Genomic DNA, 72,089 nt, shown 5'->3' on the forward strand with positions numbered 1-72,089 from the left:
AAAGTGGGAAGGGCCTTATATAGTCACGAAAGCGTACAACAGTGGGTACTACAAGGTCATTAAAGAAGACGGAGGAAAAATGGAAGCAGTCATCAACGGAAAGTGTCTTAAGACATACTACGCCTGACCGCCACCTCGCGCCCCGCCATATCACAAACACGAATAACCATGCATCTTTCCACTTTTCTTCCACATCTCAAATATCATGTTTCTTTTCTTTTGTTTGATTGAAGCAAATCAATAAAATTCTCTTATTCTTTCAAAAAAAAAGATAAAAAAAAAAAAAGCAAAACATGCTTAAAAACCAGAAAGAAACCAAACATCTCGCAACCACATAACTCAGAAAATCCCATCCAACAGATTGTAATCCCTCGAAAGCATCATCTTTAACCGCCTTTGATACGTTTCAGTCCTACTCTTCAAGTTTTGGATTGACTCTTCCACCTTCTGTGACTCCATGGCCAGAACTTTCTCCTCTTTAAGAATAACTTTCGTAGAAGGGACCACGCCAGCAAGAATACCGGCTCTGTCGACTTTCACAATATCAATAGGATGCCGCAACCAACTAACGTTGAACTTCAGAGATTCACAGGTAGACACCATGTGATCCCACTTTTGAATAGTTGATTCCGCGACAGCACAGATAGACATACTCTCCATTTCGGCGACCATCGACAAGAGACAATTCACTATAGAAACTAAAGCATACGAATAATATTGCACCACACTCCTGGTGGTGATGTGGCCATATGTCCTCCATATCTTTGTGTAAAGAGTCACGAATTCTTTCCGCACTAGAAACCCACCAACGTTCCGTTAGTTAGAGGAAATACACGTCATGCGGGTTCCGAACGACAAACCTGCATTGGGATACTCATGACAAGAAATTCCTAAGTTGGCGTTCTCCAGATCTGCAACGGTTGGTGGGATCGGGCTTGAAGGAAAAGGGGTAACCAAATCATCCTCATCAATGATGGTGACGCACGCTCCAACAGGATATATCTACACAGAAGAAAACTTTTGTCATTCATCGGCAAACAATGAAACACCTGTTGATCAATAAAAACATATCAGTATGATCTTCTTGACCCGAATGACCTGGATGGGGGAATTGTTGCAAGAGTCAGGCCTCACGCGTTTGACTGGAGAATCTAGCTGGCTCGAGGATGATCTGATCGACATGATGAAGAGATACGGACTCAACAAGAGGAAATCTTTGTTGTAAAACGGGGAAGACGATGCAACTTCACCAGCATAAATACTGTGGAAACCCTAAAGGAAGAAAGAGAAACACAGACTGAATAAACGGAACGTGATTGCATCACGGCCGAGAAATCATCCTCAAACGAAACCCCTCATCAAAACCCTAATGAAAGCCAAACGAGACAAGAGGGCGTGATATTTTGGCATTTGAATGAGGAAAGGACTTCCTATTTGATTCAACAAGGAAAAGAGGCAATCGGGCCCACAAAGACAAATCACCACCATGCCAAGTCGTCCGCGCATGCCTTGCCTCGCCAGAACCACGCCATGCCTTGGCCCCACCACACCAAGCCGTCCGCGCACGCTTTGCTTCACCAAACCGCGTCATGCCTTGCACCACCGTGTCGCGCCATGACTTGTCACGCCAACACCAACAACTCGCCAAGCCAGCGTCATGATGTTCCCTAACCCATCCAAGGTGATGTGTGGCCAGACTAAGCCTACAATCTTCATCTCACCACTTCACGGTCTACACCAAAAATATAATCTATGCAAGGCCGGCAAACAAGAGGATCATGGACTCTCCTTACCTCTCGAAAAAGGTTAGTCGGACCTTCCTGACCATCTTTTCACGACTTGTCGTTTCGATTTTGTCCTCTCCTGTCACCATCTTATGCTTACCTCGCAACAATGCTCCTGTTCCAAGCTAAGCAGAGGACTTAATGTTGATGGTGGTTTTTAGCTTAGGGTCAAAATCGTAAAACTGTACATATGACATGACGTCACTATGACCATTAGCACATTTATTGAATCAATAAGCATGCCTACACAAGAATTACCGGGGTACCTTTTTCTTATGGTTCATGTTCCACGGCAGAACCCTTAACATCGGCTGACATCATCTATGCCAAACCCTAATTCTCATGCTACCGCGCCAAGGCATGCCAACCTTGCCAGCCGCACCACTGTGCCGATGGCAAACAATGCCAGCCACATCTCCGCGCCAAGGCATGCCTACCATGCCAGCCGCACCACTGTGCCGATGGAAAACCATGCCAGCCGCATCTCCGCGCCAAGGCATGCCGACCATGCCAGCCCCACCACTGTGCAAACCATGCCAGCCACATCTCTGCGCCAAGGCATGCCAACCATGCCAGCCGCACCACTGTGCCGATGGAAAACCATGCCAGCCACATCTCCGCGCCAAGGCATGCCAAACATGCCAGCCGCAACACTGTACCAATGGCAAACCACGCCAGCCACATCTCCACGCCAAGGCATGCCAACCATGCCAGCCGCACCACTGTGCCGATGGAACACCATGTCAGCCACGTCTACCGCGCCAAGGCATGCCAACCATGCTAGCCGCACCATACGCCAATGGCATGCCAAACCCTTGGCCCCACCATGCCAAGCCAACCGCACCTTGCCTTGGCCCCACCATGCCAAGCAAACCGCACCTTGCCTTGGCCCCAACAATGCTAGCCGTACCATGTGCCAATGGCATGCCAAACCCTTGGCTCCGTCATGCCAAGTCGTCCGTGCCAAACCCTTGGCCCCACTATGCCAAGCCGTCCGCGCCATTTGCTTTGGCCCCACCATGTCGGCCTTCCCTATGCGGCTACCAAAACGAAGGAGTGCGACGATCAACGGCCACCCTTCAATCCTAGATGCAAATCATAGCTGTCCAAGGTCGCCAAAAAACACATGGTAACCTTTGGCCCAAAACCCTAGTTTTGGCCACGCCAAACCGCGCCAAGGCATGCCATGCCACATGTGCCATTGGCATGCCAACCACCTTGCCGCGCCATACCATGCCATGCCACATGTGCCATTGGCATGCCAACCACCTTGCCGCGCCATACCATGCCGGCCTTCCCTATCCGGCTACCAAAACGAAGGCGTGCGACGATCAACGACCACCCTTCCATCTTAGATGAAAATCTTAGTCGTCCAAGGTCGCCAACCAACGCATGGTAACCTTTGGCCCAACGCCAAAACCCTAGTTTTGGCCACGCCCAAACCGCGCCAAGGCATGCCGGCCATGTTACATGTGCCAATGGCATGCCAGCCACCTTGCCACGCCATACCATGCCGGCCTCCCCTATGCGGCTACCAAAACGAAGGCGTGCGACGATCAACGACCATCCTTCAATCCTAGATACAAATCCTAGCCGTCCAAGGTCGCCAAACAACGCATGGTAACCTTTGGCCCGAAACCTAGTTTTGGCCACGCCAAACCGCGCCAAGGCATGCCATGCCACATGTGCCAATGGCATGCCAACCACCTTGCCGCGCCATACCATTCCGTCCTTCCCTATGCGGCTACCAAAACGAAGGCCTGCAACAATCAACCGCCACTCTTTCATCTAAGGTGCAGATCTTAGCCGTCCAAGGTTACCAGCTAACGCATGGCAACCTTTGGCCCTAGTTTGGTCGCTCCTAAACAAATCCAAAACCCTAACTTTTGGTCGCGCCTAAACTAGGCCATATTAAAGCCATACTGATCATGCTTTCATGTTACTGGCTACCAACCGAAGGGTTGCAATAATCAACGGCTACCTTTCCTTTTAAGATGCAAAATCTCGACCGTCGAAGGTCACCACCGAGCCGAAAAGTCTCCCAAGCTCAACTTGCCAGACAACAACAACGTGATACATGTTTTCCATGAAAACACTCGAGACATCAACGCATGTCACAAACTGGGGGATGCTCATTGGGTATTGGTTCGGCGGTTTACAGCGTGCGGCGTACACTACGCCCGTTATAAGAAAGTGTCATAAGGATGAGGCGGCTAGTAAATACAGGGAGTAATGGTGAAACGCTTTCTTTTATGGAACATCAATTCCAGGCGTTACCGGTTACCACCTCCTCCCATTTACTCACCCGTTTTCCATTTCTTAATGAGACCAGAGTACGTTTCACTTTGACTTTTATAAATAGGCATTACCTATTTCCACCGAATAACAAGTTCAGGTCATGAGCATACAACACTCAGAAAACATTTGCTAGCTTTCCATCTGTTAGCTTCCCACTTTCTGATACAAGTCGTGAAACAACTACTCTTTCAGAATCAACTATTCTGGTCTTAACACTCTCTTCGTTTCCCTCCCAAAAACCAACCCTTCTCCTTCACTTTGTGACCGAAGGAAGTCTGGAACGTCCATTTCTTGGTTTAGGCCGTACTTGTACAGATTGATCTCTCGAATTTAAAGTACTCCCTTGCAGTACATTGTTTAGGATTTAAACTCGTTTCTCACCCACACACCCGAAATTACCAAAATCAGCAGAAACCATTTTCACCCTAAAACACCGGCATTATGCAGATTGGTCTCCCTTTGTCGGTAAGAATACTATTAGGTGGTCATTAACACCATTAGGTAAGTTCACAACCAATCTGTCTATAAAGTTTTGTTACAAAATAACTGTGTGGAATCTCCACAACAACAAAGACGATGGTTGCGAATTTGGTATATGCATCTCTTACCTAAATATAAGTTGTCTCTGTGGAAATGTCTTCAACACATATTGCCTTTAAAATATCGTTTGGGCATGTTAGGTATTACCTCTGATAATCTCTGCCCTTTTTGTGGTATGTTCCCTGAAACTTTTGATCACTTATTTATGCATTGTTTGTTTTCCAGAGAAGTTTGGTTTGGCTTTTATCCTCAAGCTTTTGACTGATCAAGCAAACTTTAGTAACTTGAAAGATTGGATGTTTAGTTGGTTTGATTCTAAGGTGTCACATGATATGCAAGCTATTCATAGATTATATGTAATTGTCCTTTGGCAGCTATGTAAGGCTAGATGTAAGGCTAGATTTGAAAACATTCAACCGAATCCTACTGGTTCTAATGAGTTTAATCTTACTATGGAAATGCTTGTTGTCAATGCTGATTGTCATATAATGTACGTTGATGCTTTTGTTGGTAAACATTCTATGTGTAGGTTGTAGCTGCATCTGGCTCAAGCCAGCAGGTGAGTTCGGAGCAGCAAAATGCTGGATTGACAATGCAGGCTCAATATTAGAAGCGGAAGCTAAAGCTTTATTGGAAGCAGTGAACTGGGCTACAAAACAAAAGCTGGAAAAGTTTTGTTTCTCTCTGATAACCTTACACTTATCAAAGCGGCTAACGGAGCAACAAACAACATGCCTTGGACTAAATTTTCGATTGCAAATGACTGTAAATTGGGGTTTCAAGGTCTTCGCAAATCAGTATGTATATATCAATCGTAAAAAAAACCAGACGGCGGATGTTTTAGCTAAATATGATAGGAAGGGTTGTATAAGCAAGGAATGAGTATTGTCTCCTCCTGATGTTATCTCAGGGTTTACCCATTCACCTCTGTAATGATCCTCTTTGTAATATATTGGTTTCCTTCAACAAAAAAAACAAAAAAAAAGTTATGCAACTGAGCATTAGATGGAGAAACCGAATCATACAATTCTTTATTTTATTTTTTTTATTTTTTTTTAGTTTTGATCTTTGGAATCACCGACTAGATATATACAACTTAACTGTTTTATCCGAAAGTAACAGACTAAGCCGACGATAGAAACGAAGTGCAAGTAACTAAAACGTGTGCCCGTCTAGCTCAGTTGGTAGAGCGCAAGGCTCTTAACCTTGTGGTCGTGGGTTCGAGCCCCACGGTGGGCGCATATTTTTACGGTGGTCGCGTATGTTTTTGCATTTTGATTCTTAAATTATAAGAGAGAGACTCGCATATTTTTACGGTGGTCGCGTATATTTTTGCACTTTGATTTCTTAAATTATAAGAGAGAGACTCTGTGGACTCGAATATTAATCATCGTCTCTATAAATATCAAATGGAAAGGGGTTTAAGGGATGCCTACAGATAGGGCAAACACTCTCTGGTTCTGTCTCGTTGATCCATTTGATTGCACATTGGTCATGGAATACATGCCCACAGTACAACTCCATCACACTATTCACCCCCTTAAATTCATCCAAGCAAATCACACATTCTTCCTTCTCATCACCGTTATTGTCCTTGTTGAATTTGTTTACGTAGAATGTCTTTAGCATTGAAGTTGAATTCACGTGCACAACTTCTTTATCTTCTTCGCATTCAACTATGCCCGCAAGTTCACAGAGCTTCTTATTTGAGTTGCTGCGAGAAAAAGAACTACCTAAATACCATTCAAGCGTTTGGTTTTCTTCGCCTTCTTCTTCGCCCTGTGCTATTAGCAAGATCTCTATTTTGACGACTATGATTAGCACACTTTTCTTTTCTGTAAGGTTTTGTGTTGCAGTTTTCTTACCAAATGTTGATACAGCCTGTTTAAAGAAATTCCAAAACCCGAGCTCAGCAGGAGAGTTTTCTAGAGTATTAAGAGAGAAGAGTGGATCAAGATTGCAATTACTGAAAACATCCGAGCTAAATAAGTCGGAAAAGTTGATCCGAAATAATTTTACAGTTGTATGCCTTTGTTTCTCTTTAGCTTCCAAATATTTTCCAGAGCTAACATCAAACAGTATATTGTTCCTCGCTCGATACATATGGGTTCTATCTCTAACTTGAACTTCAACAAAAGCTCGAGCGTCTTCATAAGGATTTTCTACCTTATCTTCCGTGGTAATGGACTCTACAGATTTTATACGCATAGCAATATCATCCTCCATTTCAATTACAGAAGAATAACAAATAGGTGTGTTCCTTCCACAAGACAAGGACACGCCCTCATTTATATATACGGAAAATTTATACTTGGGGTAATTTGCTTTTCCTCCCCTGCCGAAGATCATAATTTGAGTTACCTCCCCTACGAAAACAAAATTAGTGAAACCTTCCCTCGTTACATTTTTCGTCCAAACTCAGTTAGTTGAGTCACCAATTATACACACGTGGAAAAAATGAATACGTGTCACATTTCTTACCTAAAATACCCTCCAACAAATAAATATATACCAACTCTTTCGTTCTCTTACTGCACCTGAAATCAAGAGAGAAGGCATGGCATCCAGGGAAGATGATGTTGATGCAGAGATCTCGAGCAAACAAACTCAAGCTGCTGCCATCGTCAAAAACAAGAAATTGAAGAAGATTCAGATAAATTTGAATGGATCGATGGAGTTGTTCGATGCAGTTATGAAGATCCTGACATGGGTTTTCTGGGAGAGGATAAATTAGATAAAGATGGTGGAGAATCGGTGGTCTCTATTAAGAAGATGGTTTGTAAAGGATTGAAGAGAGACGTTCGGAGCTGTACGGATGATGGCAGTGACGAATTACTTGAATCTGACAGTTAGGGTTTGGTGTTTCTAGAATGGATTGATAACTCGAGGGTTTGAGATGTTGGATCGGTGGAGAAAGTGATGCTGCCAGAGAACTGAAATATATTGTGGATGGTGATTGAACTGGTGGTGATTGAATTCGGCATGAATGGTGAATCAGACAACTTGGGTTTGAGTTGAATTTGAACCGTGAAGCTCTCGGTACTCAATTGAGAAAACCAGAGTTCAATTATATGTTTATCTCAATTCCATTCTCAACCATCTAAACTCAACATTTAAAACAATTTCAATTCATAAAACAAAATCTAAATCAATTTAGATGCTTGCCCCAAGCATTGATGTTCTCTGGATTCCGCTTTTTCAGCAAATCGTCTGTGCTAGAACCCTAGAATTATCGCTTATAATCCAGAAATCGATCACCACATGAATTTCATCCTTAAACTTGATTTCACCATCAATTATATCCTAATCCATTCAATTAATTAATTACCCAACTTCAATCACTCCCCTAGAACATCAATTTCATCTTTTGATTCTTCTATGAGTTTTTTGTTATGAAACCTTAATTCCTCGATCTTCATTTATACAACTCATGAACAACAAAATAACATCAACCCTTTGATTCCATGTCTATTAATTAGGAACACGGTTTACATCTTGAATTTACGCAAACTCAACATCGAATCCAGAACCCTAATTTCTAACATCTGATTAACCGATATTTGAGTTTGGGATCGATTTGCTCGACTTAACACCACCACCGTCACTCATCACTTGATCCTTTTCCTCATTTATCGATCTCAAAATATCTATTTTGACTTATCAGTTCATCACTATCTACACAGTTAACTTTGGTTGTGATGACCGATTGCCATATACCTCATTTACTGTTAAGCCAAAGAATCAACACAATTAATGAACGGGAGAAGGTGAGGATATTTTGGGTAGCTGACCAATTTTTTTTCTCTCTGCCACCTGTATAAGATTGCTGACTCAGATAATCAGCTTTGGATGGAAAATGTAACGACGGGAGGTTTCGCTAATTTTGTTTCCGTAGGGGAGGTAACTCAAATTATGATCTTCGTCAGGGGAGGTAACGCAAATTACCCCTTTATACTTGCAATTCCACGAGGAATGGGATTTTATCCCAGAGAAAAAATAGAGTCCTTATGGGATCAGGAAAAGGAAAGAAAACATATACTACTACTAGTCTAATACACCTACTGAAACCAATACCGAATGTGAAAACTACTGTGAAACCCATTTCTCAGATTTTTTCCACTGTCAAACCCACTGTTCCCAAGGCATGCCAACAATGACAGCCGCACCACCGTGCCAATGGAAAACCATGCCAGCCACGTCTCCGCGCCAAGGCATGCCAACCATGATAGCCGCACCACTGTGCCAATGGCAAACCATGCCAGCCACGTCTCCGCGCCAAGGAATGCCAACCATGCCAGCCTCACCACCGTGCCAATGGAAAACCATGACAGCCACATCCGCGCGCCAAGGCATGCCAACCATGCTAGCTGCACCACCGTGCCAATGACAAGCCATGCCAGCCGCGTCTCCGTGCCAAGGCATGCCAACCATGACAGCCGTACCACCGTGCCAATGGAAAACCATGCCAGCCACGTTCCCATGCCAAAGCCATGCCGGCCCAGCTACATGTCGCTGGCTGCCAAAACGAAGGGTTGCAACGATCAACGACCACCCTTCCATCTGAGACGCAGATCTTAGTCGTCCAAGGTCACCAACCAATGCATGGTAACCTTTGGCCCAACGCCAAAACCCTAGTTTTGGCCACGCCTAAACCGCGCCAAGGCATGCCGACCATGCCACATTTGCTAATGGCATGCCGCGCCAGCCACCTTGCCGCGCCTAAACCATGCTATGCCATCCTTTCCTTTACGGATACGAAAATGAAGGGTTGCAACGATCAACGACCACCCTTCCGTCTGAGATGCAGATCTTAGCCGTCCAAGGTCACCAACCAACGCATGGTAACCTTTGGCCCAACACCAAAACCCAAGTTTTGGCGTTGGTCCAAACCGCACCAAGGCATGCTGACCATGCCACATGTGCCAATGGCATGCTGTGCCATCCACCTTGCCGCGCCTAAACCATGTCATGCTGGCCTTCCCTTTACTTCTACCCAAACGAAGGGTTGCAACAATCAAACGGCCACCCTTCCATCTGAGATGCAGATCTCAGCCGTCCAAGTTCGCCACCGAACGCATGGATGTGAATCAGGTTGAGCTTGGGGTGCAAACTATATGGGTGTTTGACAAGTTCTTGACATGGAATCGACTGTTAACCTTAAAGAAGAAATTAGCTGGCTTAAATGCAAGCAGTGGTGGTTTTACTGTGAGTTATTCTCGAGCAGTTCAATTGAGTGAAATCAATACAGCACCAACAATTGAAATTGGGGGTTCTCGATATGGATTGAGGACTAGATTCAGTGAGAAGAGCAAGGAGCTGATGATACAGGATCTGTGTTGTTTTATCTCTTACTAGCAATGAAATTGTGGTTTGTATGACAACTGATTTGTTGTTTTGGGTTGATTGATTTACTTTAGAATCAAGTCAAGAAGAGTCATGGATTTACATGGAAGACTGAATTAGTGCTGCTGCAATTGTTGTACAACTATAAATGGAGAGGTGTTATTTCAGTTGGTGGAGATTGTGCTGGCTGTATGGATCTCGGTTCTGAGATGGAAGTTTTTGTTGTTTGCCTTACAAAGACAGAGGAGAAGATGGGAGCGAGATGAGCTGAATAGTAGTGAGATTCTCAACAAAAACCAGCTAACCCGTGAGCTCCCGTGAACCCGCAAGCTTTACCCGGGACGGGCGCGGGTTGGAGAAATGACCACCCGTAAAGAATTTCAACCCACAAGCTTAGGCTTGTATTAACCCGTAACCCGCGGGTTGGTCACAAGCCAGACCCGGCCCGCCCGTTTTCCAGCTCTATTCTACTCAGTGCATCTGCAACTTGATTCAGCTTCCCACTTTTATGTTTGACAGAAAAAATGTACTTGTTAATTGTGGATAACCACCTATCATGCATACGATTAACCTTTGATGAAGTTTGGAGATACTTCAAAGCATAGTTATCAGTATTAATGACAAACTCTCTATGAACCAAATAAGTATGCCACTGTTTAAGAGCTTGTACAAGTGCAAGTAATTCTAGTTCATATGTATACCACTTTTTTTGTGTCTCAGAGTTCTTTTCACTATGATAAGAAACTAAATGTCCTTCTTGAGATAAAACTGCTCTAATTCCAATAATAGAAGCATCACAGTCAACTTCAAAAGGCTTGGAAAAGTCAGGCAGTGCAAGTATAGGTGCTGAACATAGTTTTTCTTTAAGAGTATTAAAACTTTTATCAGCCTCTTCGGTCCATATAAACTGTTCATTCTTCAAACAATCAGTAAGAGGTGCAGCAATGGTGCTGAAATTTCATACAAAACGCATATAAAAAGAAGCTAGTCCATGAAAACTTCTCACCTCTTTGATACAAGTAGGAACATGCCAATCCATAATAGCTTGAACTTTAGAAGGATCCACATAAATACCCTTAGAAGAGATAATATATCCCAAAAAAGTAACTTCAGCTGTCATAAATGTGCATTTCTTCAAGTTCACAAACAATGAATTGTCGTACAAAACTTTGAACACCTGAGAAAGATGATTGATATGCTCTTTTGCATTTCTGCTGAAAATTAATATGTCATCAAAGTACACAATGACAAGCCTGCTCAGAAACGATTGTAAAATCTGATTCATGAGTCTCATAAATGTGCTAGGAGCATTAGACAAACCAAAAGTCATAACAAGCCATTAATATAATCCCTTTCTTATTTTGAAAGCAGTTTTCCATTCATCTCCAATTCTGATTCTAATCTGATGATAACCACTCCGAAGATCAAGTTTAGTGAAAATGATAGACCCTGCTAAAAGATCAATCATATCCTCAATACGAGGAATGGGAAACCTATAAGGAATGGTTATACGATTCAAAGATCTGCAATATATACACATTCTCCATCCATTATCTTTTTTAGGCACCAGAAAAGCAAGACAAGCACAAGGGCTATTACTAGGTCTAATTAATCCTTTAGTTAATAAATCATTAACTTGATCATGTAATATTTCATGTTCAGTAGGACTTAACCTATAATGAGCTTGATTAGGTAAAGAAGATCCAGGAATAAGATCAATGCAATGCTGAACATCTCGAAAAGGTGGTAAACTCACAGGTAATTCTTCAGGGAATAATGCATGATATTTAGATAATAAAGGTTGTACCTGAGAAGGAACTTGTACCATAGGTTTGGTGTCTTCATGAGAACTCAAAGTATGAGTTGAATGTAACGAGCGAGAGATAGTATCCACCAAAGCAGTAGTCTTGCAATCACTACATTCCTTAACTACTGAAGAAGATTTTGAAGAAAACAGAGTCACTCGTTTACCATCTTTGTAAAAGGTGTAAGTATTCTCAAAACAGTTATGAACTCCTCTAACATCATAATGCCATGGCCTTCCAAGTAGGATATGTGTTGCAGTCATATCGATGACATCACATAGCACAGATTCTTCATATCGATGACATCACATAGAAAACTTAATAACACACTGATGAGTAATTTGTTGAGTAGAGGAACTATTCACCCAACCTACAAAATAAGGGGTATGATGTGGTGTAGTTGGTAATCTCATTTTATCGACAACAACAGATGCAATGAAATTTTCTACACTGCTATTGTAAATGATCATGTCACAGACTTTGCCACCAATAAAGCACTTAGTTTTGAAAATACTATGGCGTTGAGAATAACATGGTTCAGCAAGCATGAGTGGTCGAATCATTCCAACAAATTGATCACCATAACTCTCATGCAAATCAAGATCTTGAACTGCATTACCTTCATCATCATCAAAAATTTCAATATCTTTTGCCTCATTATGTACTTGATTATCTCCAATGAAACCATTAAAGCGCCTACAATCAGCTGAAGAATGACCAGGTTGGTTACATTTATTGCGTTTATCTCCACGAAATTTGGAATAAATGTTCGGAGCTTTATTTGGAGGTGGAAACTGTTGTTGCATTCTATTAGAGAATCTAACACTTGCTGGTTTAGCTTGTTGTTGTTGCTGTTGTTGAATAGATTGAGGTGCAACAAGGGATGGTAAAATAAGTGAAGTTGTTGGAGTTGGTTGAGCAAAAAAAAAAAACTCACAGGTTGTTGATGTTGAGAAAAAGTTGAGTTATAGTTAACATCATGTGGGTCAACGATGAGTGTTGATCCCTGTTCAATTTTATTACCATAAGAAGAATTATATGGTTTGGATGGTTTATAGTAATGCTGATAACGAGCTTGCGAGGAGTTGCTTGTCTGGAAGTATTAAGTACACGCCTCTCATCTTTAATAGCTTGTTGGATATCTTCAACCATAGTAAACGCAGATTGTGTCATTCCTTGTTGAATTAAGTTGTTTAATCCATCCACAAAACGCGCAACTAATTGTTCTTCAGAATCATTCAACTGGTTACGTTCCACCAAGCTGTAGAATTCAGCTACATATTACTCTACAAGTCTAGCTCCTTGTCGACAGTGTTGAAGCTTGATAAACAGTTGTTGCATAAAATTTCTGGGTAAAAACTTATCTCTTAATAAGTCTTTCATTATTTTCCAAGTACGTATTGGAGGTTTGTTAATGTTACATCTATCATCAGAGATTTTATCCCACCAAGATGCAGCTCTACCTTTGAGTTTATATGCAACCAGCTTAACTTTAGAAGAATCAGGTACCTCCATGAAGTTAAAAAAAGATTCTACTTCATAAAACCAATCCAACAAGTCTTCAATTTGTAAACCACCATGAAAGTTAGGAATATCGGCTTTCAACTTATATTCTGGAAAAGTTCCATAAGGATTTGTGCTAGATTTTAACCTTTTATCATCTTCCCACTATTTGACTAAATCATCTTCCAACTTATCGTCCTCTTCATCACTATGGAGACGCACAGTTACAGATTTCTTATAAGGACTGTTAAGGAAACTCTCGAATTGTTTGGTGAACTTAAGAAATTCTGAAAATTCTTCTGGAACATAAGTAGACTGAACAAAAGAAGGTTTCTTAACTTTTGTTGTTTCATCCTCTTCTCGATCTTCTGGTTTCTGTTCTTCAGTATTGATAACCTTATCATTAGTCAAACCTGACATACCTACTTTATCTAGACCCGTGTGTTTCAATAATTTGATAAGATAGTGTTCATGTGAGTCAAATTTTTTACTTAATTTTTCTGTCACAGAGTTTGTTATCTTCTCTTTCAAGGAATTTTCTAATCTTGTGACGATATTTGTCTCCATGTCAGCACGGTCTGCCTTGGTAAGAGGTTGATCTGCCATTAAAGTGGAAGAAAATATAGGGTTCTGAGTTGCGAAAGCTGTTTTTAAGGATCTGTTTCTAGATAAAAATATAAAAACTTAGTATCTGATACCAACTAGTGTAGTACGTGTAAGAGAAGAAGACAATACGGAGATTGCAAGGTGATGAGAAGGGAAGAAAAGGATGAGAAAACAGAAGAACAATAGGTTTTAGAGATGAGAATGAAAAAAAGCTCTGAAAAGAGTTGTTTTGAATAATCTTGATAATAATAATGTGTGTTACAAGAACTTAATAAGCCTGTTTATATAGGCATGATAAGAACCTAAAAATAGTAAAACTCTAAAAGAAGAAATAAGGAAACTCTAACAGAAGATGTCATAGACTTGAAACACAAGTAAACCAAAGAGTCAACTTTCATTGTTGATACGAGACAATTGGATCAACTGGGACAGTTGATACACTGAAAACAGGTAGATGTCCTTCATCAAAGTCACTCATAGCAGAAGTAAGAGGACTCCTACCACTTTTTTTCTCATCAACATTTAAAACAGTGTTAAAATCACCCAAGATTAGCCAAGGTTTATCAAGCAAACTAATTTCATATAAATTATTCCACAATTCTCTTATATTCACCGTATAGGAATTAACATGAATACCAGTCACCAAAACACCACAAACTTCCATGGTAATACATTGACTAGAAGTTTTAACCACAATAGTTGCTTGAATAGAACAATTCCAAAACAACCAAATGTTTCCTTTATTATTATCTTTAGTGTTATGAATAATTTGATGATGCATACCAGGAAGTTTAATTCCACATTTTTTAACTTTAATTTTTGGTTCCACAATCCACACAAGAGATGGTTATTTGTCTTAACTAAAGAATGTAATTTTTCCTTGGCCTTTTGTCTTTTAAGGCCTCTAATATTCCAAAAAATTATTTTCATTCAAAAGGAGGTTGGGGAGGAGGATTTAAACTCCCTTTATCAACCACATGCTTCAAAATTTCTTTACTAGCCTTTCTTGTAACCACTGAAATAGTTTTAACTGGTTTTACCGGAGGTTTTTTCTTCACAACCCCAGTAAGTTTATTAGTCTCATTAGGCTCAGGGACACACTGAGTTATAGTGTTATCCTTTTGTAAAATAGTAACAGGTTGAGATATAGAGCCAAATTCTAATAAACTTGAAGTGCTGACCTCCTTAATTTCACCATCCTCAGAATCAGAGTACTCATTATCATTATCTTGTAAAACTTCATATTGATTATTGTTAATATGAATTGCAGGGTTAGAGGTGGTGGGCCCGGAAGTGTGTGAAAATTAAGCGTAATAAAAACACGGGCCTACAGTAATACCGCAAGTGCACGGTCGTCGGTTGTAGCTCGTGCAAGTACGGGTCGATCCACAAAGACTGGGTGTGTTTGGAGTATTTAGCTACTTTGGGCTCTAAATTGCTATTGGGCTATCAATAATCAATGGGCTTTTGAGTGCTAATGGGTTATGAATACCCTTGGAATGAGTTGGGCTTTCAATGGTTTTGATGGGATGAACTTGGGTTCAGTTGGTTTCTGATGTGAATTGAACTGGGCTTGATCTTTGGATTGAACTGGGTCTTTGCCTCAGTGAACTGGGCTTCAGTTTGTACAAACAATGGACAGTGGGCTTAGAGAGTTTTTGGTCAAGAAGAAAAGAAGTGACCAGGAGAGACAGGTAACAGTGAGCAACAATGGCTCTAGGACAAAACAGCAAAGATAGAGGAAGAAGGCAGTGAGGCAATAATACAAAGGCAGTTAGCCTAAGGCAAAGACAATGAAGAAAATTAAACAAGACAATGACTAAACAGCAAAGAACTAAACAACAATGCACTAAACAAAGCAGTGACAAAAGATTGTGAAAGTGATGAAGATAGTAGTGAAATAATGAGGCAATGGATGATAAAACAATAAACACAAGGTAATAGTGAAGTAAATGTGACAGTACAATGAAACTACAAGCAGAGAACAATGGAACCAAGGCCTAAGCCAAGGGCAGGGGTGATGGTGAAGGTGAAATGGTGAAGGTGAGCCTAGGCATACTACTAGAGTGGGAAGAGAACTAGTTTGCTCACAGTCACTAGTGAGCACTAGTTTCTCCCCACTGCTCAATCAACACAATGCTCTAAAGGCTTTAGCCTAACATTCACACAAAACAGTAAACATGAGTGATGAAAGAACACTAGGATGTTGAATCCACCATTAACCTAGGGGATATTCTACTCACAGCTAAGATAGTTACCAAAGTACTAATTGTCTGATTAAAGTACAACTAGTCTAAGGGCTTAACAACATTGGACATGAGCTGCACATGATGAAGACTATCTTATTGATTCATGGTTTCATCTAGTCCTAGCATTTGAGGTTTAGAACATACATAACAAGAACATTAGAGAACATGATACAAACATTACAGAAACATAACATAACAGGAATATGGGAGTGACAGCAGAGAACAAACATAACAAAACAGTGGAGTTCATAACAGGAACAACACATAACAACATCACAGTGACATAAAATGGAGAAAATCAAAACATTAAAATGGATAAACAGTGAACAGCAAAATGAACATTTAACAGAACTAAGTTCTGGACGCCGGCTATTCCAGGCATAAGCCTTTACATCACAACAGTCCCTTCTATTTATACCCACAGACCCAATTTGGGTTTAGACCCTGTTTTCCCCAAATTCCCAAAATACACAGTGGACCTAGGGTTTCGATAAATTAGGGGAATGGTTTAATTACTTACCCTATTTCACTCACTCTCCTCCTCCCAATTCTCTCTCAACAGAATTAGGGTTCATATACAAAAAACCCCCAAATTGACAGTAGACTAGGGTTTTGATTTTCGAGCTTACCAAACGTGATAAGACGAGTCCGTCTTCAACCCATGCTTCTTCTCCCTTCTCTGCTCCTTCCCATGTCTTCAATTGCATCTTATAGCCTCACCTAATTTATTGATTTATCACCTAGGGTTTCAGTGGTGAAAAATCAATGAGTTAGATGGCTATAGAGGTAGGGGAGGTAGCTACGGCGTGTAGGTGGTGTTTGGTGACAGTGGAGGAAGTGGCGATGGCAGGGTGGTGTGGTTCGAGAAGAAGGTGTAGCTGGTGGAGGTGATGGAGTTGCAGAGCAGCTCTCTGCAGACGGAGTGGAGGAGAAGAACTCGATGTTTTTGGGAGAAGGGGGTGTTTGGCGATGGGTATAGGTGTTCGATACCTATGGTGTGTAGCGGGATCATCGAGGTTAGATGTTGGCGAAGCTGAGCCATTGGAACCGAAGCTGGTAGGTGAATCGGAAGGCTCCTCCTGAAGAGGCTGGTAGCTACCGTCGGATGTCTTGATACAACGAAGTTAACGGCTCTAGATGGGGTTAGGTGTTGAAGTGTTAAGCGGAAGTATCGAGATTTGATGCGCAGGCAAAGAAGCGACCGTAGGATCTAAATGTGATCTAATCTGAAGGCTTGGAATTTAGGCACTATGGTGTTTTGCAGGGACTTCAGATTTTGATGCACGATGAAGAAGCGACCATTGGATGATGAGATGGATCCAATCTAACGGCTGAGAATGGAGGCGGGTATGGATATAGAAAATGGGTTTGGGTAAGGGTTTTGGGCCTTGGGTATGCCAAGCCCATATCTTCTTTAGGAACAATTCTTCCTTCTTGAGCCCATTTCTAGTCTTTTGGGCTTATGCGCACCATTCTTCGCGGCTTCCTTGCGTAATTTCTTCCGGCTTTTCACTACTTTTCTGCTCTTTTCCGCTCCGCAAGTCATCCAAACTTTATTTGGTACCTAAAAATGCAAAATTAGTTAATAAAAATATTTATTCTTGAAAACAAGGAAAATACAGAATATGGGATAAAATGTAGAATTAATGCACAAAAGATGAGTTAAATGCCAACAAAAAGGGATAAATATATATAATATTAGGCACTCATCAAGAGGTAGGAAGTAAACCTGAATTAGAAACCCCTCCTATGACATCAATAAAAGGAGCTTCAACAAGTGTTTCTGCTGCTACTTTTGGTGGAGGCCTTTCAGATGAAGAAACTCCCTTAGTGTTGTTTGAAGCACTTGGAATAAAAGGTTGAGAGATCTCAACTGATTTAGAAGCTGAACTTGAAACGAGTGAATACTGAACAACCAAATTTGAAACAGAAGTATCATTAGTTTGATTCTTTGTAGGCGTGAAATTTGAAGCCCTCTGATTCTCTGTTGTTGCAGAAGATTGTTTGTTAATTCTACATTCAGACTGCAGATGTCCAACAATTTTGTAGTTATTACAGAATTTTGGTAAATTTGTTAAAGTCACCCCTTGAGAAAAAGCTCCATATCTTGTAACAATCCATAGTTTATTAGGAACACTTTTTGCTAAATCAATTTCAATTAAAACTTTGGCATAGTATCACTCTGATAATTCAAGGTAACTTCATCAACTTTGATTGGATTACCAATAGCTCTTCTAATCTTGAAGAGAGTTTTTTCATCCCAGTATTTTAGGCTTAGTCCTGGAAACTGAACCCAAACCATTTCCTTAGAAGTACGTTGATTTTCCGATCTGAAGTTTGGAATACAATTTCTAACTCTTAATACATGATCCAGAACTTCTCATTTACCAGATTTGATATAGTTTTTGTCTTCATCATTCGCTAGTTTAATCGTAAAAAATCCTTTACCCAGTGGAATCATCTGACATTGACCTTTTAAAGTCCATTGATTTCTCAATATAGTAGTAGCTTCTGAAAATTTAATTCAAAGAAAAATGAGTCTCCCAATCAAAGAGAATTTCCATGAATCATATCTATCATTATCTTGATCATCAATCAAATTAATTGCATGATGAATTTTAGGTGTTTTTGATAAGTCTACAATCGATGGATTTATTTGAGAAACATCGTTATTAACCTCAAAACTCATTGTGAAATTAAAGCAAACTAATACCTGAAATAATAAGTAGAGACTAAAAACAGTATAGATTGAGACACCAATCATTTGAATCTTACAAGAAATCACCTGAAATAAATGAAAATTGAAGAAATATAAGAAAGCATTGAAAAACAAAACTGAGTCAGCCGCCCAATCCTCAGAGCTCAATTCACCCAACCGATCCTAGTACCTCAGAAATTTCCACAATTCTCGGTGTAATTCATTATCGGAATGACTCTAAAATAGAGAATGCAGATCTCCAACAACAATTGAATCATCCAATCGATGGTCAAACTAAAATCCTTTGAAAGCATAAGGTCATTATCAGAAATCAATATAAGCTCATCTCAGGATGCACGAGAACTAAAATTCTTTTGCCATCACCAACTCTCAATTGACCGTGCTTTCGGATATTACTTATGCTTTCCAAAATCCCTTTCCAAATCTAAGAGTCCCCATCTTTGGCCTTAAGATCCATGTTGAGGATATCTCTGCCTAGGAGATATTTGTCGTCCATAATCTTATACCAGGGGAGTCTTTTTCATTTTCAAGCCTCCATCCTATCTTGGTGATGATTGCACTGTTGAAGTGTTCCATGTTGATATATCCAAGACCACCCAAATCTTTTGTCTTGCACATAGAAGTCAAAGCTTTTGGGTAGTAGAAATTTGGAGAGTCAATATCCTTACCCCTGAAAAAATCCATTTGAATCTTGTTTAGGTCTTTTCAGGTTCGTTTTGAAAGTTTGAAATAATTCACTTGGTAGATGTTGGTGGTGGAGGTGAAAGAACTTATGAGAATTATTCTTCCTGCTAGGCTTAGAGGGGAATTTTTCCAACTAGCGAATCTTAATATGAGTTTGTCCACACACGGTTTGAAAGAGGATTTTACTTCTATGAGTGAATATAGGAAAACACAGATACTTATATCATTTAAGTCAATAACTTCAAATCCCATGCAGGTGCTGATATGGTTACAGATACTGACATTAACTTCTTTTCTAACGAGTTTAGTTTGCCCATGACCTATCATGCATTAGACGGTCGTCTTGAGAACACATATTAAAGATGGAGACTAAAAGATCATCTTCGGAACACACATATTAATAAGACGAAGAGATTCAACATTCACTAGATCTTTCTCTTTATTAATTTTCATTTTTTGATTCTTGCTTAAACCCTAAATCTTTAAATCGATACATATACATTAAAAAAAGGGAAACTTAATTGCAAAGTGATTGTTTATTTTTCTTTCGTAAAAGACGACTAAACGGTAGAACTTCACTATTCTTGTCTCTTTTTTGACTAATATGTGAATGACTGTAATAATACAACTCATTGTGCCAACTCAGTATGAGCAGTGAGTAGCGACGAGATTAAGATTGTGGAAAACAAGGAATTTGAAACACTAACTCAGATATAGTTTCCTCAAATGCTTTACGACTTTTTTCCCACATAACTTTGAATTCGTGGAATTTCTTAAAATCTTTCAAAAACCAACACTACACCATTTTCTCGGATTAGCAACAAAAATTAGCAACAACACCTACGTCATTGCGAATTTGCAACAGAATTAGCAACAGCTCCAATATTCGCAACTGTTACTGCGGTTGCGAAATTTGTAACTGCTCCACAGCTGTTGCAATTCGAAACTACTGACCATACCACATGTGACGCCTTCTTGTGTGCCAGGTAACACTAGGTATCTCATGTGCGACCCAGCTGTATGCCAAGTAACGCCTAAATTTTACACGTGTATTTACGTGTGTAAATCTCAGTCGTAGATGGGGTTTTTAAAATAAAATCTACACCGCCTAATTAATCCTAACCCTATACACTTGCCTCACTTCATATACACTCTTCACTTCACCCTTCTTCTTTCTCTAGCGCCGCTCCTGTTTCTCAGTCTGAAGAACTCTAAAGTTCTCATTCTCTTGCAGTCTGAATAACTCGATTAAGAACTGAATCTTCAATTATAATCTCGACTCTTAGTCTCAAATGCTCAATTAACAAATCAATATAAATCAAAATCTCGATCGAGTTAAGAAAAACATTTTGTTTTAGGTGAAGAAAATTACTGTGTTTTCTTAGTCTAGGGTCCTTAGATTTTTTTTTTCGTGAATACACGTTTGGTATAATGGAGACACTTTATATATGGGTTTTATTTAATTTATACTTTTGCTTCTTAGATTTAGGTTTCAGAGTTTACTGAAGTTAAGAAACCAGGATGGGATTTGTTCAAATCAAGATCTTCTTCTTTTGTTCATTTGTATTGAAGTTTATAATTAATGTTTTTGGTTTTAATTTCAGATTGTAAAAAGATCCAGTAGCTAACAATATCTCCCGCTTATAGAGGTAATTTTATTGGGATTTTTTAGGGTTTCTGTTAGTTTGGTAGCTCGGATTTTGATTTATGTGTTAGGGGGTTTCAGTGCACATCCCGCAATTTTTCATACTCCCCGTACTAGTAGTTGACTAACATTTTCTTACGTTTTTCAGTTTTATCAAAGTTTGCAGTGGATAATGAAGACAGATTTTTTTCATCTCTTTGTGAGGAAGACTCAAACTCTAAATCACGGTATTGAAAAGTCATTTATCCAACTATTTCTCCTCTTAATCTCTAAGGTTTAATCTGTATCCTTTGTTACTTCTTGTTTTGATTCTCAGAAAGCCTCATTAATATGTTTGAATAAATTTGATTTTTTAAGGTACCAATTTTTCTCTTATAAACTTCAGTTGGATATTTTGTGTAGATTCGAATAATGAGCATCTTGTATCTGCTAGGATATATATATGCGTCGATAACTGCAGATTACTCAATGTTTTTATTATATTAAACTCTAGTCAGTTGCATTTTCCATTTCATTCAATCTGAATTCTTTTGCTATGTTCTGTTGCATGCTATCCCATGGATTGAGTATATTCTAAGAAGGTAAGTTTGATGACAAAGATATGCTAAAACTGGAAGCAAAAGGTGATGTTATTAAGGTTAGTTTCACCTGTCGTCGTTGCATTTATAATAAATCTTAGAGCGGGTGAAGCATTATTTATGATCTTTGTTATCTCATTGCTTCAGGTAGGGGATGGGAAACCTGTTTCAACTTCAGAGACATCTGCGCCTCATACAAAAAGGGATAAAAATCAGTTCTATTTGAGAAGAAAGATGGTGATGCTGAATCCTCTACAACAAAATCTCTTATAAGCTCAATTTCCTCAACTCCTAAACCCAAGGTCAGAAGTTTATTATGTAGATCATTTTCTTGTTGTCGTTAAATTGATTATTAGGTGTCCAACAGATTTTTTACTTCTGTTACTCATATAGCTTTGTGTGTTATGTTCAAGCTTTTGACAGCATGTTTTCTTTTGTCTTTGATGTATCAGCAGGAATACCAAATGTGAGATGGTTCGGAGTTGAAGAAGAAAACAATGTTCATGTTATGGATTTACTTGGACCTGTCTGGAAAGATCTCTTTAAAGGCTGAATGCTCGTTGATCAGATGGTAAGCCTTTTTCTTAAAAAGTTATAGTGCTGATGCTATTAGCTTTTAGTTCCACTATTTTTCTGTAAGTCATGTATGGTAGGCAAGCATAAATACCCATCTTGGAATTGGTGAGTATTACTTAACTAAAGATACTATAGTGACTATCAGAATCTTGTGTTTAACCTTATTATGCATGTATTTCATGTTAGAGTGGAACATGTATCTCTTAGTGACATGTGAAGGGCACACAAGTTATTTTGCTTGTCCCATCTGCAATAATTGTTGAAACATTTATTTGCACTTATTCAAAGATTTATTCACAAGGCAAGTGCATTTCCAAGAGCAAAATGTGGTGCTTGTTTTTAGATGAAAATTGATTAGAATCTCATCTATGGAAATAGATCTGTGAGGTTTATCCATTCAAATCCCATGAATATTCCTCAAAATTTATTTGAATCTCATCTATGTTCTGAAATATAACTCGAAATTTAATTCTGTGTTTTTATGTTGAAGCTCTATCCGTTGTCGGGCGTCTTCAAGATGATGTTGATCCCATGGTGTCTGTTATGAAGGTGGAGAAGGTACCACTGGTCATAGGTGGACTAGATGCTCAAATTCAGGAAATTAATGAACTTCCACTTACCCATCCTTATGCTGGTAACGGGTGAGAAAATTAAAGCTTTCCTTAGCAAGTGATATCCATATAGGTCTACCAGGTAGAAGTTATTGATAATAATTTGTTTTAGACTTTAGTACAACTACTCATGGAACAAATTTTCAAACACTTGGCCCGAATATTCTGTTGAAATAAATGTCTTTGTTGTTACAGTACGAACACAATGTGGCCTGAAAATGTTGCAGGGAACTCTTGACTAGGTCAAACAAAAATTGACTTGACTTTTTTCTAGTGTTGCAAAGAATTAGCATCGACGAAGAACAGTTGCTAAATTTAGAACCAGAATAATAGAACCTGGTCCGGCTAAGAATAGTCGTTCTAAGCTTTTTGGTTCTAAATTCGCAATTGCTTGAAGCTGTTGCGACAAGAATATAGCAACAGCAGTAAACTGTAACTAAAGCTATTTGCAGAAGCTTAAACCGTTGCAAAGGCACAATAAAGAACATTTGGCTGAACCGAAAACTTGAGAAAAATATTTCGCTACGGCGAATAGCTGTTGCACAAATGTGCAACGCCAAGTGTCGCAACGGCTGTTTGATGTTGCAATTATATGCAGCCGTTGCTAATCCAGAAAAATGGTGTAGTGCAATCTTGATTCAGTTGTACCGTTTTCGCTTTGGAATATTTCACTCACAGGTACGTTGGTTTTAATCCTAATTGGCATATAGGTAAATGTTTACATGCATTTTGACTTTGCCATCATGAACTTTCGTTTGATCGGTCAGTAGAAGTGACATACATTTTCATCTTATTTATGTGATAATAATCATTCACTTTGTTGATATGATAATTGAAAATATTGTTTTTGCTTCCCAGCGACTGGAATTTATTTGTCGATAACGTCATGAGACATGGCGGACAGACAAGTGTGCATGTCTAGCTCATTTGCAAAATTGGGCCCCACGGAGGGCGGGCCCATTTTATTTCTTTATTTCTTTATTTTTTCTTTTATCTTATTTTTTTTCTTTTTTGCCAAATTCCTTGACACTTTGTTGTTAACCGTTGCCTACCTTCCAGGAGGCCTGGACTAAAAGATGTTCCACCATAATCACGTACGAGCAGAGTATTGGTCTTCATTTGGTGGCGATGGCGAATTTCGACGGATATATACAACTAAATTTTGTCATATTTCCTGAATTTTTTTTGTCAAACAGGAAACAAACAACGTTATGGCTGAGTCGCGGACTAGGTCGCTATCTTTAAGACGTTTCGCGGCTCTGCCCAAGATTGTGCAAGCAGTTCTTCAATGGCGCGTCGTCCCCAGGATAAAACAGCCGAGATTAATCTCTTACACAATCGCTCTTGCACGGTGAGAGGATGTGAAACTTCTACACTTCATTCTTGCTCAGAAACTCATTTAGAAAAATAAGAGATGTTCACACACTTATTTTTCTTTCTCTAAAAATCTTTTCTTTTGTAAACCGAAGTCATAAAAGAAAACTCTCACAACAAAAAGGATTTCAACAACTCTCCAAGTTCTTTTTAACACCAAAATATAAAAGAAAAAACTCTCTCTTATTCTTTTTCCAACCAAAATTCTGATTTATGGTCAAGAGTTTCAAAACAATTAAATGTTCATGAAAATGTTATTATGGTTGAGTTAACACCATTAAAAACCACAAAATGAAACTCTCAAAGTTATAATGGTGTAGTGAACACCATTAAAACTAAAAATATGAAACGGTCAAATTAATTATGACAAAAATTAATTTCTTTCAATAAAGGCTATAAAAATAACTATTAAAAAAATATTGATCGGGAATAAATTTATGTTTTGAAAATATATTCCCGACAATCCCCCACTTATATTTTTAAAACATTGAGCAAGAACGTACAGAGTTGTGCATAAGCAAAGGTGTCTCGCGACTTGAACCTTTACGTAGTGTTAATAAGCTCTCTTAAAATCTGACCATAGAGTGAACATAAGTCTTGAACTCTAGGAGATAAAAAGATTACTCAACACACACGACTATACTAGTGTAAAGTCTAAAGCCAGCACATTACGGCCCTGCGCTTGTATCCCAGTTTAATGAATGATCTAGAGAACTGCCCATATTCTCATAGAAAGCGGCCACATTTTCACATTCATATAGGTGAGTCTATCAAGAGTACTCCTGAATGTACCCCACTCTAAATAGAGATATAAACATCACTAAGAGTTTAAAATTTTAAAATTAAAAATTAAACTCAACCTTTACTCGTTTCAGGATGTCATGTCATGGGATAAATTCTTCAAAAGCATGATTCTCGCATCTCCATATCACCTATGACTTCGTCTAGTCCCTTTGAACCTATTTCTTGGTTGGGTATCCATCATAGATGACTCAATCTCAATGGGCATCAACCTCATCCCTAAGATGTATTCACATCTTCTTATCAATCCTTTCGTCAAAGGACTAATGGAAACTCATTTCAGACACTATATAATCCATATTCTCATAAAATCAACTCTTATAGTTGTCGTTACATTCTCAATTAATGCAATAGTCGCGGTACTATCACATTGAATTAATATGTCTGTTCCTATATCTATTAGAGGATCGAATCGCTCCATCCCTTAAAGGATTCAACTGAAAGGATGTCCAATCAGCTTCGCAATATCCTTAAAGGATTGCGGTAACCATTTACATAGTGTATTTCTAGGCATATGATGTGTTTGAAACACCTCATAACCTTCTCAATATTTTACCAATTTTCCATACTAGGATTGGAAAATCTGAATATAAAACCCCCACTATGGAAGCAATATATTACACCCCCACTACAAAAAATACTTATATATATATATAGTCAATCATGTAGCAAAGAAGCATATTGAGCTACCGTACTCATGTCTAGTGCAATCACACACAATCTCAAAAGCATTAGCACTAAACCAAATGAGTGAAAACTTGTTTACAGTCAGACTATATATATTTCTGTCTCTTTTAAAAATTCTATTTTCATTGAAATGAAAATGATCCAAAGAAATAAAAAATTCATTTCTAAAATATACACCATATTCATTCAAGTCTTTCATGTTAAATAACAAACTAAGCATGTTCTCAATTTCATTTTCATCATACAAGTTAGAATAAAAATTCAAAAAATCACGTATGCATACAAAACAAAGAGTATTGTGCATTTCACTTTCATCAATTCTGAAATCATTCGAATGAATTAAGTAAACAATTTTTATTTTATAAATTTTTTTGAAGTTGTTTTTCAGAATATAAAGGATAACTTATCTAACTTATATAATTTCTTTTATTGTTGAAACTACACAGTTTTCCATGCTTGGTTTACATAGATTCTCATCCTTAACTTACACAGAAGTATATATTTCTACTTATGACTATAACAAATCATACATTGTAGAAACAACATCAACAAAACAAGCATGTAATTTATTTAGCGACATGAATGCAAGAGTCAACAATTTTATGTTTGCTTGTCTAAAAACAATAGGCTCATAAAAACTTTTTGCCAAAAATTTGATAGTTTGAAGAACAAAGTTACTCTCTATAAGAAGTTATTTTCCAGCAACAGAATATTCATGACTAACTTCTAGTCTCACTATAGTTATGCATTTCTAGGTTCATTCTTAGTGAATTACTTGCCCCCTTCATTTTTCTAGTTCCTCTGATTAAAATCAAAGTTGGTAAATCATAGGGTATGGACCCCCACTATTTTTTGGCTCAAACAAGAATTTCAAAACAATATCCAAAGACTCTAAAAAATGTGAAAAACTAATGAACCAATGATCTAGACCCAAAACGTTTTACACAATATAGAGAATAAAAAATTCAAATAATTTTCATGATAATAACATTTTCTAATTCACTACTCAATAGATCATATTTGATATCAAAACAAGTTACTCTAAGCATCTTTATAAAATTCTCTAATATTTTATTTCATCCAAACCATTGCAAGCTGCGTAAGATTTAGAAGTGTACATGCTTTTATGAGTTATGTAAGATTACATACATGTTACTCACAAATTCACCAAGTTTATAAGAAACTATAACATGCTCTCATTCGTTACTAACTCATTCATTTCTTAAAAGCATGACAAAATCTCATATTTCAAATATTCAAAATTCAATTCATGCTATGATAAAATTGTAATATTATATTCAAACATTTTATCCATAACCTATCATTTGTAGTAGTGCAATGATCAAGTTCAACAAATTTCTAATATGAATCTTGTTAATAACAAGATAGACGGAAACTAGAATTCTTTCTCATTTCGCAAGTATGAACATTTTTTAATAAAATTGTTCTACCCAAAGTAAACTTTGAGATCGTACCAATACCGTAAATCCTAGTGATGTGAGTATATCTCAACACCACTTTCTTTCAAAATGATTAGGTTCAACTTTTAAACCATAACCTATCAAAAAAAACATAGTGTAAAACACCAATATATGCCAACCTATCACCGTATCCACAATTCACATTAACTTGGCTTGAAAAGCGTTGTTAATAACATTTGATATCCTTACATCGTCGTGCAAGAATAGCAAATAAATTCATAATCAATATTATGTTCATTTCTTGGTGAGAGTTGATATTCACATTAGTTTTGACTAGGTTTCTAATTATTTCGGTTTTGGGTTCGTACAAGATTCCACCTCATAAGTTCCAAACTTATATGAGTCACATGTTTATTGTCATACACAATAATTCTCAATATCTTGTTTCCCTAGTATTTATTCCAAGATTGAACAATCAATTTATTCAATTTAGAATGCCATTATTTGATCACTACAATAACTACAAATAGTTCATCAAACATACCTCCATTGCTTTTAAAGCTCAATTGGTTATAAACCATTTTCCATTCATTGCACAGCAACAAAGAAATCAGCAACCCCATTGCTCCACAAATCGATTAATCTCCCTCAATTTTATTTCATTGGAAAATAAAATTTTGCTCAAGTAAATGAATTTTCACCTGTCACAATCATGTACATGTGAGCATTTAAAACCAGAAAATAAGTAAGGTATGCACTTACATAATTACTTAAAAATCAATCAAAATATAGTACTCTTTGTTTCTCTTGAGTGTCAAATAAAGATTCAAAATTATATAGTTATAACATCATATATTTATAACTCTCTATCAAGCATTTTATCAAACATATGTGGTGCACTAGTTTGATTGCTAAAAATAATCTTCCTTTTCATTACCAAAACAAGAGTACGAAATAATAGAATCAAAACATGATTTTTGAAGTAATTTCTTACATCTCTAATCTCTAATCTCAAGTACCATATACGTCTTATATTTTGAAAAAACATACACAACGATTTTAAAATCACTACGTCTCTCAAACTAAAAATCCAAATGAAAAATGTCAAAATGGGTTTTGAAGATAAGTTCCTTATCTACAGGTTTCATATTATACACAAATACAAAATATCAACACAAAGATCATAAAAGCGAATTCAACAAGGACTAAATTTCTGCTCGTCAGAAATTTTCAGCAACGTTGTGCAGTTTTCTAAAATACTTTAAAAATAGTTTTAGGACTCCAAAAATTAAGAAATTTTGGGTGGATGACCCTCATGATGTTTCATATATCAGGTTAAAATTTCAAGATCCAATTCGTTTCCATATAGGAGATAAAAATACATCTCTACAACATGTTAAAAACATTCGTTTCACATCAACAATATTTTTCTATGTTAGATATTCATGATAAAAATATTATCCATGTTACAAACCTAGACCATCAAAATCAGACATAAAATTTAACTCTAGGTATTAAGTTACCTAAAATTTCAAGCATCATTTTCAATTGTCAAAGAAAAATTATGCAGATTATAATTCTATAAAATGAAAATAAAACATGATACTTATCGCGTTTAAGCAATTGTTTTCTTTTTGATATCCATGGAAGAATAAAACGTCTTAAAATTGTTGGAACAATTGCCGAATGATGCCTGCACAACAAATAAAATCAAACACGAAACAAACAACGTTATGGATGAGTCGCGGACTAGGTCGCTATCTTTAAGACGTTTCGCGGCTCTGCCCAAGATTGTGCAAGCAGTTCTTCAATTGCGCGTCGTCCCCAGGATAAAACAACCGAGATTAATCTCTTACACAATCGCTCTTGCGTGGTGAGAGGATGTGAAACTTCTACACTTCATTCTTGCTCAGAAACTCATTTAGAAAAATAAGAGATGTTCACACACTTATTTTTCTTTCTCTAAAAATCTTTTCTTTTGTAAACCGAAGTCATAAAAGAAAACTCTCACAAAAAAAAAGGATTTCAACAACTCTCCAAGTTCTTTTTAACACCAAAATATAAAAGAAAAAACTCTCTCTTATTATTTTTCCAACCAAAATTCTGATTTATGGTCAAGAGTTTCAAAACAATTAAATGTTCATGAAAATGTTATTATGGTTGAGTTAACACCATTAAAAACCACAAAATGAAACTCTCAAAGTTATAATAGTGTAGTTAACACCATTAAAACTAAAAATATGAAACGGTCAAATTAATTATGACAAAAATTAATTTCTTTCAATAAAGACTATAAAAAAAATATTGATTGAGAATAAATTTATGTTTTGAAAATATATTCCCAACACCAAATCCGTTAATTTTGTCGTATATCGAGAAAGATCTCGCTCGTCGTTGTTAAAAGGGAGTTTATAGGAATTAGTTTCAGTATTTGAAAACCCTTCCTGTTCCAGACTATAATCCGACTGACAAAGTAACAATAGCATTTTTGCATAAATGTTGGATTTCTCTGCTATTGTGGCAGGGGCGGAGCCCAGGGTTGACTAACTCTGGCTCTAGCCCCCTAAAATCATACTAATAACCACTAAAAGATACTTACATTTATCTTATAATTTGTATTTAGCCCTCCTAATATTTTAGGTTTAGTCCACCAAAGTTCCCTTATTTGTATGCTTTTTTTTTAGCTCCCCTCTACTACATTATCCGGCTAAATTATGGTTTGATTCTATTGCTCCAAGTATGAAAATAAAAATGCAGGTTTTTCCTGGTGCGAATTGGTTATCATGTTGTGTTTCGGTGAGAATTGTACTTTACCTAAGTTTGGACATAGAGGTGTAAATTGGGACGGGCTAGCACGTTTATGGCACAACACATCACGTTAAAATTCGAGCACATCACGACACAACACGTTTGTTTAATGTGATGTACCAGACAAATAGGCACAGCGGCACAACACAACACGCGGCACGTGTTAGCACACGACACATCACAGCACAACACGCGAAGAAAGCATGCCAGTCATGCGTAAAATACTACAAAATACATCACATTTGATGCATATTTCACAAAAAAATCATTGTTTCAGCCAATTTCTGACATTTTATTTTCGTTATGCTAATTTATTTCTGTAATAATACATGAACTAAAATATCTCAAAATATTTATTTTGGAGAACATAAAATAAGTGTGCTACCCCAGCACAGCACGACACCGCACGTTTATTTTTCTGGCACGACACGCCATTTAGCACAGTACATCACAGCACGTCTGAATCTCTGTCACAACCCAGCACAACACGCAACACGTGACTTCGTGGGCTGGGTTGTGCCGGGCCCGCACGTTTTACACCTCTATTTGGTCGTATTCAATGAATAAATTTCGACTTCGCTGTAGAAGTAGTGGCTCTTCGAAAATGGAAGGTAAATTTTGAAAAATAAGTATTTCCCGATGTGCAATTATGTGAATTCAAATGTACTCTACTCATGTTAAGAATAACACTTCTATTATTCATATATTTTAATTTTGGCGCACCATAAAGAGGTAACAGAGCCAATCCATCTTTATTGTCCTCAACATCGGACACCGGCATGGTTAAGAAAACTATCGTCTATGCTGGCTATTATTTATGTGGAACTAAAATTCACCTTGTTTTTGGTAAACAAAAATAATAAAATAAAATTCAGGTTTCGCAGAAATTAATTTCTGTGTTAAATTTCCAATTTTCTCTCACATCTCGGGATAGAGCGTATGTATATTAATAATCGACTGAGTGCTCACTATTATTTATCTGGAACTTAAATGATTATCATGTTTTGGGACAAAATGATTGATCATTGATTTATATATTAGTTGAAATAGTCAGGTAAAACTTGTAATGCAACAAGATGTACAAAAAAAGTGAAGTGAGTCATGAACAATTTGCAACCGAAATTTCCCCACGACTAAAGCAAAAGATTAGGAGGTAAAATCATACATAAGGCATTTTTTGTTGTCTGGGAAAATTGTAACCATAGGTTGCAATAAAAAAATAAAAGAAAGAAAAGAAAAAAACCTCACGAATGAGCTACGATATGAAATCGGGCCTACAATAAAGGGAAGAATTCCTTTTTTTAATTAAACTGACAAGGATAAAAAATATGAGAGCTACTTTGTACTATCATATATGCTTTCTTTTAATGGTTCCATAGCAAAGCAAACGTTATTCATGAGGACGTAACTAAAGCAACACTACATTCAGATAATAGCTGTGATATACCAAACAAAAAGAAGAAACTCGACATTGTAATAATTCTTTACTTTCTCTTTTTCTACCTTTAAGTAGTAATTACCTGTAATTCTACAATGCATGTGAGTGAAAGTACGTCGACAACGTACACTTGTTACGTCAACTTTCTATATAGTATCTCCCCTTTCCTTTAATGGCAAGCAAAGAAAATTTAGATATCTCGTATAAGGTTTTTGAAGAACACTAAGTACGAACTTACAAAACTAAGTAATGTGCGAGAAAAAAAATGTTTAAAAACCAAACCATATGAGATTTTGGCAGGGATAGATTATACTTTGTAGCATTGAATAAGGCAAGTATATAGCGAGTCAAGTCTCTTATTTATAGAGAAGAAAGGAGTTGATCTAACACATGGAACTTCACAGCAACTTATCTTCAACCCCCCAATATCTCTCCCTCTCTTACCAAAAGGATTTTTATTTTACTTGGTTTCAGAATGATTCATTGCATAATCCATATCATACACCCTAAGCTTTTCATTGAATATTTATTAATACGTTACTTAGTATTATAGAAAAGTGTAACCTAAACCCCAGCAAACAGACTAGTCTCATCTATTGTACCATGGGTACAAATCCACTACATCAAGAAGTATATGACATGATTCAGCAAGATGATTGGAGAGAGATCTTAAAATGGATTAAAACGTCACCTATGATGATAGATTTAATCTTAAAAGCACCCAAAGGGGTAATGAGAGATCCATTACTACATCTATTGATTGCATACGATGAGACAAATCTAGCACTAGATGTAATTGCAGAAATGGATACAAAAGATCTAAGGATGAAGAATTTTAATAATGACACAGCTCTACACATCGCAGCTGCTAAAGGAGACCAGAAAGTAGCGAAGGCTTTGCTTGACCGTGATGTTGAACTTCACAACATGATAAACTCTGACGGAGAGATCCCTCTACATAGAGCTGCCCTAAATGGAATGAAAAAAATGTTTTATGAACTTTACATCCCACAAAGCAACTTAATGGTCAGAAGATCTGACGGGGCTACCGTTTTACACTGTGCGGTCATGGGCTATCATTTTGGTAAGTAAAGTACTGATATAGCTAGCAAGTTACTGTCTAAACTAGTACTGAAATTGCCGGTCATGATCATACTACCTTTCTTTCATGTCGCAGAACTTGCAGCTGAAATAGTCGTATTGGCGCCAGACTTGATATTTGCACGAGATCAACTAGGTCTCACTGTACTTCACCACATGGTCTCTATTCCGGATGCCTTCCCCAATGGATGCTACTTGGGTGTGCTTGATTCACTGCTTTACAGATGTATGTGTAGTACTTCAATGATGGTCACATTCAAACTAGTACAGAAATGCACATACAACACAATAAGGGTCTATGGATCCAACACAATGAACTAAGTGCGTGTTAGATCAAGCCCTTACCTTATTGTCTGCAGAACAGAATACATAATAGCTTAATTTACTTAACTGTTGTAGGTATTATCTCTGAAAAGAAAGAGACTGCTCACCAACCCATACGGAAGAACCTATCGTATATGGAGAGCATGGTAAACATCGATCCTTGATTTTTCACAACTTTAAGCTCATAATTAAGCCGATATGCGAGAAAAGTTCTAATATTTCACTTTGATTTTATTTTGTAGGGACTATCGGACCTTGATGATATGTCCTTCATGTTTCATGGGGACACTGATGAAGAGATGTATCACAAAGTCCAACAAGAAAATCCTCGCAAAACTTCTGGTCAGTTTCATGAGCGTACATTTACTTTATTTTATTACTGGATTATATTATGTTTGATCCCCGGTCAAAAAGTTGACTTTCTTTGACCTCGGTGACCCTGTGGTAGCTACAGCCTACATGTGTGTCTTTTTGCAGTCGATCTATTTGTTAACATTTAGTTAAAAACATAAAAGCATCATTCCATTATATCTCCCGATTAGGGAAGCATTCTCGACAAAAGGGTACGAGAACAACACCTTGATTAATCTTGTACTTAACTAGATGTTTTTTCCTTATGTTATAAAAATGAAGGGGATGGTGCCCGTCCAATTTCAGAAATGGACGACGACGAAGAAGACTCTCATCGGATCTCAGTTGCCCCTGATGATGATGATGATGATGATGCTACCGATCAAATAAAGAAAAGAAAAGGACACCATGATGAGGTGAGTGCCTAAAAATATATACAAGGATAGAGATAAAGACGAGCAATTTCTTGGTTCTTAGGCATATGTAGTGCCAGTACATAGTATGTGTTGAGAATATTCTCATCCCGAATGGGTAGTCTAAGAGCCTGCGCGCTTAATTATAAGCCTTTGGCAACCTTATACTTCCATGCCAATACCGTACGTGTACCCAGCAACGGAGCTTGTGCTCATCGTTAATGCAGATTTCTGGTAAAAGTTTAGAATGCTAACATATATATAGCTTATATTTTCAGAGGAATTCAAGAGGACTTTTTGACAGCGACATTGATAGGGATGAGAAGGTCACTCTCTTCCGAAAATTCTCAAAGCCTTTAGGTAATTAGAAACTAATTCATCATTCCTTTCTTTCTTCTAATTAAATTTCTTTTACAAACTGTTTTAAGAAAAATGGATATTTATGTACCTCATCTGCATTTTGATCAATGTGATTACATGTCTACAGAAAAATGGATAAAGCGTCGGGTCTACCACATGATAAAAAGAGGTTAGCAATCGTCACATGTATCAAGAACGAACTTGGCCATAGTTAGACATTCACACCTTCAATAATTAATCAAACTTTGTTAGTAATTACTCAGATAGTACTGTGATACAACAGTTGATGTCTAAAATTTTATATGCAGCAAAATACTGGGATAAGCTTATTGATCTAAGAAAGCGACATGATAGCGCAGTTGAATTGTTGTGTACTATTGCTAAGAACAAAGAATATTGGTTGTCGTTATCTCGTGGAAGTGCCCCTACTGATCACCATGGAAGTTCTTTAGCCCTTGAACAAAGAAAGCATGACAAATCGATTGATAAGTGGATGGAGACTCCACTAACACTGGCTGCTACAATGGGTCTCAGTGAGTTGGTTAAATCGATCGTACTAAAGCATCCAGCATCAGCAACATATCGTGGAAATGAAGGAAAGAATCTGCTTCATGTAGCCGCTGAGAGTCGTCAAGAAAAGATTCTTGAGATCTTAGAGTTGGTAAAAGTACAGGACCCTAGAGTGCCTTATCGACTGGAAATGTCGAAGGACGACAATAGTAACACTATTCTGCACTTAGCTGCATTGGCAAACAATCAACCAAGCTCTCCTTTGCAGATGGAAAAAGAATTCCAATGGTTTGAGGTATACGCATATACATTTAAATCTTTTGCGATTTCATTACCTTACTTGATATGCTACAAAAGTATGCATCAATCATATAGTTGTGATTTTGTTGGATGCAGCGAGTGAGACGTATTCTTCCGAAGGATTTAGTGAACCACCGTAACAAGGATGGGAAAACAGCTAAAGAAGTATTCACAGAGAGCCATGAGAAGATGGTGGAGGATGCAAAAAACCAATTAAGAGGCACTGCAACTTCTTGTTGCTCTGCGCTGGTGTCTGCTGTGACATTTGCAGCCGGTTTTTCCATTGCCAATGATAAGGACCAAAAGCAACAAAATCTGGATCGTCGTACTAGGATCGTCTTGAAGATATTCTCTCACGCATACATGTTTGGGTTATCATGCACGGCCATTGCTCTAGTGCAATTTATGGCTCTTTTAATGGCTTCATATGAGGAAGAGGACTTCAGATACTCCTTACCCAGGCAGTACAGGCTCGCCTTAGCTACACTATTCACAGCAATGGTGGCCATGGTCATAGCCTTCGGTTGCAATACGTACAACAGCCTATCTAATGAACTCAGTCCTAACTGGGAAAACTACCTATTTGTCTCCGTTGAAATCCTCATTGTCCCGTTCATTTGTCTGCTAGTGATGCGTTGTGGTGGCATCAAATTCCGCGTCAAAAAGATATAGCAATTTGTTTCCAGATTTCCTCCTCTAATTATGCCTCGAAGATTCATGGAGGTCTTCCCTACTGAGGGTAATAACGAAATGGATATATACTTTGTTTTGTCCAGTTGATGCTTTTGTTTTTTGCCGTTCGTGTGTTGGTCAGTTGGTGTGCTTTCTCTAGCATTTAATACTTCGTCGGTTGAATTCACTTCTTGTAGGTTCAATTTGGCGTCAATAATATTACAAGTTTCTGGTTTGTGCAAGGGCCCACAGTATAACTCTCCATGACATTATTCGGCCACTTAAACTCATCCAAACTAATTAATCCCGCATTCTTCCTTCTCATCACCGGCGTTGTCCTTGTTGAATGTTTTTACGTAGAACGCCTAATTAGCATTGAAGTTGAGTTCACTTGTGTAGCTTCTCCATGATCTTCTTTGCAATTTATTACTCCCATGTTTTCACAAATTCTCTTATTATATTTGCTACGAGAACTACGTAGCTAGATGCCACTAATGCATTTTGTTTTCTTTGCCCACGTTACGGCATGCTATAAGCAAGAGCTCAACAACAAAAAATATCACTCTTTTCTTTTCTGTTAGATTTAATTTAGCTCTTTTCTTACCAAACGTTGATATAACGTGTTTAAAGAAACCGAAAATGGGTCATTTGTCCAAATATTTTTAAATCACGGTTCAAATGGACGAGTAAAAATTAGTTTGGGTGAAATGGTCAAAAAAAAGAAATAGCAAGGATGAAACTGGATTCATCCTAGTTTAAATTTAAAAAATAGCAAGGATGAAACTGGATATATCCTGTGTAAATTGAAAATAAGAAAAAATATTTAAAAATGGGCACGATGAAACTGGTTACATCCTGACTATTTTTACATTTTTGTCCATTTAAACAGTATCAAAATCTAACTGTCCATTTCACCCAGAAATGGTTGATTTTGATCTTTTTAACCAATTTTGTGTTAAAGAAATTCCAAAAACTAAGCTCAGCACGAGAGGTTTCTAGACTATCCAGAGACAAGAGTGGATCATGATTATTGCAATTACTGAAAACATCTAAGCTAAATAAGTCGGCGAAATTGATACCATATAGAGTTTTACAGTTGTAGTTCACTTTCGCTAGGTAACGTTAAATTAAATATAAATCTTTTTCATGGGACGTCAAATTGTTTCATCCTTTTCCTATCTTTCATACATAGTAGCCGCATCCATAGATTTTATACGCCTACTAATATATAATATGCTCCATTTTAAATGAACTCCGTAGAGGGTAATTGAAATTAAAGAAAAAAAGAAGAAGAGAGGACGCAAGAACTAACCTTCATAAAAGAAAGAAAACCAAAAGAAAAAACAAAAATTAAGTGGGAAGAACATCTCTGTCCTCCCTTATTATTGTTGTAGATAATAGAAGGTGGAGAGTACCGGTAATCAGGCTCTGCGGCGGACAATACTTATACAGACACACCTACGTAAACATAGACGCATAATACAAAAACATACACGATTGACGATACAGTACATGTTCACGAGTCGATGAACTTGTTATTTCACACTTAGTATATGAGCAGATGACAAGATACGAGGCTTATTTCTTAGAGATATTCAGGTGATCAAGTGACTAGATGATCATGATCAACATGGTTGGTTAAAGTAGCAGAAACACTTTTTCTTGCCACCACGACTGTGGCAAGCACCGTGAGCAGCTTTTTCCCAAGTCTGACACTGTCTATCACACCCTGTAGTGTTTGAACATTCTCCTGACCAAGTTTGGCTAGCCCTGTCACAGAGAAAAGGTGCATCACACGTATCAAAGTAACAAAAGCACATATCCTTGCCATCTCTCGAATGACAAGCTCCATTCCTAGCTCTCTCCCAAGTCATGCACTGGTCGTTGCATCCTCCAGTGTTTTTGCATGCCCATGACCATGTCCAAGGACGGAGTGAAGTCGGTGCAAGTGAGGGCGCTTGCACCCACTAGAATTTGTATTTCTGTGAGAATGTGGTTGGGTTTTTTGCAATTATAATGTCCTGTGGGTGCAAATTTCTGTGGAAAAATCCAAACTTTAAGTTAGAGTTTTATTTGATAACACAATCTTATAATTTTCATTGCATGTGAAGTTGAACTAACGAACAGTAGTAGTCAATCTCAAGTTGGTTATACATAGTTGATCCAAAGGGTTACTGCAAACAGACCTTGTATGTGAAGTTGAATGAACAGTAGTAGTCAATCTCTTATAGTAAGTAGTAATGGTGCTTGTATGTCTGGCTTGTTATATAAAGAGATGAACTCTTCAAGTTATTCTGACAATTATGTTGCTGTTTTTGGCTCTTGGCATCAATATGCATCATTTTTTCGCCGAAATTGGTATGTATTCAAAATGGGATTAATGCTGTTGTGGAGAAAGTGGTAACTTACGCCATACGAGCTTCCATATTATTTTAAATGCAGCTTAAATATGGATTGAAAAAAAAAAAATTAATCTCCGAAAATTTGTTTTTCTGACCCATAGTATTTAAGTCCTGGCTCCGTCCCTGACCATGTCTGGCTTGCCCTTTCACAGAGTGCTCCTTCCACTGAAATAAATGTATAGTTCTAAACCGTGAATATTATGTTCAGTTAAACTAATTCTTAACTTAGTTGTTTATAAAAAAAACTCGAGAAAATTAAGCAATGAAAACATTAAACATGATAGTAAATTACCAGGGGTTGTTGTAGTGTTGATGATGATAAAAACAAAGATGAACAGAGCGAAGAAGATACTAGATTTGAATAAAAACATGTTAACCATTTTGGTATGCCGATCAGCCGGACACAATAAATCTCTTTTAGTTTCCTTCACCAGGAGGCTTATGTTTTTGTTGCGTGCGACACCAAGGCCTCCTAAGGGCAATTCCTATGGGATGAACAAATTCAATGTTTGTTATTTTGATTCCACTATGGAATGAACAAATCAAGAAAATGGATGTTCAAATGAACAGATCTGTTCATTTGAACATTGAGTCACCCCAACAGACGCGCGACTAGGGTAATAGCGCGCGCTATCCCAAGTAACGCTGGCGTCAATAGCGATGACGCCCGCATTCTCAGCGCTGTCGCGCGTTTTTAGTTAAAGCGCCAGTGATATCCCTAGAAACGCCAACGCCATCCCTTATGTCGCCCTTCACATATTCTCTCTCCAAAACCTGATTATTATAATTATGGTTTATTTTTTTATTATTTATTTTATTAGTTAAATGATCTGTGGGACCAAACTCTTATTAGTTTATATAAATAAAATGATTAGTGGGACTCAACTCTTATTAGTTTATGTTAATAAAATCAATAGTGAGACCCTAAAATATCAGATTTGTTCATTTTGCCTTGTTTTCCATAGTGGAGAATGCAGTTTGTTCATCCACGTGGCTGAACAAATTTTTATTTTTGTTCATTGCCATAGGAACTGCTCTAACACACCAATTTATAGAGCATTGAGTTTCCGACAAAAGACAATCCTACCCATCGACTTTTGTGGACTATATTTTCCCCGTGGTAACCTAACCTTATCTTTTTGCTTTTCTAAAGGCATGATGATTGTTGACCATGCACCAGATTTGCCGGCAAGGACCGAGCCACATAAGGTTTAGTGAGACAGTATAATACCCCTCACCCCCTAGAGTGAATTTTTGATGGGGACATTTTATGATGGGGCATAAGGGACAAATCATATCTTGACATGTGTTTTTTTAATTAATTGTTTTTACAATTTTTGTTACCAAAAATGTAAAGGATAGAATATCACTAATTAAGCCTAGCTTAATTGGGGGCCAAACGTTTTAATTGGGGGCCTTGCACTAGAGGACAAAAAAGGTCACCCAATCCTAATTTGGGTCACCCCTTAAAAAATATTTTCTAAATGGCTAAAATGCCCATGTGTGATTAGTATTAAGAATTAATTAAGTTGATTAGTGTGGTAAGTGTATTTAGATTAAAATCTGATTTTGGGATAAAAATTTTGTGAAATTTTTATTTTGAGTTTTTATGTGTTGAGAAGAAGAGGGGGAGTTTTGAGAGGAAAAACTACGGTTTTTAGAAATGAGTGATTCAAGTGGAGGGAATGAGGTTGGTGAAGCTTCAAACAACAACAATGATTGTGTTGATGGTAAGATTGAGTCAACTAATCCCATGGATTGGATGTTTGATGAAGAGATGTTATAGAGGAATCCATGAAAAATGGTGAAAATGAAGAACCTATTGCTCAAAATGAAGGAACCGATCCTCGAAATGAAGAACCCGCAGCTCAAAACAATCAGGTAAACCTCATATACTCTTGAAATTGTCCGAATGGTGCTCCAAGTGGTCGATTCATGGTCACCATCGAAATCCTCAGTGTTAGAGTCGTTATAGTCTGAGTTCGAATACAATAACGACTCTTGAGAGTCGTCAATCTGTTTACACCATATGTGACGACTCTAACCTGCAACTTTAAAAAGAGCATGAAAAATCGTTAGCTTGTTGTGCTAAACAATGACGACGCTTTTTGGTACTTCACCCAGAGTCGTTTTTCTGTTTCAACTAAGAGTCGTCATTAGTGACCATAGCAGACTGACGACTCTATACACATATACAATCGTCATCCATATGATAAAATTAACGACTCTAGGGTCGTCATTGGTTTCATTATAACCCTAAACGACTCTAGTCATTCAAATTCAGTTCATCTTCTGGATGTTTTGGTTACCTAGGGTCGTCATTGGTTTCATATAAACCCTAACGACTCTATCCATACAAATTCAGTTCATCTCCTAGATGTTTTGGTAAAAAAGGGTCGTTAAAATTATGTTTGAATCACTTAACGACTATGTGTATCGGAGGGGTTAATTCAATTATCACAATTAGGGTCGTTAGGCTGCTAGAAAACAAAGATGACGACCCTTACTCTGTCACAGTGCATAACCTTGTATGTGTTAGAATCCTACATTATTCTAACAAACATACTTGAGAACAAAGTAGTTTCAACAAACACATAAGTTACCAAACACATAAGTAGTTTCAACAAACACTCCAAACCAAACACATAAGTTGTTTCAACAAACACATAAGTTCAAGTCATAAAGTAAAATTAACATAAGTTCAAGTCCATCATCTCGACCTCCTTCTTACCTCCCTGACCGGGAAACTTTCTGGCTTTTTTTAGGAGGAGGACCCTGAGTATCACTCCCCCCTTGGGAACCACCATCTTCTCTAGTGCCTTGTTCATCATGATGTTGGCTACTTTGCCCCTGTTCAGCACGTTGTTGTGCTATTTGGCTACGTGTTTTTCGGGTCCTCTTACCTTCGTTAGCCATCTCAGCAAACATCTTCTTTGCATTGGTATTTTCAATGTGCGTGCAGTAATCTGCGTAGCGACGTTGCTTCGCAGATAAAACACTTCCCCTTTGTCAGCCGAGCAACAAAAAGTCTTGACAAAAAGCTGCATCCATTCCCTCTGTGTGCATTCAAAAAACAATTCACATTAACTAACTTATATTTGTATGTAGATGAATAACCCAATCACAAAAATAAATACTCACCACTAGTTTAAGAATGGTAGTATCATCCCTAGTGTCAGCTTGAGAAGCAGAGGTGGATGCTCTGTTGGTCCTCCTACCCGTACCCTCATTTATCCGTATCACCCTACCGTGGGAGAAGCCTTCGTACCATTCATAGTAATCTGGTGTTGCCTCATGACCTTCATCCGTATTCACCCAATATGTGATGTCTACAAGCTTTGAGTGTCTATCATTCCAATGCTTGACATCAACTTCAGGTTCATAAACCACCTTTATATATGAATCGTCAGCCTCGCATTTGTCCAACTTGTGCTTGAACGGAGGTACATTGTCGTCATCGGGTGAATCTTGAATAAACCCAAGATGACGCATGATTCTCATCTGATTGCACATTGAATAACCGTTCGAATGAAAGAAAGGGCCATGGTAATACACGACATCTTCCATTGCGCCAACTCTACCATCCTTGTACGGATTAAAGATTACCTCTTTCGCCGTGATGTTGTCAAGTTTTTGGCACATTTCTATCAACACATCATTTTGTTCCTTATCTTGAGAGTAAATGAAGATGTATCGGGTTCCTGTTGGACTACCTTTGCTCCATTTTGGGTTGAGTTCCACGTCTTCATTATCTTTGATCAGTGATGGGAAATGATCATAAAACCACACTATAACAACCAAATGATGAAAATTTTAAAACAATGAAATAAAAGAAAAAAAAACAATTTTTAAATTTTTAAAACGTACAAAAATAAGACAACTTTAATCAATCCAAATACCTGGATTAGAGACAAATGTCCATTGATTTAAGAAGTTCGTTCGCGAGATCCCTGAGAAAGCTGACCATTCAAATGTGCAATTATGGCAGTCCCCCAAGAGTACTTGTTCACATCTTCCAAGGGATCCAAAAGCTGAAGAAGGTTGGCGCTGACCCTGTTGATGTCAGGAAATATAACCTACGCAAAGACGTACAACAAATACGCCGCCACTGCATAACGACATTCCATATCAGAGATACCATCTTTATCTTCCTTTTCCTATGTCCCGGAAAACATCTCCCTAATCTTAACAAGTTTGAACTCTTTCTTCAAGTATTTGGATCCCGGCACAAAAAGCCCATCAGTGGTGGCTTGATCCCAGCCAAACAAGTTCCTGGTCCATCCATAGATATCATCCCAACTAGGACTTTTCTTGAACTTCTCATTGGTTGATTTACCTTCGACCTGCAGCCCTAATATCTGTTCTGCATCAACAGGAGTCAATGCCATCTCACCAAAAGGAAGTTGGAATGTGTCGACTTCAGCGTAATACCTTTCACACATACTAGATATTGTGACCTTATCATACTCAATCACAGAGTTCACAACCGCATTGTACAAATCGGAGTTTTCAACATAGTCTCTAACTCTTGCACATTCACCTTCTAGGGGCCACAGCTCCATTTTGGTGTAAGAAGATTGGTGCTTGAAAAGACGTGTGGCATTCTTATGATCTTACAATTATAAAGTTAACATCAACTAATCAAGTAGCAAAAAAATATTTGGGATTCTTACAATTGTCTCATGGATAGTATGAGCCCACGATCCAGGATATCCAAATAGAACTTTGCCGCCATCTCTAGGTTCTCCTCTAAGTTTACCACCTCTATGAGGAGACAACATCAAATGAGTAGCGGGAACGTGTCTCGTGCTGGGTGCAATATATGTTTCATCCTTCTTAACCCTCTTTACCGGCTTCGGATTTGCATTCTCTTCCTCATCTTCAACAGTGGTTTTACTATCATCCTCCTTATCACCAGCATCATCACCTTCATCATTTTCATCATCCTTATCACCAGCATCATCCCCTTCATCCTCTTCCTCCTCCTCATCACCACCATTATTACCTTTATCATTTTTCTCCTCCTCATCACCACCATTACCGTCATCAGAATCATCACCACCACCATTTTTTCATCATCCTTATCACCCTCTTCTTCCTCTTGTTCTTCTTCTTCCTCCTCTTCTTCTTGTATCTCTTTTTCTTGTATCTATTTTTTTTGTATCCCATCTTCTTGTATCTCATATTGTTCACCACAACTGTTAGCGGAAATAACTGGAGAGTATGATTCTGACGAATCGAACAACTCATTAACTTTGTCTCTTGGTTCGGTTCTAGAAAATGATACCTCACTCGGCTTTTTTCCGCGTAATGGACCGGAAAGTAAGTATCTATCGTGGCGGGGAGGTTTGGAAGGAGGAGTTATCGTTATTTCAACCTTGTCTTTGGTTTTCTTGGCATTGTATTCCAAGCACGAAAAAAAAAAGCGAACAAGACATCAACTTTATGGAATCATTTAAAGGGTCGTCATCGGAATGGTCTACAAAACTAACGACCCTTCTTTAAAATGTGACGACTCAAATATACACGGTAACGACCCTTTCAAAATTTTGGACAGAGAGGGTGATTTTGGTCCTTAAAGGGTCGTTACAGTGTAAAAATGGGTCGTCAAAATAACAATGATGATCATATAATATGGATGACGACTCTAGGGAATATATCTAAATGACGACTCTATGGGACCTAAAATGACGACACTATCATTTTTTGGAACAGAAGGCTGTTCATTTTTAATCTAGAGTCGTTAAGCAATATGTAAGGGTCGTCAAACAAAAGTCGTCATCTTCAACCTAATACGATAACGACTCTATCCTAGGGCACAAAATGTTAAAGTAGAAGAAAAAGGGTCGTCATATTCAACCTAACACGCTAACGATTTTTCATAAAACCAGCATGCAATCTAAGAGTCGTTAGGCTATTGTTTATCGATACTAACGACCCACACACTGTAACTTCTAATTTTTGAGTTACCAAACTCGATTACACAATCAAAACACAACCAAAACATCGAATAGAAGGTGGGTTTAAGTTCACATACCTTCTAATTGGAGCCATTCCTTTCTTGGGTTTCGATTTTTTGGCTTCAGGAGTTCTTCTCACGTAAACCTTTGCTTTTACCGCATCTACGAGATTTGGGATTTGAAGAGCTTCTCTAGCGGTCTGCTTTGTACGAGCCATGTTTGTAGAAGAAGTTAATCGTCGATTAAATTTTTATCATCGACGATTACACGATGAATCGGTTGAAGAAATTTTTTTTCTTTGGAAGAGTCGTTGATGGTGGTGGTGGAGAAAATGAAGAGGAGGGGAGGAAGATCAAGAGAAAATTGATTTCCCTTTTAGTTTAGGGTATAAATTGGGGGCCTTAATTAGGGTGGTTAATTAGTGATAACTGATTTTTAAGATTTAGATTTAGTAAAGGGTAAAATAGTACTTTCATGTTCGGACTGATACACCCCTGAAAATTTGGGGGGCAAATAAAATTTCATGGCCCCCAATTAAAATGTTTGGCCCCCAATCAAGCGAGCTAATTAAGATAACCAGTAACAAAATTTGATGAAATCAATTTATAGCAAAGACACGTGTCAATACATGATTTGTCCCAATTTCCCCCGTCAGAAAACTCCGTCATCAAATATTTTTCCCCACCCCCTAGTTTAGAGGTGTAAAACGTGCCGGCCCGGCACTGCCCGGCACACGAAGTCGCGTGCTTCACGTGCCATGTGTCGTGCTGTGCTGTGCCGACGATTTAAACGTAATGTGTCGTGTTGTGCTTTACTAGTCAAAAGCTAGGCACAGCACAGCCACGGGCACATCACACGAATAAACGTGATGTGCCGTGCTAACACACGTGTTATAAAAAATTGAAATCACTTAATGGTATACATTAAGTCGGACATTATTGCAAGAATCTAAATAGATAACATATCATTTGAAATTATTTCAAGTAAAATTAACAAGTTTATTCAATAAAAAAAAATAGCCCATCAAATATAAAATTGGATCATTGTCATGTAAATTAATGTTCTAGCCAAATATAGATAACGACATTATAACAACGATATTGAAATACATTTTCCAAATATTTAAATATTATATGTGTTGTTATACAAATAAGCCATCATAAAATGTCAAAAACTAGCTAGAATAGTGACTCTTTTGTGAAATTTACACAAAACGTGATGTATTGTGCCTTGTTATATGGTTTACTTGTGCATGCTATGACGTTCTTTCTTAACATGCTGTGCTGGGCTGGGCCACGTGCTTATATGTGCCGCGTGCTGTGCTACTGTGCCGATTTGGCTAACCCAGCACAGCCCACGAAACTAACGTGTTGGGCCGTGCTGGGCTAAATCACGTGATGGGCTGGGCTGGGCTCAGATTTTAGCGTGTTGGGCTGGGTTGTGCTCATGCTGGCACAGTCCAATTTACACCTCTACCCTAGTTTGTTTAAATGACACTTTTAAGCTTAGAAAAATTAGAAATTTTCTGAATTGTCTCTCTTTTGTTTTGATGATACACAAAATTGGTTAAAAAGACCAAAATCACCAATTCCTGGGTGAAATGGACAGTTAGATTTTGATACTGTTTAAATGACCAAAAATGTAAAAATAGGCAGGATGTAACCAATTTCATCGTGCCTATTTTCAAATATTTTTTCTTATTTGTAATTTAAACAGGATGTATCCAGTTTCATCCTTGCTATTTTTTAAATTTAAGCTAGGATGAAACCAGTTTCATCCTTACTATTTTTTTTTGGCCATTTCACCCAAACTATTTTTTACCCGTCCATTTGAACCGTGATTTAAAAATATTTGGACAAATGACCCATTTTCCGTTGATGATATTGAGGTCAATGTAGAAATTTTCTGTATTGTCTCTCTGTAAATTTGCAGTGAAATATGGGAATCTTTGTTTACAAATTTGATACCATTTAATCAAGTAAATGCAACAATATGAACTCGCCCGTCGTAGCACAACACGAAGAAAATTGAGTTTTCTTGATGGTCGGTAGAAGCCCGCTAGTGGTCATGTTTATCAATAGTTACTCTTGCAAGAGACCCTAAATGGCTAAATCTACTTCTCTAAAATTTTGTCCATGCCAAACTTCAAAAATCCGATCCAAATTTTAGTGCCACTTATGAGCCAATATCAAAATTTTCGGTTAAAAAACAAATAAGCTCCCTCAAATAGCCGCTAGTCATCTTGATAAGTTATTCTCTGTATATGCTATAGAAGCCTCGAGATGGATTTGGACTCCCAAATGTTTAAATAGTCTTGTCATTTTTGATTAGAAGTGTAACTTGTCCAATTACTAATTTATTAGAAGTTAAAAGGACAACATCAATATAAAACACAAAATTGGTCAAAAAGACCGATTGCAACAAATTCTGGGTGAAATATATTCTTAGATTTAGATATTGTTCATATAGCCAAAAAACAGAAAAATACTGTTCATTTAGCTAAAATGGATATTTCACCCAGAATCTTTTTTATTAATTAATTGGAACAGACCAATATGTCCCTATCTTCTACAAATGTTTACTGGGTTGTTTAAGAAAAGAGTACAACAACAAAAAACAAAAAAAAATAGAGTACAAAAAAAAAAAAATTAATTGCTCTGTTTTACGAGTTAATTGCAAGCAAAACATAGTACTAAATCGGAGCAAAAAACAGAGTACATAAAACACAGTAAAAAAGCAGAGTATGTAACACAGATACACACATAAAACAGAGTACATAAAAAAGAGTAAAAAACAGAGTTAATTGTTCTGTTTTGCTGTACAAGCAAAACAGAACTTGTACAACAAGCTAACATAAAAACTACGACGATTGTTATACACTTCTAGATACCCATAATCACTTCCAGATACATGGTTATACACTTGAATCATCTCCTCTAATCGATTCTTCAAATACACTGGAAAAAAAAACGAGTTCATACACAGTTAATAACTCATGTGGTTGACCTGATATGATTAGGATACATATGAAATTAGCTTTCTGATAACAAGATAAAAGGTTATGGAAACATATATTTTACCCTCAGAAAATTTTGAAAGAATTTTCAGTAAAAGTGCTCCCTGGCCAGCCTGCAGATAATTAGTGAATCAACGGTCAGTGAAACTACTCGAATTTGACAAATTGCAAGACATTTAAAATGCATCCGATCCAAAAGGAAAATTTAATACGTACTTTTGATTATGTTATTTCCCCATAGCTAGTATGCTCCTTTGCCACGGCCACTGGTGAAGAACTTATGCATGACTTCAACTTTGGAAGTGTTGTTTTAATATGTTGCACTAAAATCTACAAGTAACCGATTGATAAGCATAAGGTATAAATTGGGATTGAATCAGAACTAAAAGATGTCAAGAACCTGATATGTACAAGTTCAGATGCACTAAGACTAGCACTATGAAACTGCTGCACTATAAAATGAGATTGCTGGTTAGTAAACACACTACTACTACTACTTAAACACGTACTCACACATTAAACCTGGATGAAACCATTTTCATCCTAGTTTAAAAATGCTGAAACAATATACACCAAAAATTAAACCTAAATAGAACTGATATCACCCTAGTTTTTACTATACTAAACCTGGATGAAAACCATTTTCATCCTAGTTTAAACATGCTGAAATTATATACAACACAAATTAAATCTAAATGAAACTGGTTTCATCCTAGTTTATATTATATTAAACCTGGATGAAACCGGTTTTCATCCTAGTATAAAGATGCTGAAAAATATACACCACAAATTAAATCTGGATGAAACTGGTTTTCATCCTAGTATAAAGATACTTAATTACATCAAATAACATGAAAACTAGGAAGCGGACAAATAACAGAATCAAATAACATGAAAACCAGTTACATCCTATTTTTATGCTAGATGAAAACCAGTTACATCCTCCTTATTATCATCTTTATTAAAACTTCAAATATGCATGTATCATATGAAAACCAGTTACATCCTATCTTAGTTCTAGATGAAAACCAGTTACATCCTTAACCATTTAGCCATAAAAACACACTTGGGCATTTCTTACAAACACTTGTTGCGGGACGACTTCGATAACCAGATGCAAACCATACAATACACATAACCAGATGCAAACCATTTTCATCCACAACATATACTTTAAATTCATTACAATAACCAACTAAAATCCAGTTACACCAAATTTGAAATCAATTACAATCAAAAACACAATTAAGGTTAAGAAATTTACCAATTGATTAATGGCATTTCAACTGATTTGAATCCAACCAAAAATTCCCCAATCACATCACATCTTTGCTGATTTCAACATTACCCCATCCTACCAGCATAAAGTGAAGATGAGAAATAAAATATCGATGAAGAAATTTACTTCCAGAGGAGGCGCCGTTGAAACTCATCATGACAGAAACAATCAGAAATTAGATCCAGAATTGAAAGATAAATAGGTATTGATGATTAGGGTTTCTTAGGGTAAAGTCTTTTAACATCTTTTCCAAGGGGATTCAACCAGAAGAGATTGAATTGAGAAAAGGTCATACAACACCGGGAGTTCTCAGAAAATAAAAAATCCTAAATCAAACATGCAATTAATAAGTAGTCGATTCTCGTTTAACGAATTCAAATCAAACATAAGAACCCTAATGCTATACCGCCTTTACCCAAAATCAGATGAATTACCTCTTGTTGTTAGTTTCCAAAATAAACAAAGACGTCGAGTGGTCATGGTGTCGCTGTGAATTGGTTGTGGTGGTGTTTCTGTGAAGAATGAAGAAGAAGGATACGTTGCAGACGCTGATGGAGAGAGAGACATAGTAATGGTTTTTTTAGATCTGGTTATGTGGAGGCGGGGAAGACGAGAATAAATGTTAAGCAGCAGTGATAGAAAGGATAGTTTAATCTCTCCACACTAAAAAGATTTCATTGGCTATTTGACCTAGACCGAATCCTAACTGTCTATATGGCCCAGAAAATTCACTTTTTTGGTTATATAGCCCATTTTCTGAATGTAAAAACTACAAACACATGCAATTATGTTTGATTCTCTGAACTTGTTCAATTATTAATTTCTTCAATCACCATCAAGGAGACAAAGAAAAATTCGAGGATGTTCTAACGTTTCAAAAACGAAAACGAAAAGATAAAATAAGGGGAAAAAATGAGCACCAGATGGCAGGAGTAATAAGTCATCTATACGACCGAAGTAAACACTCATTTATTTCACCCATGCTGATGAGAACACATGGCTATTATGCAGATGCTTGCATTGTACTTTTCAGCAACACAAATTTTGGAAAAAATGATTTTTATTATATATAACGTATTTAAAATTCGCAATACATATTTTGTGGGACCTTAAAAAGGACCACAGTAATGACCTTAAAGTTGAAAGGACCACGGTAATACAAAGACTAAAAGACTTGCAAATATTATTGTTTTGGAAGCAGACTTGCAAATAGACTTGTTCTATTAATTTCTTTATCACTATCAAGGCGACAAAGAAACTAAGGACCTCTTAACGTTTCAAAAACGAAAAAGAAAAAATAAAAGCAAAAGAAGAAGAACTGAGCAGAAAAAGGTGGAAGGTTAAGACTTAGTCCTTAACGCTAATTAATCACTTCTACGATTAGGAAATTATGAGTATCGAGAGATCATCAATCAAAATAGAAAGAAGTGAAATCGAAACAAGAAATTTAATGTGGTTCAGCTCCAATGTCGGGTGAAATATTATTGACCTCCAACCCGATTATGCTTAGATAAGCCTCTTCTTAAATATAACCCATATTTTTATTATTCATAACCCATGAGACTTAGTCAATCAAAGAGACCAATAAATCAAATTTGACTTTTCTGGTTGTTAATTATAGCCCATGAAACTAAGCAGCAGGACGATCCAACTCGTTATTTTTTATTATTTCTACCATTATTATTATCATCATCGTGATTATATTTTGATTGACATCAATATACAGCCGCATGAATTTATATTTTTTTTGTAAAAATAAATTATGATATGTAAATTAGCAGTCTAAAAAAGTTTAATTGATCTAGCAACATGTAGTTTTAGTTTCATTGTCAAAGAATTATACATAAGATAAACCCTAATTCTTGCATCTTCCACGCCAGAAAAACATTACCATGTTTTCAGCATGAATATCAAAGTTTTGCATAACTTTCCCAATTCTACAATTCATGGTTCGTAGTATTAGTCTGATTTTGTTTGATACATCGTGAGCATTAACAAATAATCAACAATTCTTGATCGTACATTAAGATCTCTCATTCTAATCTTTTTTCTTCGTGATTTTAATATGTTTTTGGAAATTTTGATTACGTTACTAACGAGAGAATTTGTCATATGCCTATGACTTTTTTTATTGGTCATCCATGTTGTATGCATAAATGCCTTTTTTGAAAAGTAATTAAGAACTGGTGGTGTTGGAGGAACTATATCTAATTGTCAAGTTGTTGAAATAAAAGATCGAAATCAATGAAATATCTTTTATGACTTTTACGGGCATCATTTGTAAAGAGAAAGAATAAACCAAGAAGCGTTCTTGGGAAGTAAGGGACGATGGAATCTGGAAAAAAGAATAAAAAAATCTGATGATGAAGAACGAGTTGTATCGGCTTACAATCCGGACAAACTTAATTTTGTGGGCTATGGATAATAACTATAAAATGTCAAATTTGTTGTAGGACTTACAGCCCATAGATGTGCGGCCCAAAACAGATGCCTTTTGGTTTTCCCATCTCCATGTATATATATGTGTTATACATGTAACCTTATCTCTCTAATAATAGATCATTCTCCTTGTCTCTACATCTTCTATCTTAGTTAGCTTGGTAATTTCAAAAGGACTTGAAATGCAGCATATATATGTGGTTGTTACGTATTTCTGAAAGAATCAAGAGATAAAAGATATTTACAAAAGTACTTGATAGACTTTTTTGCCCAAATCAAATGACTCTAAACCACAGAGTGTGTCTACAGTTAGATAGAACGCTCACTTATAGATTCAATCAATCAGGCGGATGTAGTATACCCGTCTAAGTGGTTATTTGACAAGTAAGTTATTTTACATTGCGTATTCATAAGAAAGTTCATGATTTATAGTTGTAGCTATTTATGTTGATGGTACATACATGATGTGTACTCTTGATGTAATAAGAGACCTTAAAAGCTATTTAAAATCCGAATTTGAGATGAAAATCTAGGGAAAGCTCGATCGAATACTGAGCTTGTGGTATATTATTCCACCAGTTTGCATATATCTAAAGTTTTCAGGAAATTTAACAAAGACATGCATCTTGATAGCACTCCCATGATTAGTCGAGGTTCAAATGTAAGTAAGTAACCATTTCGTCCAAAAGAATATGACGAAGATGTGTTGGGAGATAAATTCCCATATCTAAGTACAATAGACGCATTGTTGTGCTTAGTATAATAATATACTCGATTAAATTTTACATCCTCAGGGAACTTGTTAGCTAGATATAGCTCCGCGCCAACGCAACGTCATTGGAATCGTATAGTGAATGTAATCATGTACTTAAAAGTAACCATTGACATAAATTTGTTTTATCCCTACAAAGACATTAATAGGAATGCTAATGAAAGTGCAATCCAAAAGTTGTTGATTATGAAGGAACAATAATCTCTTCTCCAACGAAAGTAATCAGGGGGAGATACGGTAGACTATTTTCTAGGTCATTACCGATATTCAGTTTCGAAAAATACATGACCAAAGGAACAGTCTGGAACAACCCTGAAAGTAATCATGGGAAGATGCCGACATCAGTGGAAGGATCCAAGGATATGATGTCGACATAACTTACTTCAAAATTGAAGCTGTGTTGTACTCTTTTTCCCTTTGATCGAGAATAGTTTTTCCCAAAGGGTTTTGTTACTCGACAAGGTTTTTAGCGAGACACTACTAAAATCATCACGTATGTTGAACGTTGAATACATAAAGATCGCGTTGATATTTTTAAAAATATCTGAATCAAAGAAATGAAACATGATAGCCCGTTAAGCAACGTAACTTCCAGAACCAACAAAATGGTTCTATAAACATCCAAGTGACCAAATTAAAGTGTGATAAACTCTTTTTGACTGCATTAGACTAATGAAAATTGTCTGACATCAGGGGGGGCATCTAATGGTGTGTTGAACTCTTTTCCTTCACCGAGGTTACTTTTTCCCACAGGGTTTTGTTGCTCGGCAAGATTTTTAATGAGACAACAACAAACACCGGGAAGTAATTTCTCAACTTAGGATATTGTATTTCCAACGAGGATTTTCTGCATTAGGAGTTGTGAAGCAACTAATCAACTTCAATGGAACAAAGTGATCATCTGCAACAGATCACCTTTACTTGAATCTGTCACGTTGTACTCTTTTCCCTTCGTCAAGGTTTTATCCCACTGGGTTTTCCTTGTCAAGGTTTTAATGAGGCAACATGTTCGAGTCCAACTATTTTTTAAGTTTGCTTAATATTGTACTCTTTTTCTTTAGTTCAGGTTTTGTCCCTCTGGTTTCGCTGACGAAGTTTTAACGAGGCAATTAACTTAGACTCATCGATCTGTGAAGATCGTATTGCATGTGATAAACTACATGTAAAGTAAGAGACAACATGTGAAGTACTACATGTGAAGAGTTGTATCAAGGTTTTATCCCACTGGGTTTTTCTTTGTCAAAGTTTTAGTAAGGCAATTGATTTAGGTACAAGTCATCAAGGAGAGGACGACATTTGTAGAACTACATTCGAAGCACTTTATGTGAAGCACTGCATATGAAGTTTTATTGAACCGCATAAGGGGGAGTGTTGTAGGGCTTACATCCCATAGATGTGCGGCCCAAAACAGATGCCTTTTGGTTTTCCCATCTCCATGTATATACATGTGTTATATCCATGTAACCTTATCTCTCTAATAATAGATCATTCTCCTTGTCTCTACATCTTCTATCTTCACCTCTAATTCTCGTCAAACACGTTATCATGCACGATGCTATACCGCAGAGCGATTGATTTTTTCCCCGACATGGATGATTTACATAGGCGGAGTTATGCAATTACCGTCAAACTAATGTTGAAATCGCCGGATCCAAATAATTCGTCGGTTGATTATAATTCTGTGGAAAAAGAGGAGAAGGAGGAAAGCATGTCCCGTTCCATCCTGTCCTCTTCTGGCTGACCCAGTTCCAAGGTCAGTTCCAGCCTTTCCTATTCTGTTCTGGCCGACCCGGTTCCATGGCCCGTTCCATCCCGTACTATTCTGGCCCATTCCAGCCCGTACTGTTCTGGCCGACCTGGTTTCAGGTTCCATTCCATCCAAGCCCGTCCCCTCCTGTTTTGGGACGTGCATGACCAAAACTATTCCGGTTTTCCCTATGTATCGTGGGAACCAAAGCTTGAGTTATGTGAAACAGAATACCTAGTGGGCTTATTTATTTATTTTTAGAACATGCTTAGTTATGTTTTTCTTTGTCTTAAGATAAGTTCATACCATATAAACGGTCAAGTTAAATATTATGATTGTTGATCTCGATCGTTAAGAATTTTGATCTGAATGCTATTTTGTTCCCTTGAATATGATATTGGCATTGTTGAATGATATTTTGTCTAATTGGTCGAACCAACTCGATTCAAATATAACTCCTTTGCTTTTTGAAAGGGCAAGAAGTACTTGAATATTGTTATCTATTTGATGTGGAAAAGGTGTATATTCCATATAAAACTCCCTGCCAATGACGATGTACTGTCTAAAAGGTGAAGCCATATGCCCCTTTGCTATGTAGAAAATTTAAACACTCATGACATTTTTCCCGGAGCATGAATGTCCAGTGGGATGAAATCCACTTATTAGATTATTATATTATAATCATTAGCTCCAACAAAGTTATGTTGTAGCTAAAAGTACATGAATCTCAACTTTTGTGGAATGACTCACAGAAAGTGACATGCGTCCGATTTATTTTTCTTCCATTTTTTCTACTTCATTCATATTACTAACGAACCAGTATATGTTAAAGTATGCAAACAAGAGATCCTCTATTTTTAGTAATCTATTCAACCTAAAGTAAGTGGTTGACATGCAAAATGGGATTCTCTTGACCCGCCGAGATAAAGAAATTTCTCACTTAAGCTAATCGTAGAAAAATTGAAAATTTAAATAACCCCTAAGTAATGAGGGTTAAACCTACTAACTCATATAAAGCATGTGAAAAGGGACATATATATCATGGGATGAAGTTAAAATGTAATTCTAGCTTCCATCATAAATGAAAGAGTTGGAAATGCACCTACTTATAGGTGTTGGTATATAAAATGTAATGTATGTAACATAGTAGCAACCAATTTTCACATCAACTTTAATGGAAACAAGAACTTTGCCTAACCAATTGACTATTTAATTGAACTAGATCAAATGTCCGCACTTATGGAATGGAAAGTACATCATTCCCACGAGACATAAATTCTCTAAAGCACTTGGGTTATATCTGGATGAAATGTAACATATATTCATTCTAAAGTAATTGAGTTGAATCCGACTTTTGTTATATAATAAGACCACACCACTTATTAAATATCTGAAGACTCAATGTCTAAGCTCTGTATGTACTAAAGGATAATCAAATCTTGTTAAAGGGAAAGGGTGTTCATGCGTGAACTATTACCTACCTTTTTGAAAACTAAGAATGGAGTTGATTGCATCTATAAATTATTTCTATTAAATGTGGAAGGAAGCATATTCTTAGAAAATTAATGTGTCAATCTAGTGAAATGTAAATCACTGGACTTGAATTACTGAATCCATTTTAACCCCAACAATGAATCGATTGGGATTGATTCATAAAGACTTTGACATAACCATAAGGCACATTGGTTGTGACACGACGTTCTGTTTTGAAAGTACTAACACGGGGATCACTTCATTTGAGTGTACAAGAAAATGAACTAGTAGAATGCGAAGTTACGACATCTATCACAATCAGTGATTTCTAAAGTTACTAAATTTGCAGTTGCCTCTCCGCATTATGTTTTAAAGTAAGAAAGCACGTCGCTCATCTTACAAAGTCTTTCTTTAGTAAAACATGATTGAGACCATCCTGTTTTACTTAGATGTAAATGGAAAATAACTCATTCGTCAAAGAAATAAAGTGTTGTTAGTGAACATATATCCATGTATAATGCGGATCATTCAAGTAATTTATGGCTCTGGTGGATGATTCGACGCGTTGAATCAATTATTACTCACAACACACGATGCATTTAAATTTTGTAAAAACTCCTAGCACATATTATACAATGCAAAGTGCAAAGGCTCACCACCCTTGTTAATGCTAGAGAATTTACATCAAAAGGAATTGATGAATATTTCATATTCAATATAGAGCATCTTATACCCAATGGTCTCGTGGAGGCTACCATCAAAGGTTACATATGGTGTCTAAGGAATAGGTTAGGCGTACAAACCTACCTTTAAATGCTTGGGGAATATGAAATAATAATGCATCTTTACTTAATTCGTTTTAGAACCCAATATTAGTCATCCTTTTCTACGTAACATTCTGTAACTGGATTTAAGCCTGACATTCGTGTTCTTACACATTTTTGGTTGCACTATACATGTGCCATAACGATTCCACATCGTACTATGATGGGTCTTCAAAAATGTTAAGTAGTTATGTTGGACATGAGTTCCCAACAATTATCCGCATTTTTAAAACCTTTGGCAGGAGATCTCTTACCACTAGATTTTCGGGTTGTCATTTTAATGAGACAGTCTTCCCGCCGTTAGGGGGAGATAAGAAAACGTATTTTCTAAGGGAACGACATGAATTGTCGTGGTGTGTTCCCACTGTGTCTCATATTGATTCTTGTACTCCACAAATGTAAATGTGAAGTGATAAAGAATAATCTATTTTCAGAATGTATATTGATGTCGCTAAAGTGACAAGATCACACATACCAGCTGCAAATATTCCTGCAAGGTTAGAAATCCTCAGTATGGGGTACACCATAGACTAAGGTGTTGCAACTACACTTAGTGGAAGTGTAGTTGAGTCCGCGGATCCATAAAGGAAGATTGAGAGACCACCATGTTCGATCAATGCTCACCTAGAAAGGAAGTAGATGAGTAAAGCACAACCTAATTTGTATCATTAATGAAATCATCTCATTTGATTGTCTCTGACTATGTCCATGAATCAATAATGGAGGACGCTCCGAAGTTTTAAATGATTCTAGAGAACAATGAAATCCTGACGGATTATAAGAATGTACATGAGTCAGTGGAAGGATCATGCATGAACAATGATGATATAATCCATAAATAGTTGCTCCCGAAGTAGAGTACAATGAGATCGAACCATGCTTTATTTTGATTAATTTCAAATAAATAGCATATTTGGCCTACACAATCCAAGTAGAACTTAGTTCTTTGGAAAATATACAGGTATTTGGTGTGGTAGTGCTAACCAACCAAGTGTAAAGTCTATTGGACATACATAATTAATTTGTCATAAAGCATAATGAGAAGAAAGTAGTCTTAAAGTACAAAGACTCGCCTTGTGGCGCGAGGTTTCTTACAAAGCCCTGGAATTGTTCTCTTGTAATGAACGTTATAGAGTTCCGCTACTTAGTTAGCTTGGTAATTTCAAAAAGACTTGAAATGCAGCATATATATGTGGTTGTTACGTATCTCTGAAAGAATCAAGAGATAAAAGATATTTACAAAAGTACTTGATAGACTTTTTTGCCCAAATCAAATGACTCTAAACCACAGAGTGTGTCTACAGTTAGATAGAACGCTCACTTATAGATTCAATCAATCAGGCGGATGTAGTATACCCGTCTAAGTGGTTATTTGATTTGGAGGGGATAGACAAGTAAGTTATTTTACATTTCGTATTCATAAGAAAGTTCATGATTTAGAGTTGTAGCTATTTATGTTGATGGTACATACATGATGTGTACTCTTGATGTAATAAGAGACCTTAAAAGCTATTTAAAATCCGAATTTGAGATGAAAATCTAGGGAAAGCTCGATCGAATACTGAGCTTGTGGTATATTGTTCCACCAGTTTGCATATATCTAAAGTTTTCAGGAAATTTAACAAAGACATGCATCTTGATAGCACTCCCATGATTAGTCGAGGTTCAAATGTAAGTAAGTAACCATTTCTTCCAAAAGAATATGACGAAGATGTGTTGGGAGATAAATTCCCATATCTAAGTACAATAGACGCATTGTTGTGCTTAGTATAATAATATACTCGATTAAATTTTACATCCTCAGGGAACTTGTTAGCTAGATATAGCTCTGCGCCAACGCAACGTCATTGGAATCGTATAGTGAATGTAATCAAGTACTTAAAAGTAACCATTGACATAAATTTGTTTTATCCCTACAAAGACATTAATAGGAATGCTAATGAAAGTGCAATCCAAAAGTTGTTGATTATGAAGGAACAATAATCTCTTCTCCAACGAAAGTAATCAGGGGGAGATACGGTAGACTATTTTCTAGGTCATTACCGATATTCAGTTTCGAAAAATACATGACCAAAGGAACAGTCTGGAACAACCCTGAAAGTAATCAGGGGAAGATGCCGACATCAGTGGAAGGATCCAAGGATATGATGTCGACATAACTTACTTCAAAATTGAAGCTGTGTTGTACTCTTTTTCCCTTTGATCGAGAATAGTTTTTCCCAAAGGGTTTTGTTACTCGACAAGGTTTTTAGCGAGACACTACTAAAATCATCACGTATGTTGAACGTTGAATACATAAAGATCGCGTTGATATTTTTAAAAATATCTGAATCAAAGAAATGAAACATGATAGTCCGTTAAGCAACGTAACTTCCAGAACCAACAAAATGGTTCTATAAACATCCAAGTCACCAAATTAAAGTGTGATAAACTCCTTTTGACTGCATTAGACTAATCAAAATTGTCTGACATCAGGGGGAGCATCTAATGGTGTGTTGAACTCTTTTCCTTCACCGAGGTTACTTTTTCCCACAGGGTTTTGTTGCTCGGCAAGATTTTTAATGAGACAACAACAAACACCGGGAAGTAATTTCTCAACTAAGGATATTGTATTTCCCACGAGGATTTTCTGCATTAGAAGTTGTGAAGCAACTAATCAACTTCAATGGAACAAAGTGATCATCTGCAACAGATCACCTTTACTTGAATCTGTCACGTTGTACTCTTTTCCCTTCGTCAAGGTTTTATCCCACTGGGTTTTCCTTGTCAAGGTTTTAATGAGGCAACATGTTCGAGTCCAACTATTTTTTAAGTTTGCTTAATATTGTACTCTTTTTCTTCAGTTCAGGTTTTGTCCCTCTGGGTTTCGCTGACGAAGTTTTAACGAGGCAATTAACTTAGACTCATCGATCTGTGAAGATCGTATTGCATGTGATGAACTACATGTAAAGTAAGAGACAACATGTGAAGTACTACATGTGAAGAGTTGTATCAAGGTTTTATCCCACTGGGTTTTTCTTTGTCAAAGTTTTAGTAAGGCAATTGATTTAGGTACAAGTCATTAAGGAGAGGACGACATTTGAAGAACTACATTCGAAGCACTTTATGTGAAGCACTGCATATGAAGTTTTATTGAACCGCATAAGGGGGAGTGTTGTAGGGCTTTCCATAGATGTGCGGCCCAAAACAGATGCCTTTTGGTTTTCCCATCTCCATGTATATACATGTGTTATATCCATGTAACCTTATCTCTCTAATAATAGATCATTCTCCTTGTCTCTACATCTTCTATCTTCACATTTAATTCTCCTCAAACAAAATTTGATTTATTGGTCAATCTGATTGACCAAGTCTCATGGATTATCAATAATATAAGTGTGGGCTATATTTAAGAAAAATCTTAGATAATTACAATTAAAGTCTTTATTTATAAAGCAAATACATAAATAACTAAAATAAACTAGAACATATCCTAATTAACTAAAATATAGAATATAAAGTATAGGAATTTAATTAGATAATTTTGTTGTTTAGAAAACTACATAATTTATACAGGATATTCTTTCTAGGATACTTGATTTGATCTCTGTCGATCTTCTGATAGCTTGACTGAATCTTGAGTTTAGACCATATCATTTTGAGCTTGACCACCTCGATATTCATATTCTAGCAACGACCAAAGCCAAAGTACTTATTTATTTCATCCATACTGGTGCGAACATATATGTGATGCACATGCTTGCATTGTACAGTTTTAACAACACAAAAATGGATAATAAGGCAAGCCACAAAAATGGATATTTCCACCAAATTATACAAAACGGAACATGGGACATTCAATTCTGCATATCCCGAAGAAACGAAAAACATCTTGGATATTACTACTCATCCAGGCTCTTCTCCAACCATTTCAATTGGATCTGAAGAAGCGTCATGCAAATTTGGTGAAAAATTTTCAGTTAAAGAAATGTTATGAATGGTGGATTCTAGAATCTGCACTTTCTCACAAAAGCATTTGGATAAAACATGTGCCTCCTAATTAAGGTCCAACTATTCATGTAGATGGTGCTCCAGGGTTCAGTTGCAAGTGTTGATAATTTAAACATGAGAGGATGCTCGCTCTATTGCTAATACTAGATGCAGTTTATGTTCGGTTGGAGAGCAGACAACCAATCACCTTTTCCCCGACTGTTCCCAGGGTCGTCCTTGGAATTTATGTGGCTCCAGGAAAATGATGAAGTATACTCTCTTCATCTATTTTAATTGTTTCCAAGGGTTTATTGAGAAAAAAATTTAACAAACATATCCATGTAACATCATATGATATCCCATGTAGCTTACTTAATTTGTGGCCCTATAACTTTTGTAGCCTTATTCTGAGTATTGCCTGCTTGTGTTCAGGGACGGCCTTGACTTCTCCTGTTCAGCTAGAATTCGGAATTACTTCATTGAAGGCTATAATCTAAGATGGTGTAAGTTAGCTTGGACAACAAATGTTGGATTGGAACTGGAGAAGAAGCAGAAACAAAGGGTGAAAGCTTTGGCCGTTGATCATCTTTGGCATTACATGGGTAATTTGGGGAGAAAGAAATCGGAGAGTGATGGCTAGGAAAAAGGGAGGAGACCACAAAGTAGCCATTTAAAAGATCAATATTTCTCAGGACATCTTCATTAAAGTGCAATACATTATAATTTAGTCAGCTTATAACACATTGGAAAGTTACCATGGAAGGAAGATGTAACCAAATTATAACTGATTAAGGACACTTTAGTCTTTGTATTTTTCTTTCATTATTCCTATTAATAAAATTATAAACATTTTTTTGGCAAAATAAAAAAAAAAAGAATGAATTTTTTGATTAATAACGAAAATTTAATGTTCATATATGCACTCTTTGTGTAGATAATTTAAAGAGCTTTCCAAATATATGAATTTTACAAAAAGCGGGTGTGTATATGTAAATATAAGTTTATGTACTACTCCCTCCGTCCCACTCCTAAGTGACCTATTTGATTTTAGATTTTGTCCCAATAATAAGTGACCTATATCACTAAACAATGAGATATTCCGGAATTATCCTTTTAGTTAATTATAAATAATATATGAAATATGTATAATTTGATAGGCATGTTTATATTCGTTACGTAGGTGTTTTAAAATGCTTTTCAATTGTATGAAATTTGCGAACATCCGTGGAGTATTTTGAGAGATAAACCATTTTTAAATTTCACTAGTTATTATTCATAAGGGTATAATTGTAAAAAATGATTAAAAATACTATTTTCCTTGCTTGCCTTAAAAATTGTGCAAATTTCAAATAGGTCACTTAGGAGTGGGACGGAGGGAGTATTTTTCTCTTGAGTACATATATAGTGGTAGTATATTAGAGATTAAATTGGTAATATCAAGGTTAGACCTAAGGTTTTGTCATAAGACCTTTAACCCATGAGTGTGTGGCCCATCTATATGTATCTAGGGTTTACTACTTATGGAATGAAAGTATATCATACCGCAATACTAAAAGCGCTTGAGATATAATGATGATTTGTGTATCACGATGAAAAGCATATCATCCACCTGTATTGTAACACTCTAAAATACATGAGATAAATCTTATTTTTGTTACGCAATAAGATCACACCACTTATTACAGGAATATTTTGAGAAAATATTCAACTATTTGTTGAATTGTTCCCTTAATCTTGTGGTATTAAGTACAAGGATTATGGACTTTCAAGGAGTACATGTCCAATAATAGTTGCAATGCCAATAATAGTTGCACATGGAATTTTAATTGGAAAAGGAAATATTTTAATACTATAGAGCGATCATAGAAAGGGGTAATTATGATGCGGGTTTTCTCTTGCAGTATGTGAACAGAATGTTTAGACCTGTCGCGATCAAGAAAAAAAAAGGAGGAAGGGCAATTTGTCATTGGATGAAACATTGGCGATTGTTAATTTTTATTCTCTTGTTATTTATTTTGATGAGTTTTTAAGAAAATCATTAACATTGTTAGAACATTGCTCGGTCGAACTCGCATGCGTTGCTATCTCAAACATGTTTGTCAAGTTTAGTTGTCAAAACTATATGTCTTGATTTCTAGACTACTTATAGCTAATTCTCTGTTTAGGACATTCTAGTGTAGTTGATCTCCAGACTCTATGGCGATCATCTTACGAAGACGAAGAACTACTCAAGGAACCATTGGAACTTCATCCGACTAAAAGGTATGTGGAGACTTGAACTTATCTATCACTCAAAAGTCTACTCTTGAGACAAAGTCGTATAAGTATGATAGTTTTCATACATACACATTTGCTATTTCGAGCCGAGATCACTCGCCAATCTTTTTCTCGAAATATGTGTTGGTAAGCTTTCGCTTTAACCACTTTTCATCTTAACCCGTGACGAAAGTCATGATGACATTTCAATCTTGAAAATAGCTTTGATGACGATAGTTGTGAATAACGATTGTTATAACATTATAGAAGAATGTTTCAATGATTGAAATGTAGAGTTGAGATTACGTAACCAACTATGGATATAGGCATATATAGTGTGTTTGCACATTAGTGTATAAATCCATGTGCCGGAAACCAACAGATTGCATATGTGTGCATACGGTATTGGTGAAGGAGACAGGTTGGGTACGCGTACCAGCGGAAGTTTTCGAACCAAATTTTTTTGCTGATTTTGTAAGTGTGCAAACTGTTAAACCAGCCATCTTAGGTACGCATACCCGTACGCGTACCCACGGAAGTTTTCGACCGAAATTTTTTGCTGAGTTTCTAAGATCAAATCCGGTAGCTATGGTACGCGTACCCAAGCTTGTTATATTTCTCAAATCGGAAGTTCATGAACTTAAACAATAAATCAACAAGGAATGCAATCTTTGCAAATCGTGGCTATATTGTTCATGAATTGATTCAAGTGAATCAAACTGATTTTGCTTCAATTGTGTCTATTCATAAAGACCTAAGCAATTGAACAACTCTTCAACTAATTCTTATGAGTCATTTGAACTAGTTATGTGAAGAATATGAATTTGGTTAATATGGAAGTGCTCATATGGCTAACCATTGATAACTATTTGTGAACCAACTAAGTGTACATGTTTAGGTACGGTTACTCAAACCCAAATGAAATACATTTCATTTGTGTGTGACATGCTAAGTTTCGATCTAACGGTTGAAAGATATTAGCTTGGTTAAATCAGGTTTTTCATCTAACGGTGAATACTGAATGCTTTATTACTAAGGTAACTTGGATTGCAAACCCTGGTTTGAAAACTATATAAATGAGACATCTAGCAACTGGAAAAACTAATCCCCACACCTCCTGTGTGATACTAGTTGGTTTTGCTAGAGTCGATTCTCCTTTAACCTTAGGTTTCTTCTCGAGACCCTATAGGTTAACGACTGAAAGACTTCATTAGGATTGTGAAGCCAGACGAAACTATCTCTCTTGTAGTTGAGAGATCTCATCTTGCCATTTTTCTATCGTACGAGTTCAATAGAATAATTGACTTGAGATTATATCTCCGATAGGGCAAGATAAAAAGAAATCACAAACATCTTCGTCTCATCGTTTGTGATTCCACAATATCTAGTTTCGCTACCATACGATTTAGATTATTGTGAGGTAATTGATAATTCTAGGCTGTTCTTCGGGAATAAGTCCGGGATATCAATTGGTTTCTGTTCACCTTGATTTTATCAAAAGACGAAACAAAACTCTTAGGTTTATCTGTGGGAGACAGATTTATCTATCATCGTAGACTTTTCTGTGTGATACAGATTTGTTTGTTAAAGTCTTCGACTTTGGGTCGTAGCAAATCTTGGTTGTGGGTGAGATCAGCTAAGGGAATCAAGTGCGTAGTATCCTGCTGGGATCAGAGACGTAAGGAGCACAAGTGTACCTTGAATCAGTGTGATATTGATAAGCGTTAAACTACAGTCCAGACCAAAGTTAGTTTGTAGTAGGCTAGTTTCTGTAGCGGATTAATACAATGTGGTGTTCAATCTGGACTAGGTCCCGGGGTTTTTCTGCATTTACGGTTTCCTCGTTAACAAAATTTTTGGTGTCTGTGTTATTTCTATTCCACATTATATTTTGTTAGATAATTGAAATATCACAGGTTGTGCGTTAATATCAATCAATTAGAATATCCAACATTTGGTTGTTGATTTAAATTGATTGACACTTGGATATTGGTCTTTGGTACCATCCAAGTTTATCTCTCTAGTATTTGATAAAGACTCGCAGATTTCCATTTGCTTGAGTATATATCAAATCGAGAGATTGAGATATTAACTCTTTGATATACTTTTATCTAAATATAGTCTGAATGTCTAGTTGATTCTCTAGAAAGTATATTGGAGTTAGTCCATACAGATTGCTAATCAAAATATTGGGTGAGGTTATTAGACCCCCGCTTTTTCAATTGGTATCAGAGCAGGCAAACACGTTCAAGACCTCAAAAGTATGTGTTTGTAGTGATCTGACTCAATGGAAAGAGGTGATATCTCTATTAACGTACCACCAGTCTTCGATGGCTCAAACTACTTATGGTGGAAAATTGATATGCGAGCTTTTCTTCAAGCACGTGATTTTCAATCATGGGTATATGTAGTTAATGGCTATGATGCTCCCTCTATGGAAATAGGTAACGCTACTTTTCCAAAGAATATTGGCGAATACGATGCTGCTGAGATTCTTGCTGCAAAGCAAAATTCCGACGGTTTGAATGCCATCATACATGTCACTACCCCAAATCTTCAGAACCATGTGTCAAATTGCACTAGGTCTAAAGATGCGTGGGATATCTTAGAAACTGTATTCGAAGGAAATACCAGTGAAAAGGAAGCCAGACTTCAAAACCTAAATTCCGATTGGGAAAACCTTCGTATGACAGATGAAGATTCATTTGATGAGTTTAATCACAAAGTGTATGAAATTGTTAATGCATCTTTTGTATTGGGTAAGACTATTCCCGAAAAGGACATTGTGATGAAAATTCTCAGATCGCTGCCATCTAGATACGATTCTAAGAAGCATGCCATCGTTGAGGGAAATAACCTCGATACACTTTCCATAAATACTCTGATAGGAAATTTAAAAATTCTTGATCTTGACACAGGCAGAATGTTCGCGCTCATTGCTGTAACCAAAATAGGTGTATCCTCTCACTTGTCTTAGGCTGATGAATGATGTTCTAATCATGTTGATTTTAATAAATCACTGATAATCATAAAGGTCAAGGATTTGATAAAGAGGAAAAATGGATGTGTTAATATCCATCTTCAGTTAATGCTTCAGATGATTCAACAGAAGTCAAATCTACTCTAGTTGTCAACATTTCAGATGAGTCTAAATAGGTGTAATGGACTTACGACCCTTATTTCAGATTCTCTATCCTCTTCAACTTTTGATTCAGAACTTGAGTATGACACAGAGCTACTTGATCTTTTGAATAAAGAGATTCTTCAAGAGAACCATCACCTAAAGGCCTCCTTGGAGAAAGCTGAATCATCACTCCAGGCGAAAAAAAATTGAGATAGAGCGTCTTAATAATGATTTCGTCAGAACCATGTCTCTAAAGGAAAAAGAGATTGATACTCTCAAGTATGACCTGCAAAGGTTATCTGGAAGCTCAGAAAAAATTGCAGCAATGTTATTTGGTCAGAGATCCTTTGGAAACACTAATAGTTTGGGGTTTAAAAGCAAGACTGTAAACTCAAACAACACGGTTGCTTCAACTAATCAGGAAACAACGATTGTTAGTTGTCATGAAAAACAGGGAAAGGCTGATCAAGAAAAATCATCCCTGAAGTGTTTTTTTTGTGGGATTACAAAGCATGATCAAAGTACATGTTGGAGATTCATAAGGAGCAGCAAAAGAATCACCAAACTACAAGAGAATTTATAGAAGATGAACTTGACACTGGATAAACAAGGTTTTCCTAAAAAATCCAGATCTAGACGAGGTAAGAAACCTGTTCATACAACAAACGTTGACAAGCCACTAAAATGTAAGAAATGTGAGCACTCGGCTCACCCTGTCACTAGGTAATACCAGTGATGTTTGCATCCTCATCTTTAACTTGGGAAAGATGAGGTTTGTACTAAAAGTGGCTCAAGTCTTTGATTTTGTATATCGTCTGACTTATATTTTTTGAGAAAATATTCTCCTAAGAAGATGGATGGTGAATAATAAATCTTGAAAGACTCTTTCAAAGTCTTCCTAGGGTTTGGTATTCATAAATCCTTTTAATCATTTGTCTCTTCTTTTTTATCCAAAAAGATACTATCTCATGGCTCCTCTAACTAGAGGCACCACAAAAAGAGATGCAGTTGAAGAAGTTAATGTGTATCTTTGCAAAAGAATCACTTCTTCAAGGGTGATGGAAGAGAAGTCGACAAAGAATGGAGAAGGTTCTTCCTCTAACTGTCTCTTATCTGTTTGTCATTTTGATAATAATTTTAGAGGCATGGTGAAAGATTTCATCAACAAGAGAAATGATTTAAAATCTCAAATTGTTTCCTCTTTGGAAAAGATAACTCACTATGAAAATATGTTGTCTCTAACCAAGAACACCTTGTGTGATCTGAACTCAGTGAGTTAATTGATATTTCTGAAGATTTAGAGGAATTGAATGATCCCATAATCAATGGGTTCTTTAATAATGAGAAGGAATTCTCAAGAGATTGCTTGAGAAAGCTCTATGAAGCCTAGGAAAACTTCTTAAGAGAATTTTTATTATTGATTTTGTTTAAGAAGGAGAACTAGGGTTTGGAATAGCCATTATTGTGAGTACACATAGCTATGTCCAACGTTTTCATCTTGCAATATTTTTAGATTTATTTATTTAAATTCTAAAGTGATTTGGAAGATGATGTTTGCAGTATTAATCTTTATGGTTTTTTTATGTTGCAATATGTTATGGGATATGTGTATTTGCGTCCGTGAACTATTATTGTCCCAAACGATGTCAAAAGTTATCTCTTTCATATGTCGATATGCATGTATTGATACAAGATCGATGAACTTTTGACATACAAAAGTTAAGCCTATTATGTCAACTCTCTGATGGAAGATAGGTTAAAATCTTTTTTTTTACAAAGATTATGTCTATTATATGTCGTTATGCAAATAGTGATGAAGATAGAATGAATTTTTGTATATTCCGCAGTATTGATCTTTCTTGATCCATATTTTATGTATATACTATGCGGCTCCATAAGTTCTCTTATGTGAGCATTTCCAACTAAACAAGTCATAGATTCGTTTGTGATTAATTTGGTTGTGTATTCCGATTAAATTAATCATGGGTTCTCTTGTGATTAGTTTAATTGAGAATTTTTGGATACAAAATCATTTCCTTATGGTTTTTGGTGACCAAAGAAATCATTCTTTTCTTGTAAAATTAAGGTCGCTCTTGTTGTTCTTTCGGGAATGACATTAAATGGGGGAGAGTTCTTTTGAACTTGCGCTTAATTTCCATATCTTTGTGCGTAGTGTGGCTGTGGAATATTTTAGGGGTTATCTTGTATCTTTATAAACTCCTTGATGAATGCATTTAGCTTCGGCTTTATGATTGCATCTAAACAAGTTGATGTGTTCTGTTCTTTGGTCTTGAAGCATCTCCATGGAAATTTCATTAGGACCCGTTTTCGAACCTGTGCCAATTTTATTGACAAAAAGGGGGAGAATTAATATGTAGTTCACACTACAAATACATATGGTTTACCTGTTTTACGGATCATTATGTAAGGGGGAGTGGTTTTCATGTTAAGATGAAAGTATTGACTAAGGGGGAGTGATACATATCACCATAGAATTGTTGTCGAAGTTGTGATATAAGAACTTTGATACTATGTAATAATACTATGACACTGTATAACAATGATCGAGAGATTTTGTTTTCTCATTGTTATGGCTACAGATCTTCAACAACTATGATGCTGAATTGAACATCTATGGAATCATGGGAGTACTTGGAAAAGACGAATTTTTCGATTAATGTTGAAGCACCAAGGAGATCAAGCATGTGGACGAGAAGCTACAAGGTTTTATTTATTTTGTAATCCATATATATTGATAGTTTTGCCACTAAAATTGACAAAAGAAGAGATTGTTAGAGCACTGCTCGGTCGAACTCGCATGCGTTGCTATCTCAAGCATGTTTGTCAAGTTTAGTTTTCAAAACTATATGTCTTGATTTCTAGACTACTTATAAGTAAGTCTCGGTTTAGGACAGTTTAGTGTAGTTGAGCTCCAGACTCCATGGCGACATCTTACGAAGACGAAGAACTACTCAAGGAACCAATGGAACTTTATCCGAATAAAAGGTATGTGGAGACTTGAACTTATCTGTCACTCAAAAGTCTACTATTTCTCCTACTCTTGTGACAAAGTCGTATAAGTATGATAGTTTTCATACATACACATTTGCTATTTCGAGCCGAGTTTACTCGCCTATCTTTTTCTCGAAATATGTATTGGTAAGCTTTCTCTTTAACCACTTTTCATCTTAACCCGTGACGAAAGTCATGATGACGTTTCAATATTGAAAATGGCTTTGATGACGATAGTTGTTAATAACGACTGTTATAACATTATAGAAGAATGTTTCAATGATTGAAATGTAGAGTTGAGATTACGTAACCAACTATGGATATAAGCATATATAGTGTGTTCTCACATTAGTGTATAAATCCATGTGCCGGAAACCAAGTGTGTGCATATGTGTGCATACGGTATTGGTGAAGGAGACAGGTTGGGTACGCGTACCCGTACGCGTACCAGCGGAAAATTTCTGTTGAGTTTGTAAGTTTGCAAACTGTTAAGCCAGTCACCTTAGGTACGCATACCCGTACGCGTACCAAAGGAATTTTTCGACCGAAAATTTCTGCTGAGTTTCTAAACTCAAATCCGGTAGCTATGGTACACATACCCGTACGCGTACCCAAGCTGGTTATATTTCTCAAATCGGAAGTTCATGAATTTAAAAAATAAATTAATAAGGAATGCAATCTTTGCATATCGTGGCTATATTGTTCATGAATTGATTCAAGTGAATCAAACTAATTTTGTTTCAATTGTGTCTATTCATAAAGACCTAAGCAATTGAACAACTCTTCAACTAGTTCTTATGAGTCATTTGAACTAGTTATGTGAACAAGATGAATATGGTTAATATGGAAGTGCTCATATGGCTAACCATTGGTTAACTATTTGTGAACCAACTAAGTGTACATGTTTAGGTACGGTTACTCAAACCTAAATGAAATACATTTCATTTGTGTGTGACAAGCTAAGTTTCCATCTAACGGTTGAAATACATTAGCTTGGTTAAATCAGGTTTTTCATCAAACGGTGAATATTGAATGCTTTGTTACCAAGGTAACTTGGATTGCAAACCCTGATTTGAAAACTATATAAAGGAGACATCTAGAAACTGGAAAAACTAATCCTCACACCTCCTGTGTGATACCAGTTGGTTTTGCTAGAGTCGATTCTCCTTTAACCTTAGGTTTCTTCTCGAGACCATGTAGGTTAACGACTGAAAGACTTCATTGGGATTGTGAGGCCAGACGAAACTACTTCTCTTGTAGTTGAGCGATCTGATCTTGCCATTTTCTATCGTACGAGTTCAATTGAATAATTGACTTAAGATTATATCTCCGATAGCGCAAGATAAAAAGAAATCACAAACATCTTCGTCTCATCGTTTGTGATTCCACAATATCTAGTTTCGCCACCATACGATTTAGATTATTGTGAGGTGATTGATAATTCTAGACTGTTTTTGGGGAATATAAGTCCGGGTTATCAATTGATTTCTGTTCACCTTGATTTTATGAAAAGACGAAACAAAACTCTTAGGTTTATCTGTGGGAGACAGATTTATCTATCATCGTAGACTTTTCTGTGTGATGCAGATTTCTTTATTAAAGTCTTCGACTTTGGGTCGTAGCAACTCTTGGTTGTGGGTGAGATAAGCTAATTAAGGGAATCAAGTGCGTAGTATCCTGATGGGATCAACGACGTAAGGAGCGCAACTGTACCTTGAATCAGTGTGATATTGATTAGGATTCAACTACAGTCCAGACCGAAGTTAGTTTGTAGTAGGCTAGTGTTTGTAGCGGCTTAATACAGTGTGGTGTTCAATCTGGACTAGGTCCCGGGGTTTTTCTGCATTTGCGGTTTCCTTGTTCACAAAATTTCTAGTGTCTGTGTTATTTCTATTCCGCATTATATTTTGTTATATAATTGAAATATCACAGGTTGTGCGTTAATATCAATCAATTAGAATATCCAACCTTTGGTTGTTGATTTAAATTGATTGACACTTGGATATTGGTCTTTGGTACCATCCAAGTTTATCTCTCTAGTATTTGATAAAGACTCGCAGATTTCCATTTGCTTGTGTATAGATCAAATCGAGAGATTGAGATATTAACTCTTTGATATACTTTTATCGAGATTGAGTCTGACTGTCTAGTTGATTCACTAGAAAGTATATTGGAGTTAGTCCATACAGATTGCTAATCGAAATATTGGGTGAGGTTGTTAGACCCCCGCTTTTTCAAACATGTTCTAATTGATTTTGTATCTAGGGTTTGGCGAGTCTGGCTTGAAGTCCAGGAAAAAGCAATATATGCGGCGGGCCAAAAAGATAGCGTTAAAGGCGTCTGTTCAGCTGCTAGCCCACGCCAAGAAGAAAAGAAGTTACTGACGTCCAATGAGCCTCTGTATTGTCTTTCTGGTTTTCCCGGGAAACCATTTTTTTTTATCAATATACCATAATTGAACTGTAAATAGGCTTTTTATAAAATGAATTGATTTTTTTTAATTTTTTATGTTGATTTTGTAAAAAGTACAAGTTGTTGATTTATCGTCTTTTTAGTTGCCATATGTAATGAGCTAAGTTGGCATCCATTCCTTGGATGCTCATACATCCTATCAAGCAATTTAAGTTATACGAGATAGGCATGCACCAATCGTAAATTAGGCATGGCCAGGAGAAGAAGCGAACCATTATGAAAGTTAGGCGATCTTTCACAGGACACTTGCATCACAAGGATGAGACAACGAAATAATTTGATGAGTCTAATGCGCCTTTGACATGAGCAAGGATAATGCATGCTTTCAGCTCAATGCTGAATCGAAGTAAGGAAGCTAGAAATAGGCTTGCAATGACCTATCTGCAAATTCAAGGCATGCCTTATGCCTGGACAAGGCTCGAAAATCAGCGATGCATAAAAAAAATACATCTGCATCAGCTATTATGGCTTTGTATCCTTCACATAAGAGTAAATTGGAACGATGTGGAAGCTACATTTTAAGCGTCATGCTCGCTAAGCATTCTTGGAAGGAAAAATCATGCATTTTCCTAGCGATAAGGGGCGCTCTATGGCCCGGTCGTTGTGTTATGAGTAATGTATCAGGGAGTTTCGGCTTGCTTGGCATACCTAAGGAATTGTAATTTTCCAGTCCGTCACAGGACTGCTAATGGAAGTGCAATCCAAAAGTTTTTAATGCTAAAAGAACAATAATCTCTTGTCCCACGAAAGCAATCAAGGGGAGACATGATAAAATTATTTACTAAGTGATTACTTATAGTCACTTTCGAAAAGAAAATGACCAGACATGTACGGAAACTACCCTGAATAAAATTAGTGGGAGATACTGACATCAGGGGGAGGATCCAATTGTATGATATTGATATTATTACTTAATTAGAAATGTGAATGTTTTTATACTTTTTTTCCTTCGATCGAGAATACTTTTTTCCATAAGGGTTTTGTTACTCGACAAGATTTTTAGCGAGACAACAATAACTACACCACGTATTGTCCAAAGTGGACGAATTATAGTTTCGTGAGGATTTACAAGAGGTATAACCATAAAACCTTTTCTAACTTCTAAATATTCCAGAGTTCCGAGTATCCAAAGAGCTACATAGACATAAAGTTTCTGCACACTAGCAATAAGAGGTTAAAAGTACAAAATATCATATTCTCATACTTAATGTAGAGAGAGAAATAACCAATACCATATGAAAGATTCAGCTTCGAGAGCGATCAAATAACCATTTTGTGTTAACTTATGCCTCACCAATAGGGTTTTATAATATTGACACTCAAAAGACGTTTTTTTATGGGTCTCACATGTGCGCAAGCAGGATTGAAAATAGAACACCTGCACTCGTTGAATGATGGGAAAAAAAAATCTTCTGAATCTTAACCCATAGAAACGTGAAAAGAATTTTTTTTGTTTCTGATGATCTATAAGAAAGAAAATCAACCACTATGTGAGGATGGGAGTGTTGATTTACCTTCTCATGTGATATACAATTAACACCACTCTCACAATAAACGTCTTCGTCTCCAATCTTCAAATGTTGATGATGAACTCTTGAACTACGTAAAACCATGACAATTATAACTTTTTTCCTCAATTTCTTATTGCTTGAAACTACTTTATAGATTTTATCTTCCTCGTGGCTTTATTAAACTAAATTCAAACTAAAACGTACAAATGGTTGAGATAGGGAAGGGGCCCAAACGTACTAAAACAAGAAAACAATCTTTTTTCTTTTTTCTTTTTTTTCTTCAATATTTTTAATAAACAAAATAGAAACTGAAAATAAAATACATTAAATAA

At 36.7% G+C, this 72,089-nt stretch overlaps 2 protein-coding genes and 1 non-coding gene across 4 annotated transcripts; 2 read left to right on the forward strand and 1 right to left on the reverse strand.

Annotated features, from left to right (window-relative positions):
* Positions 1-5,788: 5,788 nt before the first annotated feature.
* TRNAK-CUU lies at positions 5,789-5,861 on the forward strand. The gene has a single exon. It is a non-coding gene; the product is annotated as a tRNA-Lys (tRNA).
* Positions 5,862-11,304: 5,443 nt separating this feature from the next.
* Positions 11,305-13,285, reverse strand: LOC113311741. Its single transcript, XM_026560541.1, has 4 exons — positions 13,218-13,285; positions 12,794-13,031; positions 12,141-12,621; positions 11,305-12,059 (listed from the first exon to the last, which is right to left on the reverse strand). Exons 1-4 carry the CDS (start codon positions 13,283-13,285, stop codon positions 11,305-11,307), a joined length of 1,542 nt encoding a protein of 513 aa, XP_026416326.1.
* Positions 13,286-31,877: 18,592 nt separating this feature from the next.
* LOC113308503 lies at positions 31,878-35,925 on the forward strand. Of its 2 annotated transcripts, XR_003339832.1 has the most exons (10): positions 31,878-32,554; positions 32,648-32,797; positions 32,971-33,041; positions 33,138-33,237; positions 33,529-33,662; positions 33,938-34,019; positions 34,147-34,188; positions 34,328-34,824; positions 34,926-35,568; positions 35,699-35,925. XR_003339832.1 is itself a non-coding variant. In XM_026556961.1 (9 exons), the coding sequence occupies exons 1-9, from the start codon at positions 32,074-32,076 to the stop codon at positions 35,499-35,501; spliced, it is 2,133 nt and encodes a 710-aa protein (XP_026412746.1). In that variant the 5' UTR covers positions 31,878-32,073; the 3' UTR covers positions 35,502-35,626. The 2 variants fall into 2 exon arrangements, 1 of the variants encoding a protein (XP_026412746.1); XM_026556961.1 differs by lacking the exon at positions 35,699-35,925 and having other exon boundaries at positions 34,926-35,626.
* Positions 35,926-72,089: the final 36,164 nt, after the last annotated feature.

This window comes from Papaver somniferum, chromosome 9 (genome assembly GCF_003573695.1).
Source record: "Papaver somniferum cultivar HN1 chromosome 9, ASM357369v1, whole genome shotgun sequence".
NCBI classification, from domain to species: domain Eukaryota; kingdom Viridiplantae; phylum Streptophyta; class Magnoliopsida; order Ranunculales; family Papaveraceae; genus Papaver; species Papaver somniferum.

Excerpts from the sequence above, each read along its gene's own strand:
- LOC113311741 (XM_026560541.1), bottom strand. The coding sequence starts at position 13,285 with ATGGAGGTACCTGATTCTTCTAAAGTTAAGCTGGTTGCATATAAACTC. Across the intron at positions 12,622-12,793 it reads ACCATATAATTCTTCTTATG|CAACAACAACAAGCTAAACC; the intron begins GTAATAAAATTG and ends ATTCAACAACAG. Across the intron at positions 12,060-12,140 it reads TCATACCCCTTATTTTGTAG|AATCTGTGCTATGTGATGTC; the intron begins GTTGGGTGAATA and ends ATCGATATGAAG.
- LOC113308503 (XM_026556961.1), top strand. The coding sequence starts at position 32,074 with ATGGGTACAAATCCACTACATCAAGAAGTATATGACATGATTCAGCAA. Across the intron at positions 32,798-32,970 it reads TGATTCACTGCTTTACAGAT|GTATTATCTCTGAAAAGAAA; the intron begins GTATGTGTAGTA and ends TAACTGTTGTAG. Across the intron at positions 33,663-33,937 it reads GAAAAGGACACCATGATGAG|AGGAATTCAAGAGGACTTTT; the intron begins GTGAGTGCCTAA and ends TTATATTTTCAG.